The sequence below is a fragment of the Chrysemys picta genome, chromosome 3 (assembly GCF_011386835.1).
Source record: "Chrysemys picta bellii isolate R12L10 chromosome 3, ASM1138683v2, whole genome shotgun sequence".
Lineage (NCBI taxonomy): Eukaryota > Metazoa > Chordata > Testudines > Emydidae > Chrysemys > Chrysemys picta.
Window position 1 is genome coordinate 102670559 of NC_088793.1, and position 72089 is coordinate 102742647.

Consider the following 72089-nt stretch of genomic DNA (forward strand, 5'->3'; position numbering starts at 1 on the left):
GAGCTACTATAGGGTGGGTGCATAACTGGTTGGAAAACCGTTCCCAAAGAGTAGTTATCAGTGGTTCACACTCAAGCTGGAAGGGCATATCAAGTGGGGTCCTGCAGGTTCCACTATAAGTCAATGGGAGCACTGTACACAGAAGGCTTGCATGATCTTTAATTCATAAGACTTATACTGTAAATATAACACTATATTGATGACAATGTGTAGTTCATGTGTAACTATTCAAAACATTCTTTTTGTTTTCTTCACTTAATTTTGCACAGTTTATAATTGCAATAACGATGTTTGGAATGGGCGTCGCCTAGTAATTAATCACTAACTTGGTTAAAAACCTGTTCTAGACAGTCATTAACTTCCAGGAAATGCCATCTGTTTAGTCATTATTATTTAAATATACATCTTTTCTTAAATTTCAAACAATGTCTATATTTCTTGATAAGGCTCTTACATAATGTACTCCATGCAGGACAATTGTGACTAGAGGTACCAGTATATACCAAGTATAAGGTGCTCATGGAGTATTTGATAAATTCACACTACTACTTCAAAATATTACATTTTAGCTTCAGGAGAAAATGATGGGCAGTTAATAGAACAGACCCAGACAGAGGCCAAAAGATGCTGCTGAGGGATCATGTGAGGTAGCTTAGGGAGGGGAGAGAACCCAGAGCATTGCGAGGAGCTGCCAAGAGCAGGAAGCTAGGAAGGAACTAAAACAAAGATGGTGGGACTATCCCACAGGCTGTAAGTAGGAGCCAGGAACTGTGAAGGAGCAACTGGCTACTACAGCAGGGCAGAGGAATTCAGATGATGGGTTTTGCAGGCTAGTCTCTGGTGCAGGCTAGTCTCTCTAGAGCTGGTTGAAAAATGGGAACTTTTTTAATGAAAATTTCTCAGGTAAAATTTGTCCCTGATTTTCACAAAAAACCAATGAACTACACATTGTAGTTTTCAGCCAGCTCCATAGTTCACAGATGTGGCCAAAATTCCAGCTCCGTTGCTGACTGAGTAGTTTAAAACTGCAATGTCAGTGTGTGGCCAGTAGGGCAAGAAGCCAACAGGTTCTCTTTGCTGAGCCACCTACAGCGAGTACAGAGCAGAGCAGAACAGAAAAACATCAGTCACCCTGCCCAGAGCTGAACTGACTGATTGGGGTGAGCAACAAAGACAGGGGAAGACATATCCCTGCCCCACGTATTTTCAGCACCAGGGGCAGGGAATGAATTAGGGGGATAGAAAATATTGGGTGGAAGAAGCAGACAACCTCCTTCCACATACCCAAAAGGAAGGCAAGTGGAGGCTGCACCGTGATGGTGTCAGAAGGGTGGGGAACATACCTATCATCCCTCTAGGAACATACGTGGAGGGAGGGATAGTTGGCCAGTGAGCCTCCATCAGAGAGACAGATCCAAGCGGGGGGGGGGGGGGGCGAGGGGGGAGTAGGCTGTCTGAAGAGGGTGATGAAGAAATCTCAGGGAAATCTCCACTGGTTCAGATAAGTATCTGGATCAGGCTTATCTCAACTGCAAACGCTTTGGGGTTTTCCATCACTTATTTTTAGATCTTTTGACATGACTATAAAGATAAGTTGCTGTGAGGAGGTATCGGGAGGTATCCCTTGCTAATTAGGAAACTTATTAAACCAAAATTTCAGCTGAATACACACAGCTGAGTACAGTCCTGGAGGCTGGGGACCTGGCAGCCCCTGGGCTCATTTGGGGAATTGTCCCTCAAATAATTTTCACACGTTGGCTACTATGAATGGGACAAGGAGCTGCAGGAGCAACTGAGTAGCTGCTAAAGAGCTGCAGACAGAGTGCAGCTAAATTGGGGCCTCAGAGGAGAAGTGGCAAACATAAAAGGACCAAATCCAGGCAGGGTGCGTGATCCCAAAAAGGAACAGGGTCTCTGATTTAAGCCCAAATCAGCAAAGAAGCAGCCTGAAACAGTAGGGTTATAGGTGGGTTTGAGTAGCTAGTCAGTGGGTTTTGCTACCAGTGAGTATCACACTGGGAGCAGATATACTCAGATGTTGTTACCTTTGGGCTTGAAATGCCCTAGCCGGTAACTGAGGAGAGGCCAATGTTTACTGATCACTTTAGGTGTCTTTGAAGCAAAACAAACCAGATACCCCCCCCCACAAAAATCAATTTTTAATGAGCTGTGAAACGGCCTCTGATCATTAAGAATCCCAGGGTACTTTCCACAAAAGCAGGAGCATTAACTCTGGTGTCCTGAGCAAATTCCAAGTGGGATAATTATATTTTGTGTACAAAAATTCCCTCTGGCATTTCAGATGCAGCATCCTTCACTTTTTGTCCTAAACCATTGGGCAATGTTTCTCTGTTTCACTTAAGTGTTACACCCCAGAGACGGCTGTGAAGTGATCCCTGCATTTAATTTATATTTCAATTTAACTGCAAAATTATTTGGAACCTCTTAAGACAAAGGCACTATAATCATGCAAGGTGTTACATTTATTATTATTACCACAAATACACCTGAAAAATTAAACTCAAGCAGTACCTCATCATTCCTATCCTTTCAACCTTCCTGTGTTTGTTCCTATCTCCATTATGTGTGTCTCTTGTTCTATCTGTGTCTACACTACCGTAATTATTACCACCTTTCTTCCTTGTGGCTCCACAGACTTAAGGCATGACAGGCCAAATGACTATCCTCTTTCACGTCCTTGTTCAAGAAAATAAGGATGCAGCCCTTATGTGGCACAAGAAATTGCCGACAGTGCAATTGTACAAAACCATTGTCCGCTTTGAAATGTCTTATAAATTTCTCTTAATGTTTCTCTGCCATGCATCAGGCTTGCATCAAGTGTCTTTTTCAACAGTATTATTGTAGATTGCCATTTATCAGGTGTATATTGTACTGCAGGGTAGTGTTTATAAATTCCATTTGCCATATGTTATTCGTGATCCTTGCACAGGGCCTTCATTTGTCAAAGGATTTAGATCTCAGCTGTGTTTAGTTTTGGGGGCTTGAGAACAAGTCGACCCATAGGCAGACACCTAATGATATAATTTGTGCAGTGCTAAAGGTTTGACTGCCCTCTATCAACCTTTATGCAGACAACTCCTTTGAATACAGTAATGGATGACAATATCAAAAGCATAAATCACAGCAAACTTCAAGGTTTCCTGGAAAACATGACTCTTAAGCTTTAGGCACATGGACATTTGGCACAACGTCAGAAACTTTTTGGACTATTCATTTATCCAACACTAGCCAAAAATAACCGAAGACTATGTGTCTGTTGATTTGTTTTGAAATCCATTCAAAATGGCAAAGAAGTTAAAAAGTCAGAGGCTGGGGTGGCAACTCAGAAATGAGATTTCTGAAATAAGAAAGATTCTTTTCTTTATCTCAGAACATGTGGTGCTAATAACGGAGGTTGTGTTCCTCAGACAAAACTCCTTCTTTGAGCTTAATGTTACTAGACAAATAGTTAAAGTAGCAAATAGAAATTATGTAGTTCAGGTTCCTTATTTATGCTTTAGAAAGTAGTAAGTAGAGCCCCACAGGAGGGATCTCTGCTCTGGGGAGGCAAATACACTACGGATCTTCTCACTTCATTTTCCTGGGAATATTCTGTTGGTGCGGCAGGGGGAGGGGAGAGAGAATGTTGTCACCAAACCATGGGATGGCCAGTGGTTCTGTCTCCAATCTCCACTGACTCTAGAGGCTCCATTGGAAGCCCTTCTCTCCTTCACTCTGGTTCAATCCCTCACTCTGTACCTCATTTGCCCTCCCCCTGCGTTTTTATTCTTCCTTTTCAAGATCTTTTTATATTCTCAGAGTTTCTTCTGCCTGCCTCGATCTTTTCAACTCCTGCTTCCCAAAAGTTCTTCTAGTGGAGGAGCAGCCTGAGGGCAATGAAACTGGTCTCCTCTCTGTAACGATGCTACTTACCCACTCCTCACATCTCAACTTCTGCAGGTAAGGAAAGGAAATCACCTGACTTCTGATCCTGTTGAGCATCCAGAGAGACACTGTAGCTTTGTCCTGTTGTTGTGTTCTCCAGAGAGATCAGGGAGGTTCAGTCTTTATGTTGCCTCCCCTCCACCAGAAAGCCAGGTGCTTATCATGGTGCCTGTGAACATACCTGGTTAAGTCCTTGAGCTGTGCCACTATTGCTGTGACTCTTCCTTTCCAATACATACTATAGAAAATGCCTTGAACAATATAAATACTGAGGCAAAGTTATTTAGTTAACTCAGGTATCATAAAGGAAGTAACACATTTTTAAAGATAACTATTCTATCTGTATCAGAGGCGTAGCCATGTTAGTCTGAATCTGTAAAAAGCAACAGAGGGTCCTGTGGCACCTTTAAGACTAACAGAGGTATTGGGAGTATAAGCTTTTGTGGGTAAGAACCTCACTTCTTCAGCTGCAAGTAATGGAAATCTCCAGAGGCAGGTATATATCAGTGTGGAGATAACGAGGTTAGTTCAATCAGGGAGGGTGAGGTGCTCTGCTAGCAGTTGAGGTGTGAACACCAAGGGAGGAGAAACTGCTTCCGTAGTTGGAAAGCCATTCACAGTCTTTGTTTAATCCTGATCTGATGGTGTCAAATTTGCAAATGAACTGGAGTTCAGCAGTTTCTCTTTGGAGTCTGGTCCTGAAGTTTTTTTGCTGTAAGATGGCTACCTTTACATCTGCTGTTGTGTGGCCAGGGAGGTTGAAGTGTTCTCCTACAGGTTTTTGTATATTGCCATTCCTGATATCTGACCTGTGTCCATTTATCCTCTTGCGTAGTGACTGTCCAGTTTGGCCAATGTACATAGCAGAGGGGCATTGCTAGCATATGATGGCATATATAACATTGGTGGACGTGCAGGTGAATGAGCCGGTGATGTTGTAGCTGATCTGGTTAGGTCCTGTGATGGTGTTGCTGGTGTAGATATGTGGGCAGAGTTGGCATCGAGGTTTGTTGCATGGGTTGGTTCCTGAGTTAGAGTTGTTATGGTGCGGTGCGTGGTTGCTGGAACCACGCACCGCACCATAACTCTGCCCACATATCTTACCTTCTTCCCCCTTGGGTGGGGTACCTTCAGTCCTTAGACACTGGGGACGGGAATCTCCCTTCCCTAGTGGGACAGGGTCTCCCTTACTTCAGTTCGCTAGACTCTCACAGCACACCTCCAAGCTCCAGTCCTTTCTCTTCCTCCCTTAACTGCCTGAAGCAGGGGGTTTTATTAGGTTCCTGACAGGACCTTAATTGACTACAGGTGCTTCAATTAACCTGTAACAATCCTCCCTAGTCTATAGGGAACCATGCCTTAATTAGCCTAGGGCTTATATATTTTCCCTCTCCCACTGCTCCTTGGCCCTCCTGAAATTTGGTTAAGGTCTATATAGAGGGTATGTGTGGTAGGATAACATGAAGGAAGAAAAGGTTCAGGTTCTCTATAATTTTTTAGATGTTGGAGGTGGGACATAATCAGCATGGACACTACTGCAGTGTCTTGGAGAATGAGAATTCCTCACTCATGAGCCTCCATGGTGTTCCACTGCCTACCCCTTCTATGCCCAGGCAGGATTTTCCCCTAAGAAAGTATTGTCACTGTTCCCACTTAATGCTGTAGTTGGACTAAAAAGAAAAATGTAAACATATAATTCAACCTTTTCCACATAGTCTGTGAAAGGGAATGAGCCAGCGTGACAAGGAAGAAATGCTGAGAGAAAAAGGGAGCAGAGAACAGAGAAATGTGAAACACTACCCAACTAATAACATTGAGTTTAACAGAGATTTTCCACTCTGTCTGATAGGTCAAATGATCTTATAATACTGCACTAGACAGAAGGAAAGTGGAAATATTTTCATCTTCTCTAGGAAGCAATATTTCCCTAGCTGGAAATTATTCGCTGGAAAAGAAGTTTAAGGGGAGTCTGTCAAGGTTTATTTAAACTTCAAAAATAACTTTCTGAAAATTTGGCCTTTTTGTTGTTGCAGGTTTAGAGGTCAGAGTTCTCCCCGTGACATTCCTCTCTTTACAAGTGATCTTTGCAGCAGCAGCCAGACAGGTATTTTTATTTTAAAGTGACTATTTGTGTGTCCTACAATAAACAAAGCTGGACATGTGCACTAGGATAGATAGCGCTTCCTTGGTTGGCTTTGTTTACTTCTGGTGAGTCAAACAAGATGTGATCTTTTCTTCAATACCGAGAAGCTCCCAAAATCATTTCTCAAAGGATCGTCTAAGGGGATCCTGATCTCTCAACTTGCAGCTAAAATCTTGTTTTTAAAGTAACTAATTTTTGAAACCAGAAATCCTAGGTGATGTCTCCTGAAATCATTACCACATTATTTCAAGGAAGCATGTAGTAGAGTATCTTGACTGTTCAATGGAGACCCTATCTGTTGGCAGACAGGTTAAAGTTTGCAGCCTGGAAAGTGATTTTGATTGTGAGCGGAACATGAAAGAACATACCTCAGCAGTGGTTAAGAATGGCTTTTTCATCTCTGAAAAAATTTAAAATCTGTAACCTTTTCCCGAGATTTGGACCTTGCCCCATTAAGCCATAAAAACATGAAAATTCAAGATGGAAAAGATCTATTAGGTCAGCTAGTCCATCTTCAGCCAATACCTTTGTGACATCTAGGCTAGGTTAAACACTTTGGGCTCCATGCTACACTCTGCCTCTAAAAGCAAATAGGAGCCAAACATAGAAGATCTGGCCCTCAGTGGCATAAAAGGGGGAGGGTTAGAAAGAGTTGCTCCCCCTTCTTTGTATCGCAGTGACTATGATTGGCTGAGCTCTACCATAGATTCTGCCCCTACAGAATATAAATATGAGTATTCATAACCTTAAATAATATAGCACTGATCTACAGGAGGGATGTCTGATTTCCTGTGACTCAGAAGGGCGGTTAAGATCAACAGGGTTGGAAATGTTGATTGTATCTTTGTGTAATCTCAAAAGGATTGGGGAACGGAGCTTCTTTGTTGAGGGTCCATGACATGCTATTTCTACTTATCTTACATGGGTACATGCACATCTGTGGAACCTTTCGGGGAGAAATTCAAGATGTTTTTGTTTCCTTGTTGTTTCCTTTATCCTATATTGATTGTTTTATTTCTTGTTTGTTATGAGGAAGGGCTATTTGTGGGTTTATGTTTTGTTTCAGCTGTGTCAACTTTAATTACTGGATAGTATTGCTAGGTGTTTGTAAACCCGTGTCCTCACCTCAAGGGCACCCTCCCCCCAACCTAGACACACCTTATAGGCACTTTGCCTCTCATACCCTCCCTTGCGGCCACTTTCTCAGCCACCATGACCATTCCCAGCCAGCCTCTTCCCCAGACTCACTCGCTGGATCTTCTGTGACGCTTCCTTCTGGCCAACTCACACAATGGTTCATTCCCTTTTTGGGGTAAGTAAAGGTCCAACTCAAATACCCAAACTAATTGCCGATCTGCCTCTCTCAGGCTCCACTAAAGTCCTCTGATTCTTGACCCCTTCTCCTGGCAACTGCAGGGCTTCTCTCACCTTGCTTCTTCTCCAGAAGGAGTCCCCTACTGCCTCCCTTTCCCAAAGATTCCTACAGCTTTCCCAAGGGATCTGCCTGCTGCAAAATGTCTCTTATAATTAATAGCCTTTGGGCATCTCCTGGGCTTCTCTTTTATTTCCTTATCTTTGTAGGCCTAGCTCAGGGCTCCTCCCTCTGTTCCCTGTGGATCTCTCAACCTGACTTCCTCAGGCTTTTCCCAGAGTGGGACTCTCCTTGTTCCTCCTCCGAGGGTTTTCCACCCTACTGACTTCCCAGCTCCATCAAAGTAGTACTCTCCCTGCTTCACCACCACAACTGGGGTGTCAGTCTTTCTAATTAAGCCCCATTACCCCCAGCTGGGGGTCACTAATTAGCCCTTATGTTGTTAATTAGCCCTCATCAGTGAGGCTGAGGGATAGCTGCTAAGTCATGGGCAAAGGTGAGACCAGCTTGCCTTAAAAGGTCAGCCAGCCTGTTACAGTTTTTCACTAGTTGCTGTTAGCAGGCTTCTGGTAAGCACATGGAATTCCTTTGGACAAAGGGTATCTTGCAGATTAAAATGCAGTTTTAAGTTTATTATTGTAAAACATGCAGCTGTTTGTCATTCCTTATCCAAGCACAACTGCCATTGGCTTCAATAGGAGTTTTGCTTGAGTAAAGATTGTAGAGTTTGGCCTGTTTTTGCTAACGGCTGGATCCATTGTGTAAAAAAAAACAAAAAACAAAAACAAAAAAATGGCATCCATACACACTACATGCTGTAGATCTTTCCTCAACAAATGCAACTGAGCAAGTCACCAGAAGCTGTGGAAGATTTTATTGTATTCCCCATAGATCTGGGGTCTCAGAGATCAAAGTGATGTGACAAGGCTCACAGTTTGTGAGATGTCGTTTTTCAACATGCTAGTTATCACATAGCAACAGACTGATTGAATCAAATTCTGATTTCTGTAACTGGAAGCCATTGATTTATACTGAGTAGCTAAAGGCAAGCTACAATTTCTTTAAAAACTGCACATAGTCTTTTACTGGCTTTATTTTGTTTTATTTTTTCCTCTTTTTTGTCTTTCTTTTTGGTGTGTTAACATTTTGTTTCTTTTTTTAAAGGCTCTTCTATCAGGGAGTTATTTAAATCAGCCTGGGAGAGAGCTCTATATCTCAGACTACAGTATTCATTGATCATGCTCAGTACAGTTCACTGATGTATGAATTGACCATTTTCCATATATGGCCATTGTTTTTAGCTTCTTCACAATTGGGCGTGGGTGTGTATGGGGAGGGATGATAATGGGAAGGAGGGAAAGGGCTGAAATGGAGGGCCAAATGTTGACTTCTTTGGAAATTAGGGATCACAAACCATGATTCATACAGTACATACAGAGCCAAAGTTTTAGATGACCAAAGCCCTTAACAATTAATTAACTGTTGACTTTTACTGCCTGTGCCACAGATGTGCTCTCATTTGTACAGAGCAGTCCCTTGCAAACTATTTTTTTGTTAAATTGTTTACAAAGAAACTGGTAAGTGCAAAAAAAAATCTCTGCAAAAGATGCTTCCATGAATGCATGGATGTGTGGGTGTATTCACAACTAAAATATGCAAAAAGTTGAAAACTGCATAATACTTGATTTTGTAAGAGTATGGGAGTCCTTTTCAAAAGGGTTTCATGCCTCATTCTCCCATGCTCTCTGGAGTTTGATGTTTCCCATCAAAAAGCAGAATCTATTTCATTTACAAAACAAGTTGGATTTAACTCTATAATTTGTAAATATTTATACATAGTTCCAGAGAATACATGGGCTAAACTGCATTTTTTCCTGATTACTTATATGCCTTAATACATCATCTTAGATCTCACTTTTTGTACTTGCAAAATTAAACTTTCAGATTAATAGACATTGCACAAAGAAGATGACAAATCAGCAGACTCCTGTGAGAAACAAAATCTAAAGTGGCATGTAATTCACAAGTGGGACAAGTTTTGTCTGAAGATTATTTTCTATTTTCCATTTTTAATTGACTGGTTATGAAAGGAGTTTGGGATATTTGTGACTTGGGCCTAATCCTGCAAACGCTTATGCATATGCTAAACTTTACACACACAAGAAGTCCCCTCAGTGGGACTACTCGTCTACAAATCTAATATGTGCAGAAATGTTTGCAGGATTGGGGCCTTGGTAATGTTGGGTTGATATCATATATAGAATATATGATGGTGATTATATTTTATTGTGTATTGTAACATGGGAAGACAAATGCTGACACAAACACCATGCTTCCTCTGGCACCTGCTTTGGTATTGCAGGCACAGTAGCATCATTTACTTGAATAGTGTGTTAATGCAAATTAAAAGCAAAAACCCAAATTAACCCAAAAAACATCAGATACTTATACTGAGGGCTTGTCTTTACTACGGGGGTAGGTTGACCTAAGTTATGCTACTCCAGTTACGTTATTCACATAGCTGGAGTCGACATAGCTTAGGTCGACTTACCCCAGTGTCTTCACTGGGCTGCATCAACAGGAGACGCTCTCCGGTCAACTTCCCTTACTCTTCTCGGAGAGCTGGAGTACCAGGGTCGACAGGACAGCACTCTGCCATCAATTTAGCAGGCCTTCACTAGACCTGTTAAATTGATCCCTGCTGCATCGATTGCAGTAGTGTCGATCTTGTAGTGAAGACCAGTGCTTAGAAATGGGGCTGAGCCAAAAATTTAGATCCAAACCCACCTTAATTTTTAGAAAGCTTGGTTCTGGATTCGCATTCCAAATTTGTGGCTCAGGCCCATTTTTTCTTAAAGTCCTGTTAACCTCTAACTTTAAGACTATATTAGAATGATAGCCTTAAACAATTACGGCATTTGGTTCCTTCCTCCTTGAATCTCTCTCTCAGGATCTGGTGAAACAACATTAGTCCTACTGTGTCACAGCATTTATTGAAATGCAAAATAATGTCACTTTACATTTTATATCTTTGATCTGTGACTATTCTTTTCAGGCTAGATTTTCTATTTCCTTGTTTTTCCTTCTTTTCTCAGATTTTTCTCTCATTCATAATTTATTTACACATATTAATATATGTATATCTATATGGTCAAGATATTCAAAGTGACTAGTAATTTAGGGTGTTTCAAGTTTTTGCGATCCCAACGTAAGACCCCTTAAAGGGGCCTGATTTTCAGAGGGTGGGTACTCAGCACATTTTGAAAATCAGCTCACTTTAAGATGTCAAATAGGGTACCCTAAAAGTGGAAACACCCAAAGTTACTTGTAACTTTTGAAAGTCCATGTATACATCTATATTACTCTCTCTCACACACACACACACATTTCATGACTCATCACACCGGTTACTCCACTTCTCGACTGCAGAAAAGTTCTCTAGTGCTGATGTTGTGGAGACCTTAGGGACATCCTCCTAGTAATCAGTTGCAGACAATCTAATCCATCCAAGTCTTTGACTATCTCTCCAATCTCACTAAATTCTTAACCTCATGCTTCCTATTTCCTCTTATTCTAGTCCTTCTGGGAGATACTGGATACTTGGGATGAAACATTTTAATCCCTGTGCCTACAATTTTGTCAGTATGTAGGACACAAGGGCTTGTTTCATTGTTTGCTTTAGCACTAGTCTCTGCTCTCTCTGCTTGTTCATAGGAAGGGTTTTTTCTGTGGACTGTATCACTACAAACATCACAGAAATCTTTTTTCCTGTCTCCACTGGCCTATAAAATTGGGAATACCATGCTCTGAACAGTTTCCACTAGGACATCAGGACAAATATATTTCCATCCTTTTATCTTTATCTCAGGGCAAAGGCTTCAACATTTAAAGCATAAATAAATCCCACTATCCCTGTTTGTTCAGGAAATGTATCTTTCAGAAAGCCTCTTTGCTTTTCAATTCAGCAGAAACCAGCAGCACTAACTAACCCCTTGGCTGATTCATGATTTATCTATGCCAGGGTGAAGTGGCCCATGTATTAGTTGGAGGAAATACACTTCTAGTTTGTAATTTTGATGAATGGTTACTGTTTTTTTAAATGATTGTTTGTTATTTGTCATTATTTTAAAGACCTTCTGCAAATATTGCTTTTAATAGTTTAGTGAGTGATGTATTTGTAAAGGGAAAACTACACAAATGAATAAAATTAGAGCAAAAACTCCCACAAAGGAACAAAACTGGCACTGTACTCCCAGACAAATCATGCCTTTGAAATGCTTCACAGGATGAACTACAGATAAAATGTACTGGCATTGCAGTTGAGGGGTTTTTGGTCATACTTTATATTGAGGTTTCATGTATAAATGGTTTACAAAGGGTTTATAAAATGATTATATGTTATAGGCATGTCACAGACACAAGTAGCATATGTATCAGTGGCTATAAATGCATCAGTAGAAGGATTTATAAGACATTGTTATTAGCAACCAGTTTATCTGTTGGACTTTATACCAATCTATAGCAATTGATTAACTGTATAGTAAAACAACTATTAATAATTGATTAACCCTTTATACATGGAACCTCAATATAATGTTTTAGGAAAACAAAACAGTCCTCCTCTTCTTTGATTATTTTTAAGAACTGAATATTATGTGTTATAGTACTGTTTATAGTGGAACTACCAGCCAAATTAGAAGCAGTCGTTTAGGGTGAAATGCTGGCTTTGTTGCAGTCAATGGGTGTTCGGCAATTGACCTCTCTGGGTTCAGGATTTCAACCTTAGTTATCTTCTATCACTTTTGACACTGGCTACTACTTGAAATCCAAGTTAAAGAGTCAATTGTTTGAAAATCTTGTGCATCAAACAACCTCTGTTTTCTCCTCCAAATCTCTTCTCAAAACACATTTCCTTGAGGATGCCTTAGACGGTGCAGCATGACTGGTAGCCATAGGGCTGGCAGCCGTAGGGCTGCATTGCACCAGCCCCTTGCCTTTTGGTAGAAGATGGTATATTACGACTGGTAACCATTGTCATCGTACTGCAGTGGCTGTCAATCATGGGCACCTGGGCAGACATGCAACTGTCTCGATGATGATGGCTATCAGTCATAGTATGCTATTTTCTGCCAATCGCCCAGTATTGTCTGCTAAGCACCCAGAAGAGGCTGAGGGCGATCTGGGTGCTGGCAGACGTGGGGCTGCATTGCTACACAGCAGCAGCCCCTTGCCTTTTTTCAAAATGGAGTCACTCCAAATTTAACTAGGTATATTTCAGAGTTGAATTTGGCTCTTTATTAGCAGCTTCAGTTTCTGCAACCAGAACAATTAATTAAACATCTGCAGTTAAAGTTTCAAATTACCTAAACCATAGGGTCTAATCCTATGCCCCTTGAATTCAGTGGGAGTCTTTCCGTTTATTTCAGTGGGCATTGGATTAGACCCCTACTGAGGAAACTCAGCCAAGGAACACTGTTAAGGACCAATTCTGTCCTGATTTACAGGGTACATGTGTGAACAAAATTTGTCCATAAATTTTTGAACTTAAATAGTCTCTTAATTAAAAGAAACAGCATTTTTGTTCTTGTTTTCCTACAAAGATCACACAGTTTAAGATAGCTTCTACCTTGCTATAATTTTTTGAAGGCAGATTTTTATGTTGGAGTAGTCATTCATTGGAAAACCACATTTGGCAATGAGGAGAATACATGACAATATAGTACGGGATTTAATTTGCCATTAAAGAGCCAGTTGTAACCTTTTCTGGTTCTGAAAATTAACATACCTCTGTGTTTGTTTTTTAAATCACTGTTTTAATAAAAGCTTTGCCACCGGATATTTGTTAGAAGATGGTCATTAGCTATGAATCACTCCCTTTTAATCAATTGAGCAGTAACAGGAACAGAAGCTTCTACATTAGGAAGCACTCTCTTCTCTCTTTAAGAATAATGGATTGGTGAAATGACCTCTGGGGCAAAGTTGTTGGGACAAGGCAGAAGGTCAGTCAAGGAGCAATTAGATGTTGTCCTGTGGGAGATGGGTAAGTGTAACCCAAAAGAGTGAGGGTGGAAAAAGCTAAAGATAATAGAGTTGTAGAAAAATATTTTACCACTAGTAATATTAAACAATGTGATCATTTTCAGTAAGAAAACATTAAACTGTTAAGATTTAATATCTTTGTATCAGAAGGTCTAATACAATTGAAATAAATATTGAGCAAATCAAGTAAGAGGTAATTTGGCTTCTGGTGGATTTGAGCTATAGATTTGTTACTGACATCTATTGCAAAATATGAAACAACCTGGCACACATGTATATAGGATGGTATTTCAGCAGTGAGAAAAATAGTCTTCTAGCTTCAATACCTGTATGTCACAAACAGAAAATAGACTATGAAGCTGAATCTCTCTGCACCTTTCAGATTGTGATACCAGTGGCATTTGTTTTTAATGTAAGCCCCCCAGAGCTAGAAGGCTTAGAGGGTGGAACTTTCTGCTCCCTCTATAGGTGACAAGCCAGATTGAGAGAGCCTCATTTACGTTACTTATTCATAGTTACGAATGCTGCATTTTGTTGCTTTTGTTCTGACTGTATAAATGCTAACAGATTGTTAACGTAACTGTACTCATGAAAGGGCATAGGAATTGTGCAGGATATGCCCTGGAGTAAATGGGTCATCCTAACTTCACAGGTAGTGAACTCTAGTTCAGGAATGGAATTAAAACTAAAAGGTAGACAGCTGTGTCTTAAAGCCCAGGAGCAGTAGCCTAGGGACTCTGTCCAAAGATCCTTCTTTTACTTTTTTTCTGGGTTCCCTACATGGAGATTCTGAACCCTGTGTGATTCTGTGGGGTGGGCTCAGGCTAAATGCTTTCCGTTGTAGCATGGTTTGCTTGCTGGATCAACTGGGTATACCAGAGGAAAGCAAAAAAAACCCCAAAAAAACACCAAACCCTGAGGTCTGTGGGCTGGTGTGGACCATGAAGGAGAGCCAGCCCCAGACTACCACAGGCCCCGTGAATGGAATTTTAGGTAGGTGGAGATTTTAGGTAGGTGACTAAGAGTTTTGGATTTCAGCAAGCTGGACATCTAATACTTGGAACTGCTTGGCTGGCCATCCTACCCTGATGGGATTTTGCTTGTTTTGCTGTATATAAATATATATGCCATTATTGTGCCTCGTTTGTTTGTTTTTCTCGCTTAATGACTTCTTTGTTTCGGTCTTCACCGAGAAGTCTGAAGGAATGCCTAACATAGTGAATGCTAATGGGAAGGGGGTAGGTTTAGCAGATAAAATAAAAAAAGAACAAGTTAAAAATCACTTAGAAAAGTTAGATGCCTGCAAGTCACCAGGGCCTGATGAAATGCATCCTAGAATACTCAAGGAGCTAATAGAGGAGGTATCTGAGCCTCTAGCTATTATCTTTGGAAAGTCATGGGAGACGGGAGAGATTCCAGAAGACTGGAAAAGGGCAAATATAGTGCCCATCTATAAAAAGGGAAATAAAAACAACCCAGGAAACTACAGACCAGTTAGTTTAACTTCTGTGCCAGGGAAGATAATGGAGCAAGTAATTAAGGAAATCATCTGCAAACACTTGGAAGGTGGTAAGGTGATAGGGAACAGCCAGCATGGATTTGTGAAGAACAAATCATGTCAAACCAATCTGATAGCTTTCTTTGATAGGATAATGAGCCTTGTGGATAAGGGTGAAGCTGTGGATGTGGTATACCTAGACTTTAGTAAGGCATTTGATACAGTCTCGCATGATATTCTTATCGATAAACTAGGCAAATACAATTTAGATGGGGCTACTATAAGGTGGGTGCATAACTGGCTGGATAACCATACTCAGAGAATTGTTATTAATGGTTCCCAATCCTGCTGGAAAGGCATAACGAGTGGGGTACCGCAGGGGTCTGTTTTGGGACTGGCGCTGTTCAATATCTTCATCAACGACTTAGATATTGGCATAGAAAGTACGCTTATTAAGTTTGCGGATGATACCAAACTAGGAGGGATTGCAACTGCTTTGAAGGACAGGGTCATAATTCAAAATGATCTGGACAAATTGGAGAAATGGTCTGAGTTAAACAGGATGAAGTTTAACAAAGACAAATGCAAAGTGCTCCACTTAGGAAGGAAAAATCAGTTTCACACATACAGAATGGGAAGAGACTGTCTAGGAAGGAGTACGGCAGAAAGGGATCTAGGGGTTATAGTGGACCACAAGCTAAATATGAGTCAACAGTGTGATGCTGTTGCAAAAAAAGAAAACATGATTCTGGGATGTATTAACAGGTGTGTTGTGAGCAAGACACGAGAAGTCATTCTTCCGCTCTACTCTGCTCTGGTTAGGCCTCAGCTGGAGTATTGTGTCCAGTTCTGGGCACCGCATTTTAAAAAAGATTTGGAGAAATTGGAAAGGGTCCAGAGAAGAGCAACAAGAATGATTAAAGGTCTTGAGAACATGACCTATGAAGGAAGGCTGAAAGAATTGGGTTTGTTTAGTTTGGAAAAGAGAAGACTGAGAGGGGACATGATAGCAGTTTTCAGGTATTTAAAAGGGTGTCATAAGGAGGAGGGAGAAAACTTGTTCACCTTAGCCTCTAAGGATAGAACCAGAAGCAATGGGTTTAAACTGCAGCAAGGGAGGTCTAGGTTGGACATTAGGAAAAAGTTCCTAACTGTCAGGGTGGTTAAACACTGGAATAAATTGCCTAGGGAGGTTGTGGAATCTCCATCTCTGGAGATATTTAAGAGTAGGTTAGATAAATGTCTATCAGGGATGGTCTAGACAGTATTTGGTCCTGCCATGCAGGCAGGGGACTGGACTCGATGACCTCTCGAGGTCCCTTCCAGTCCTAGAATCTATGAATCTATGAATCTGACTCAGTAGACAGGCAGAACAATGAAATTGGCTATACACAAAATGCCATTAAATGCACAAAGCAAACAAATTAACAAAAAACAAAATATTTTTCTCTTATCTAATAATAGAAATGTTAGGGGTTATTTGTTAGACAGATATATGTGGGTTTGAGCTCCAGAGAACTAAGCAGGTGTACTGAAACCTTCAAATAAACTTAATTTAATCCAAAAAGTCATGTACAGAGTCAACTTTGAAATAACAGTTTCACCACAAAAATATTGTTTAGGTTTTATGACGTTCACAGGAGGTTTGTTAAAGTAAAGGTGCTTTCATCATTTTCTTGCAAGCACCTATCTATAGTACATATTTATTGAAAACTAATCCTTTCATTGCTTACCATTGCTTGGGGGGAAAAATATTAGGACAAAATTATGTTCTATTGGAACATGCAACTCCCATTGATTGGGAGACATAATCTAACCCTTAGCTAGGAATTGGAATAAAAAGGTTTATAGCAAATTTACTTTTCAGAGGTTTCTTCAGTTGGTTTGTAGTACATTCTGTAAAGATTTATTCTCAACTAGTCGAGATACAAGACACTAAGTACTTCACTACTCAGGGTATGTTTGCACTTCGAGCTACGGGTGCAGTTTCCAGCTTGAGGAGAAATACATGCACTAATTCTCATGGAGCTAGTGTGATAAAAATAGAACGTAGCCATGGTGGCTTGAGTGGCAGGAGGGAGTGGCTAGCAAACTGCGTACATATCCCTCCGAGAGCTAGTGCGAGTATATCTCCTCAAGCTTGGAATTACACCCCCAGTTCGAAGTGTAGCTGCACTCTTAGGCCTGTTCTACACGGGGGGGGGGAGGGGAGAATCGACCTAAGATACGGAACTTCAGCTACGAGAATAGTGTAGCTGAAGTCAACATATTTTAGGTCGACTTACCTCGCATCCTCACGGCACGGGGTCGACTGCCACCGCTCCCCTGTCGACTCCGCTTCCGCCTCTCGCCACGGTGGAGTACAGGAGTCGACGGCGGAGTGATTGGGGATTGATTTATCGCATCTACACTAGATGCGATAAATCGATCCCTGATAGATCGATTACTATCCGGCGGGTAGTGTAGACGTACCCTTAGACTTTGTATGTGCAGCATGCCCAAGCCGAAGGTTAAGGAAATCTCAGAAATAAACCCCAAACCTTTAGTCAGATGGTGCCTCTCTCTGTTCATGTGTAATTATAACAGTATGCATGTAATAAGATTCCAGGATTGTCACTCTGTCCGTGTGCCACTCTGAAGCTTAGAAGGTCTGTTGAGTCAGTGTGACACACTGGAAACAGCTACAAGTATGGTTGAGTGCTCTTTTTGTTTAGAATATCACGAGGTTCAGTCATCAATAGCATTTGTGGTCTGTTCCCATACATATTTGTATACAGACGCACATGACTTTGTGAATTACACCCATGCAACGGAATGGGCTTTCAGCTTGTTATACACTATTTTTCTGTGATAAACTAATCTAATTTTCCTGGCCAAGAAATCCCATTAGATGAGGATTTCTCATGAGATTTGTATTGCTTCCTGTTTTTTCTAAGAGCAGTTTTTTTCCATGGCTTAATTTTGATTACTTCCACTTCTAGGCCAGACCAAAACCAGGAAGTGCAGTAGTGGGCAACTTGGAAAAATAATAGCCAGAGGTTTTCATATCTCAAAAAGAGGTTAATTCACTTCAAATCTTTAATGAAAATTCTGGTTGGTTGGGATTTATTTATCCAACCCAGTTCACTCTCCCTAGGAAATTTGCATTTGTTATGCTCCCACTACCCACCACCTCCAAGAAAATGAAAATAAAAAAAGGTAAAGACAGAGTCAAAGAGAGGGCTATCACATATTTTTGGCACTAATATGCTTCCAGATTGCATCTAGTTTTGAAGTATTTTTAAGAGCTATGGGTAGGGGGACTCCTGATCCCACATTAGTTCAGAGAGTTAAAACATTCAGTAAATTAAACTCCTTGCCTTGGCATGTCTATCAAAGCCTTTGAGCCTTTAATGTAATTTAGAACAATTGTCCCAGTGGGGAGGTCTAACACTTTGACCGGTTGCAGTTAAATGTTTGAACTGCCTGAGAAAACTAGTGGGGTTATAAGAATTCAAGGGTAAACTGCATGACATAGTTCTGTTGATAATAATGTTCCAGAATTTATATTTATTAATATTGCTTTATTTTGGTCAGACTCCCACAGGAAATCCTGAGGAGTGAATGTCTCTGGCATGTTTTATCTTAGATAATTCCATCCTTTTGGTATTGCACACTGATAGCAAGGCTGAAGAGTACCTTTGCAAATCTCTGGTCTTTATGGAAGCTGAGGATGACAACAAACAGGACCTTCAACACTCTGGGAAGACAATCCATCTACTTTCTCTAGTTATCATTAAAATGTCTTTTAGACGTAGGTCATAACTGGAAACCTATAAATGATGTCTGTGTATTAGGCACTTCCCACAAAACTGGATCCCCTGCGGTTAAAATTTATCACATTGTTCTTATAGTTACAAATACTGCTGATATGTGTCATTACTTAAGAGTGCTTTTCATAACATTTTGAGTTTAGTCCAAACATTTTTTATTCTGAGTTTCCCATAAAGGATCCACTCCTGATATTTTTAAAGACGCCTGTTACTTCCCTTTTTTAAAGGTTGTTAACTATTTTATTTTCCTGTTAAACATTCATTCACATTGAGTATTGCTTAATGGGATGCTTCTAATTTTCCACTGTGTTCTCTGGGATGTACCAGAGAGCAAATATGGTGCTAAAGTCATACAGTCTTATCAGCTTACAATACAGTTTCCAAATACTTCATCTTCTTAAAAGCTCTGTCTTGACTAATAATATTGTTGCTATAATTATAGCATTTAAAAGGTGTTTCTCTTGGAAACCTTTTTATTTTTTAACATTTCAAACAACTGTTTAATGTGTAAAGTCGCAGCAGAGTGGATACAGTAAAATAATCCTTTTATTTTATCCATTTTTGCTTGAGCGAGTTTAGATGTGGTGAAAGATGCAGGATCAACACCTCTGGAGAGTGAAGTCCATTTTTTAACATACACAATTGGTATAGCATAGAAAAAAAGCAGGACAAATCATACCATACTGCCCAGACACTATTCTGGAAGGACCACATGTGGAAATAAGGAGGTATTTCAGAATCCTGCATTACTTAAGCTCCAAATTAGCAAAGCACTTAATAGATTCATATATTTTTATGACCAGAAGGACCTATAGAAGGGTCACTCACTGGCCAAAGTGCTTCCTAGTGGCCAAACATGGTGTAGCAGCTTTTTTGGCTCTGGCACCCCAGTGAATGGCTACTCCAAGCCTCCGGTGGATTGCTCCTTGTCATGACTTAGCCCTCCAGCCCCATTGCTTATACCCCATACCTTCCAGGGTAAAAAGAATCCAATAAAACAAAAGTCTAATAACCCTGTCTCAGGCCTTCAACCCCACCTGGGACTTGATAGTCCTTGTCCCTCTTTTTATCTCCATTTCCAGGGGCATCAGTAGGGGAACCCAGGCCCTCCCTCTCCTTTGGGTTCCAGACCAAGGACCCTGTCTTAAGCAGCGAGGGTATGCTTCCGTAGACTCTCTGCTGTTTCACTCAGCCATTTCCTATCTTCTGGCTAATGTGGAGTCCCCCTTGACCGCCTTGCAGCGCCTTGCAGGCTGGCCTCCTCCAGCTATCAGGAACATTTCTTCATAAGTTCCTTTTCCTGGAAGTTCTCCTTCCTCTTCCCTTGGAACTCCTCTCCATTGGAGTCCCCCATTTATAGGAGGCTTCTCTCTCTAGGAGTAGCCTTTTATCTCAGCTATTGGTGGTCAGCCACTTAGTCAGAACTGGGGAAGTAACTATTCTGCCCATTACCCCATCATGGCTGCTACCCTGTTGGCGTGTATAGTGTTTATACATAGGGCCCTACCAAATTCACGGCCATGAAAAATGCATCATGGACCGTGAAATCTGGTCTCCCCCTATGAAATCTGATCTTTTGTGTGCTTTTACTCTATACTATATAGATTTCACAGGGGAAACCAGCTGTTCCAAATTGGGGGTCCTGACCCAAAAGGGAGTTGCAGGGATCACAAGGTTATTTTAAGGGGGGGTCGCAGTATTACCACCCTAACTTCTGCGCTGCCTTCAGATCTGGGTGGCCAGAAAGCAGCGGCTGTTAGCCGGGCACCCAGGTCTGAAGGCAGCGCCCTGCCAGCAACAGCGCAGAAGTAAGGGTGGCAATACCATACCAAGCCATCCTTACTTCTGTGGTGCTGCCTTCAGAGCTAGGCTGTCGGAGAGTGGCGGCTGTTGACTGAGGGTTCAGCTCTGCAAGCAGCAGCGCAGAAGTAAGGGTGGCAATACCATACCATGCCATGCTTACTTCTGCGCCGCTGCTGGTAGCATCTCTGCCTTCAGAGCTGGGCTCACAGCCAGCAGCCACCGCTCTCCAGCTGCCCAGCTCTGAAGACAGCACCGCCAGAAGTAAGGGTAGCAGTACCACACACACATACCCCATACAATAATCTTGCGACTTCCCCCACAACTCCTTTATGGGTCAGGACTCCTAAAATTACAACACCATGAAATTTCAGGTTTAAATAGCTGAAATCATGACATTTATGATTTTTAAAATCCTATGACCATGAAATTGACCAAAATGGACCACGAATTTGGTAGCAACCTATTTGTACATCCCACCCCATGACCACTATGATAATCTAACCTGACCTCCTGGATAACACAGGCCAGAGAATTTCACCAAGTGATTCCTGCATCAAGTCCATAACTACAGCATGAAACACTGAAGCATGTGCTGAATGTTAAGAATCTGAGTAGTCCTATTGACTTCAGTGAAGCTCTGCTGAGTGTCTGGCCCAGACACAAGGGCCAGGTCTCTGCCCTGAAGATTTTACAATCTAAGGGCCACGTTATGCCACACTTACATTGCGTAGGAGGTTATTCCACAAGCAAGCCCATAGTGACTGACCGAACCTGGCCATAAATAGACAAATGTATAGAGACAAGACAGAGGATAGGATGCAGCAGATAACATTAGTCCTAGAAAGGTAATAATTAATGAGTTTGTATGCATGAATTTTATACATCTGAGAGTCTAGCATTGGAACCTTATAATTAAGGGCTATATTCTTCCTCCCTTTCTCACAGTTATACTTAGAAAAGAGCAGGTTTGTTGTTTAAGAAGATGTCAGTTAAGGGACAGAGTCATTATGTCTTGGAGAGAAAGTGAGCTCTGACGTCCAGGCAGGCAGAGCCAGTTTCAAAGATAAAGTGTTGAGCACAAAGGATGCTACCCTTTCTCTTGCCATATGGTGACACAAAAGGCTAGCAAGAGGACTTGTCAGCATGGAGAGCATCACCCAACCTCCAAGTGACTGAGTATAGTTACGGCAGTACAGAATACTATCAGGATCCACCCCCAAGATTACTGCATTTCACCAGCGTGCAGCACATAACACCTTTTTGGTTCCTACTATACAGAAATTAGTATTATAGTCAATGAAAGTTGTTCCATGGATTTCAATATGATATGGATCAGGCCCTAAATGCATGGGTTTTATTGCGATTAATGATAAAAGTGAAAACTTTAAACCAGAATGGAGCAAAATTATGTCCCCAGTGTCAGTTGCCAAAGTCTTCATTAGTCAGCTTATTGGTGAGCAAGCTGCCTGCTTTACTATTTGCCCATTTGTTCCCTACTTTGTTAGTGTCACACTTTCTGGTTAGTTTTACTGTCTCTTCCACCCTTTCCCCTCCTCTTCCCTTTTACCCCCCTTCATCACAACATGCCAGTCTTTTTTTTTTTTTAAAAGGACAAATTGCTCCCATATAAACTGTAGCTGTAAAGTATTGGGTAAGGACTGGGCGGGAGCTACTAAAAATTACAGGAAACTTCGCCTCATTTGTCTGACTCATGTTTATCGAAAATATACTGAAAATTATAGAAAAGATGGGGGGGAAAGGGTAAGCTGTACTTTCATATCTATGGGGCAGTGGGAAAAAAACAACTCTCCTCTAATTCTTGCATTTCTCATTACTTAAAAATAACTCATAACCCTGTCACAGGGTACTAAAAATATTTCCCCTCCATTTTTCCCTGTGTTATTCCCCCAGGCCACACTGCAGTCATCTACCTAGGACTGAAGTAGTGAAAAAATGAAAATTCACCCTTGGCTTATGTGTAAAAGAAACTAAGGACCTGATCCAAAGCCCTTTGACATCAAAGGATTTCAGTAGGACACCCATTGACTGCACCGGTCTATGGTTCAGGCCTTAAGGGAAAAACTAAAACAATCCAAGTTAAATTATTTTCTCTTTTCATGCTTCCTGTCAGTGGTTCATACAAACAGAGCACATTCACTGCCCCCACTTGACTAAAACTACAGAAACAGCATGTGGTATTAGCAAACCATATGATCGGAGGTGCCGGTTTTGTGCTGTTTGACACAGTAGAAAGATGCTGGTTTCCCTCACACCCCTCCCTAAATATTTTAGGAACAGTTATATCTGGAGTTGAGGGGCCTTCACAGGGAATGACCCATCAGCAGCTCCCTTCTGTTTATAGTGAAGGTACTTGAGTGACTCTGCCAAACACCACGGTGGCATGGCAAGCTGTCCCTCAGGTAAGTATCATTTAGGGCTATAAGATTAAAACTAACAACTTGAGTTCTACCCAGAAATTCACTGAAGATTCCCATTGATTCAAACTGGAGCAGGCTTGGGGCCAATATGGGGAAAACGTAGTGGGCTTAAAATGCAGAGAAACTCACATCTATGTTTAGAGGCTTGGGGCCCCCAATACATATGAACAAAAAAATTCCACTGGCCTTGTGATGTTTTTAAAGTAAACTATGAAAGCAAGAGCAGGAACTTCAAAGAAGTTCCTGATTTTGAAATTGTCTGATGTAAAAGGTGTTAGCCTAAGGGGAGGATGGTGGAATAGCCTGTTCTCAAAGACGCTCTACAAGAGGTCAAATGCTGGTCTGGCTTATATGGCTATTTTTTCCAGTTGTATAGTATATCGTGTAAACTAAATATAATGTAAAGATGCAAAACGCTTCCAGAAATGTCATCTTACAGACATTTGCTTGGATGCAATCCATGATTATGTGAAAACATTTACTTTGGGATCTAAAAGCCCTGGGTTACGTGGGTGTTCTGCACATTTTGCCTTAAAACTTATACCATGAAGCCAGAAACTACTGGAGTGGCTTAATTTTAAATGTGTTACACTGATGTAGTGGCATGTATTGTATATGTGCAGCAAATGCACGTGGGTATATGTGCCAGTGGGGAGGATAGATGGCCATTTATTTACACTCCAGAAGCTGCTACCTTTTAAAGATTTTTTGGGAAATCCCTGAACATGCTCAGTGAAATCTCCTGATGTCATTCTCACCATCACAATTGCCACAGAAAATGGATTGCTGCAGAATTCTTAGATCCAGATGCTGATACCCTTACTAGGGCAGAGCAATACCTTACTCCAAGAGTAATAATAATTGAAGTCATTGTTGCAACACACCATATATTCAACTAAGCACTAAGTTTTGTAGGATCAGGGCCTAAATCATAATTAGGGTGACCAGGTAGCAACTGTGAAAAAATGGGACAGGGGGTAGGGGGTAATAGGTGCCTATATAAGAAAAAGTCCCAAAAAATGAGACTGTCCCTATAAAAACAGGACATCTGGTCACCCTACTCATAATCAGAATGCAAATTAAAGAAAACTTTTCTATAGAACAGGGGTCGGCAACCTATGGCACGTGTGCCAAACGAGCCGATTTTGAGTGGCACGCTGTCTGCCCAGTGAGAGGAGGAGGCGGAGGGGCAGGAAAGCACCACGCTGGGGGAAGAGGGAAGCTTGGCTGCTGCAGGACCAAGCTTCTGCCTCCTGCCCCCGCAGGGGAGAGCGGTGGGGGGGGGTCCCGGCCCCCAGTCCCCCTCAGCCCTCCCGCCCACCGCTCTCCCCTGCGAGGGCAGGAGGCAGAAGCTTCGTCCTGCGGCAGCCAAGCTCCCTCCCTCCACCGCTTCTTCTGGCCCCTCCCTCTCCCTGCCGGCGATGGCCCTTGCAAGGGGGAGCGGAGCAGAGCCGAGCGCAGCGTTCTCCCTGCTCCGTAGAGCAGGCAGAGAGAGGTAGGGATGGGGCCTTGGGGAAGGGGTTGGAACAAAGCATATCCCTCCCAGCCCCATGCCATTCAGGGCAGGGGGCTGGGAGCACCCCCATGAGCCGAGCACCCCAGCCTTCTGCCCTGCACCCCCCACACCCTCCAGCCCTCTGCCCTGAACCCCCCACACCAAGCCTTCTGCCCTGCACTCCCCACACCCTCCAGCCCTCTGCCCTGAACCCCCCACACCAAGCCTTCTGCCCTGCACCCCCCACACCCTCCAGCCCTCTGCCCTGAACCCCCCACACCAAGCCTTGTGCCCTGCACCTCCACACACCCCCCAGCCCTCTGCCCTGACCTCGAGTCCCCCCCAACACCCAGCCCTCTGCCCTGAACCTCCCCCCAGCCTTGTGCCCTGACTCCTGAAACCCCCACACCCCCAGCCTTCTGCCCTTAAGCCCCCACATCCCCTCTGCCCTGACCCCTGAACCTCCCACACACACCCAGCCTTCTGCCCTGCACCCCCCACACACCCCCATACCTCTGCCCTGACCCCTGAACACACACCCCCCAGGTCTGGGGTCCCGGCCCCTTGCCAGCCGGCGTCCCGGCCGCAGGCACCCTCAGCCCACTGCTGGCCTAGGTGAACAGAACCCCAGGCTGGAAGCGGGCTGAGCAGGCTGGCGGCGTAAGATCAGCATTTTAATTTAATTTTAAATGAAGCTTCTTAAACATTTTGAAAACCTTGTTTACTTTACATACAACAATGGTTTAGTTATATAATATAGACTTAGAGAGAGACACCTTCTAAAAAAACATTAAAATGAATTACCGGCATGCGAAACCTTAAATTAAAGTGAATAAATGAAGACTTGGCACACCACTTCTGAAAGGTTGCCTACCCCGCTATAGAAAATAGAGATCACAATACAGTAACAGAATTCTCTTGATTCAATAATTGCCATGCAAATCATTACATTGGTACCAATTTTAAGACAATCTGGAATCCAGCTCAGCTGTATCAGGGTCAGAAGAATATACTTGTTATTAGTGTGACTGGACCATATGATATTTTCCATTGACATTTTTCTAGCATGGCAGGCTGTGCTGTTGAAGAGAAAAACTTCAGTGGCTTAACTAGCCATTTTTTTACAGTTGAATGTATCACTTATGAAAGAATTATAATATTCTTGTCCCTGTCAAGAACTGTTTATCTTTAATAAAGTAAACAACAAAAGTACTTCAATATTCTTACAATAATTGTTTAAAAAAAACTACATCATGAGTTGAATGACTACAGTGGTTTTGGCCCAACATATTATTGGTTATTAATAATATGTCCAAGTCCATAGTCATTACTTTGTTCTTAAGCAACAGTCCCATTAAGGTCAAGGCTATACTATAAGGGGCAATTGTGTAATGGGGATGGGTTTCTCTGGATTCAAACTTCCCAAAGTATGGAGGTATTCGAATCACAGATTTTGGTTTGGTCTCATCTCTAAGCCATATCTTGTGTGTTCATGCTGAGGGAGGAAACTGGAACATGGTATCCTCTTACCATGGCCAGCCTTGTCACTTTTGCCGGGACTGCAAAATGTTTTGCCTCCCACAACTCCATCTGCCACCTTCTGTGGAAAAAAAATTGACTAACTCATGTTCCACTGTCCCCCAAAATAAAATAAATGACTCCTGCCCAATATGATTCCATTTTATTAGATATAGTTACACATGCAAAACTACAACAACAACAAAAATAAATTTGCAAAGTCAAGCACTGAAAAGTTAGAAAATGCCAGAATCAAGATTGCCTGAGTAACCTTAATTCAATCCCCTTGTCCATATACATTATGATACAGTCTTTAATTACATGGTCACATTCCATCTTTTCCACAAGATCCCTGCCTAATTCAGTGCACATGGGCAAAGCAACATATTTTTCTCTAACCTCATTCTCAAAAGCAGTTGAACCATTTTTGCTGAAATTTTAAAGGAGAATTCAGCCTGAGGCAGACATTTAGTGTTGAAAATTTCAGCCTGTATGATTAAAGTTTGGTGAAATTATAAACAATTGGAAAAGGGTCTTATAATGGGAAATATTGGGCAACCTTAACTATATGCAGTGCTGCTAGCTCTGCCTATAGTGTGAATGAACAATATAAACAAATAATATATTTTCATAAATAAACAGGGTCACTTTATATCCCTGAAACCAAGGACATCCTTATAATCAGGGTCTGTCCCTGTGTTCCTGTTTGTTTTAGAGTAAGCTACTCAGTCTAATACTGGCTTGAGTAAAATAGCATGGGGAAATGAATGAAACAGAATCTTTTTACAAACACAGGATAAGATTCCACGCCTGTATTAACTCAGAAAATAAAATGAATCTTTGAATGTTTCAGAAAGGTCAGTGGGGAAAAGGAAGTTACAAGAGGAAAACTGGATCATTGGGGACACTTTAGAGATATACTCTAATTATGTATTTCAGTTCTCTATCACTGTTGCACATTAGCAGATGGATCAATGAACGCTTTTCTAGTGGCATGAGAAACTATTATCTAGGCTCTAAATTTTACCACGGCTCTGACAATTATTTTGTTTTATATTTGTTTTGTTTTTAAGAATAACGCAATTTTTTCAGACCACATTTTTCAAAGTGCATTTAATCATCATACATTCAAACTGGAAATTGGCCAAATTTTAATGCAAGCAAAGGGCTTTTCCCTGAAGAGTGCAGATCTGGATAACTGTACAGAATAAATAGGAGTGGGAGAAGTCAAGAGTTTTGGATTCTGGGAATTTTCAAAAAGGATTCTGAGTATAAACAGAACAGAAACAATAAAAACTATGGAAGGACTTGGAGAATAAAATTAATCTAAGGATGGAATTCATTCACTTCCACCAAATACCTAGAGGCACTTTGTGCTAGATTCTACCATTCACATTGATAGCAGTGGGACTACATGTGGAGAAGCTGCTATGCAGTCTGAGTAAAGGGAATGAAATCTGGTTCTTTGCGATGTACATATGGGTCCAAGCCTTGGCATTTGGATTCGGATTTGGATCCAAACTTTTCCAGTTTTCAGGACAGGGAACAGGATCCGGAGTCCCACTCTAATTCTATGAATAATTAAAATCTGAAAAAAAATATCCTATTTGTTCTATCTGCAATGATTGCTAGATTGATGGATGTGAAATCTTGGACCCCATTGTTAGAGCCCTGCATGGATACAAAATTTCTATCTGCATCCTATCCACGATCCGCAAACATGGTCCGTGGATATAAAGTGGATATCCGCAGATTGGCAGTTAATGCGAGTTTTGTCATTTGTTTCAATGAGCCCAGGAGTTCACCCTAGATTTGGTAGCTACACTTTAGACTATAAAAAGCTTGTCATATGGACTGTTCAACACACAGCAACTCAGTTTTCTATGCTGACAAATGCTGTATTTAAAATGAATGTTTAGTTATATTGAAATCCCCCTAATAAGATACTTGTCCATATTGTTAGCTACACAGCGTCACACATTTTAACTGCATTTCCTGGAAAGTCAGAAGACCCTTTGTTGAGACTTGTCACAAAACGAGAACCACTAATTTAGTAATTTTGCCCCTTTGTATTTGTTTCTTATAAAATGTCTAGATCTGATTCCTTCAAATTAAAAACAGCCCAACACAAGCGGTTAAATGAAAACGTTTTTGTGATCAAAATGAATGGGCCAAATTTATCACTAGTCTCACAACTTAAATTTACACCCAAGATGAATTTAGCCAAATAATTTTTCTTAGGTTTATGAAATTGATCAAATGTCATTTGACAAAGTGGATGACCTTTGCAAAATTATTTTGCCACTTCTTGGAGCAATGGTTTTATACCCATGTCTGTTCTCATCTTATACTTCAAAGCTTCTGCTGCATCACAGACCTCTTCAGATGACACCTCTAAATGTAATGGCAGTGCTTGTAATCGGTTATAGATAACTTCTTATGGAGAAATAGGCCAAAGCTCATTCAAAACACAAAGTCTATGCATCAGCTACTTATCTTTGCGAAACACATGTGTAACCACTATTTACTTCATAGCCACAAAAATGTGTCTTGGAGTCCCACTGGAACTGTGTGAAGACATAGTCATAACTGTGAAAACTGGCAGTATAAGTGTGTATGTGCTTTCATTTGTTTAATAGATGTGTGACAGAGATGGAAGAACCAACTGGCTGAGGTCAAGTTACTGAGCCCCAAGCCTCAGCTGGGCACAGAGCACAGCTAAGGGTTAGGGCAAAAATGGCTTGAAGCCGTCTTTATGCTTCCCTGATCCCTAGGGCAGCTGGGAGCTGGCATAACTCAGAGAAGGCTAAAGGCTGCTCCCAGTTATACCAATGTGAAATCCTCATGTAGTTGCCATTATGGTAGTAGGGAAGGCTGAAGTGCAGCACATTCTGGCCATGACCTCCTCCCACCCCAGCAGCACCCTATATAGATCTCATACCTCAGGATCCAGCAGGTGGTAGCATAGAGCTGGCTACATCATCTGAACATCACACCAAAATAATTCTCAACTGTTTGTTTAGGGCAGCTTTAGGACCCTTTTATGCTGCAAATTCTTGTAATTTTATCATGAGTGTCACATTATTTGGAATTTTTATTAAAGCTCCAGCTTCTGGAGGCAAGTGGTTATACGAGAATGTCAGCTTTCATTTAAAAAAAAAGTTTCTAGTCCTCATGGTTGTAAAGAAAGGCTTGAAAACATAAACCAAATATATCCTTAAGTCTCAAAATCCAGAAGGCAACTACAAAGAATTCAAAAAATTATTAATGTTTAAATCTCATGATTTATAAAACAATCTCGGGATTTTCTGGGGTCTGGCTCATGGTTTTTGACTGCTTGGGATTGGTAATACTACCCAATTATTCCCCCTCACCTTTCTGCAAAAGTTCAGGGATTCAGGGAAGTGGTTGTAGTCCACCTCATTTTCTCATTCTGTTGGGAAGTATTTTGACTGAATTTCTTTTTTTCTCTAATGACTTAAAAATGGAGTCAGAGGATCTACTTCAAGTTTGCAGCTCGTCCTCTCACTTCATATTAGTTAGCCTTTCCCTGATGTTTATCCCACAATTCATCCAGTATATAAACTCTACTATTCTGTTCTTCTAATGATTCTTGTAAATTTATTATATTTTCATGTATTTTTTTTCAGTTCAATGTTTAAATGTGGACCACTTAAAGAAGGCAATAAAAAGAGTTTTCATTCCTGGCATTTCTGCTCTGCTTCAGAAGTAGAGCCACAGTACAAAAGTAACAATAACATTCATTTATTTTTCCAGTTGTGTTTCCATCAGAAGCTGTAAGAAACAATGAGTGAAAATTATACCTGTCCAGAGGGCCTGCCTGAAACTCATAAACCAGTCACCAGGATGGTCCAATCATCAGTTGGCCTGGTGGCCAGGTCACAGGCTTACAGTTTCTGCCAGACTAGTCATCCCAGAGGAGGCCCCAGCTGTGGCCTCAATCACTCCTCTGCACGCCAGTTGCTCCCGCAGAGGTTCTGTTACTACAGAGGAATGGGGTGGGAGGCAAGTAAGGCAGGGGGACCCAGGCCCACCCATTCCACTGGATCCAAAGGGGTTTATCAAAGCATCCAGTCCATTATTGAGCTACCTCAAATTATGTTTTCCCCTTGGTTACTTCCTACTAATCTGGAGCTCCTCAGTTTGCAGCATGGTCACCGGTTTAGCAGACACTCCTCAGACTCTTTCTGGGCTTTCAGCTCCCAAAGGGATTGGGGGGAATCCAAATCCCTGCTACTAGATCAGCCTTCACACATCCATTACCATTCTTGACAGCCCTCTCCATACAAGCCTTATTTCCTGGTACAGCATACATCTCCTTCCCCCATTTCATGGGCTACCAGTGTCCTTTTAAACTATTCCTCCATTGGGAACCTGCCTGCTCCTGTTGACGGGCAGAACCTCCCTAGTCCTGCATTGCTCTACTCCCAGTCTTGGTTCAGTTTGGGGCTTGTAGACCCAACCACCTATGTTTCCTTATGGTGAGTGGGACTTAAGGGTTATATTTTGACCCTCTGCACAGGGATGAATTTCAACTTAGAGATACAGCACACCCAATGATCTCATTCACACAAGTGCATCTCCCTTACCTGGGGTTACTGCTGATTTATGGTAGTGTAAATGAGATCAGAATCTGTACGCAAATGATGACTGATGAATGCACACTCTATTGGATGTCTGCGGTCTTTATTAACCTGGAAATTAAATACCTTGCCGATAGATTGTGTTGTGAGCTCGGAGAACAGAATACTGAAGACAGCACCTACATGACATGGGGGTTATAAACTGAGCCAAAAGAAATCTCAAAATGTGTGCCTGAAGTTAGTTCCTCTAAATCCATATTTCTTCTTCCTCTAGCCTCAGTTTCATCTATATGAGGTCAAATCTTTGAATCCTTCCTCTTCATTCCAGTCTGTCTTGAAGCAATCAAATCTGTCTGCATGACATCCATCCATCCATCTAGTTTTGAGTCTTCCAACCCTTCCCTTAGCCTCCACTTCTAAATTTAACACCCCATTTTCTATATATTACTCTGATCATCTTCTTCTTTTCACAAGCCCATCTAAGCCTGAACTCCCTGAACTTTTCTACAATTGGTACCACCTTCACACTTCCCCTAATTTGTTTGTTTCAAATACAGTCCATCCTCCAAACCCCAAACATCCATTTTAACATGCTCATTTCCACTATATTCAAGATCTGCTCCTGTCTCTTCTCAAGTACCCAACATTCAGAGCCTTACAAAAGTGAAGGCCTAATTACTATCTTGAAAAATCTTGCTTTTCAATTTGACAGGCATTCTCTATCACAGATCACTCTGCTCACAATCTCTCTAAATCCATATTTAGGGACCTAATAGATAACTTGATTTTCAAAGGCGCTGATACACCTGCAGCTCCCATTGACTTCAATTAACTATCCCTCATAGGAGACATGGGGGGGCTCAGCACTTCTGAAAAATAAGGCAACTTAATTAGCTATCTAAATATGGATTTGGGGATCTACTATTAGGCAATCAAACTTATTTTGTTATAAATTATGATGCTATTACAAAGCATTACCACAAAGTGGTATTTGAGATACTACACGCAGACCTGTGGCTCAATGCAGAAGCATTCACCATCAAGAACTTTGAGACTTTTTGTGTCCTGTGAAAATATCTAAATTCTTTTTACTATTTGTCTGTTCCACACTCACACACAAAAAAAAAACCCCCAACACACACTCCTGGCATATATACTTGGCACTCTTCCCTCTGCAATAATTTTGGTTTCCATTATTCTGATGTGTCAGATCTCCCCCTAGTTTTCTAGCTTTCTGAGCCCACAGATACAGCATTCCCCAGTGGATGTCATTGGGTCCCCTGTTAATTATATGGGTGATAAACTTTTGCTCTCTTTCCACTCTGAAATACGATCCATAATTAGTGGTTCTGGAGCCACTCAGGATGAGAGCCTTTTAAGAATAGGCAATTTGATACTGATTTATTTATTTATGATCATTATGATCAAGGAAGCTAACTTCTAAAGAAATACCACAACATAGGTAAAGCCTAGTAGCCTGATCCAGGGCCCACTGAAATTATTGAAAGATCCCCAGTGACTCAAATGGGCTCTTGATCAGGCCCTCTGAGAATAACAATGATTGAGTGACCTTAAAATAAAGTAATAATTACTCCCCTTTTAGAAATATTTTCACCTCATTGTGTTATAAGCTGTACAGTACATTCAGCAGCAAGCATACAGATCATTTCAGTGTGCTCCAATATTCAGTGATTTTTTAATTGAAGCCTTCCAATATGCTTTTCAGAATAACCTAGTTGCAAATGGGAGAGCACTACTTAATTTGCAACATGTTAACATCACAGTCAGAGCTATCTCTGTGTTATTTTTGCTGGAGTTCACTGAGAAGTGTTCTTAAGTTTGAAGCTGTGAACTGGAAAGGCTCTAGCTAGTAAATGAACGTCTCTGTGTGATCTCTGTTGGCACACTTAAGGCAAAGGGAAAAGATCCTCAGAGTTTGTTCTAGTGAGACATCTAGCTGCCCTTGCTTGCTAGGATCTTTCAAAAATGAAAATAAAAATGGTTTTATTCAAGTTGAAAGTTTCAAATGCTGTAAGAGGTTGATATTTATAATTAACAATGAATAAAAAAGATCAAATCTCTCTATATAGCTCCGATTTAACAAAGCACTTAAGCACATGCCTAACTTTAAGCATGTGAGTCCCAATGAAGTCAATAAAGCTAAACAGGGGTCTATGTGAAAAACAGAGGGCCAAGTCTACTGTGTTGCATCTCCAATGAAGCTTATGCCAGGGCTTAATTTGGTCCAGAAAGGATAAAATTGTAGGTATTTATAATTTACAAGACTATAAATATATCAAGGGCTGTGTTGACATAATATCTGATCCTGCAATCCTAACTCTGGTTACATGTGCATTGTCCACAATATGAGTTTACTCTGAAAAGGGAGTGCAAAACAGGACCCAAAGTGGTTTATTTTTAATGATGTCATCCAATCCCCAAAATACTTCAGCTACATTCACAGTTTTCTTACTGGCAAATTTTGTTTCTATGATGCTTTATTCTGACAAAATATTATTATACTTTGGAGATTAAACACTGTCCATTACTCTACCTATTATTTGTATTTATACTGGGCCCATCACTAAGTTACTAGGTAATAAGGGCTAGACTGGTATAGCCTATAAAGTAATTTAAAGAGAGTAAATAATTTTGAGCTCATAAATGAACGGCAAATGCCGTTAATAAATACTGACTACTGTGTCTGATTTGGCATGCATAAACTGCCTACAGAAAGGAACAAAGAACTCTGAAAAACTGGCCCTAAATCTTCATTATGAAGATAAAGTAAAAGAAGCACATGACTTGTATTCTGAAATTGATTATACATGCTTTGTTCTGGCAGTTCTGAAATAAACCAGCAAATATTATTTTAAAGAAGACAAGTTCCTTGAGGAACTATGTCTGATTAGTTAATAAGCACACACAGTGGCCGGGATTAGAAAGCAAAATGACAATACTGTTGAAAATGAAAATGTGATCCATAGAAGTCAGCACTTTTGTAACTTGCTGCTGAATCATAACAACTTTATATGAAACAACCAACAATAGGGACCAAGAGAAATAGTATGTGTGTGGATGAATGCAGGCCTTGTGGAAACTTTTAAAGTGTTATTCCTTAAATGGGTTCCATCCTAAGAGGTTTTAAAGTAACTTTTCTATAACAAGATGAAGATTCCAGAAAATAAGATGTTCGATTTATAGGCTAGGTCAAAAATAGAAAGATTACTGTAAATTGTTTTGTTTGTGAGAAGGATGATGCAGTTAAACATAAATTATTCAAATGTATTTTTCATTTTGCTGCTAGATGAATATTGAGTGACTGGCTATTGAAAAAGAACCCTAGCAAACAGATATTTTTATAGGACTTTTGTGCTGAACCTTCTTTGAACTGGTGACACAATGTCATCTAAAGCCCTTTCCACTTGGATAAGACCAAACCAGTATCTTCATAAATTGTCTCCTGTGTCTGGCTTTTTTATATTTTTTTGAAGCGGGTCACAGATTTACAGTCTTCGTGGCATCTAACAATGTGTTCTTTAAAAAACGGGACTTTTCACAAAATGCATGCTTGCTAAGCATGATCTAATTTGAACCTGATTAGACCAAGGTGCATGACTCCATGGTAGACCTCTTACCTGATTTTTCCTCAGATCTTGGAGGAAGGCACTGCAAGGCAGTGTAAGCAAAGTTTGCAAAGTATAAAAGTCAAGGGTAAGACTGAGAAAGCTTATCTTTTGAGTCACCAAGACACCTAAGGAAAGACTGACTTTCCAGAATCTCCAAGACTTGGCCACTTTGAGGAGAAGAAGTCAAGATATTAAACAGACTATGCCAGGCTCCCTGCACTTGAAGAAGGCTAGCAAGAAGCGCTGTGCCAGCAGAACATCACTGCCTGAATCCTTGACTGCAGTTCTAGCTTTTACTCCATGCTTTCTTAATTTAATATTAGTAATAGCTAAGTTTTGACAACATTTTTTTATTTTAGTTTAATAAGTTTCAATAAAATGTATAAGATTGATAGTGAGTCCCATTTCTTTCAATAAGCAATATGGGTCAAGAACCTCTGAGTAGATATGTGGTTACCAAAAAGTCAACCTAAAACCATGAGCAGCTTTCTCTAATTAGCCTTTGGGTCTCACTTACTGGATACGGAAACTGGGAGAATTTAAATAATCAAGCTCTTCCCATCTGCTTGAAAGTTGTTTCCAAAGGCATTCTATACTCCCATTCAAGGAAATATGATAAATTTGTTTATTCTGTTTGTCAGTTTTGCATTTCTGAATTTCTTCATCAAATCTGTTATCTTTCCTTAGATAATGAAGTTCTGTGCAGATGCTCTTGGGTGGCTTTACTGTTGTACTAAAAGGAGTGCAAAGAAAAAGGCAAATATTAGATTTTGAAAATAAAGGTCTCAGACATAATAGAAGTAGGTTCTCCATCACTTACCATTATCTACTTTGATCCACTCCCATAGTAGATTAAAGTATCTCTGAAATTGTTCAACTATATGTCTTCTCTTTTTTTAATAGAGAGGGTTCTCCAAAATGAGTTGTAAGGCAAGCACTGTCACTGCTATTAAAAGCAGGATTTCAGTTATTTAGGATATCTACAGATTGTTTTCCATGCAAAATGTACATACAGACAGATACATTTAAGTATTTGGGAAATATTCAAAACAAGAGTTATTTTGAGGGTTAGGAAATAGCTTGTCTTACTGCTGCCAAGTGCTTTTGGAATAACTCTTCTGTGTGATGAAGTGGAATTAAAATGGAGACAAAAACATCCCCCTCTCCACCCCCCCGTTCAAGGCTATAAGGAGATATGAATTTAAAATGTTCTTCACCTTGTTACGCTTGCACATCCAGACACCCTCTCCCTTCATTTTCTGCTCTGACACAGGGCCAAAGAGCTTCAGCCTACAGGGTAGCTGAGGATCCCTGTCAGCGAGGATTCCTCAGAAGGTGTAGAACCAGTTACACTAGCTCAGGGGTTTTCAAATTTCATTGCACCAAGACCCCCTGCTACCAAAAAAAAAAAATTACTACACGACCCCAGGAAGGGGACCAAAGCCTGAGCCCACCCGAGCACTGCTGCCCTTGGTGGGGGGTGTGGAGGGTGGGAATCCAAAGCCCAAAGGCTTCAGCCCTGGGTCAGGGGCCTAGTCCAAGCCCCATCGTCCCAGGATGAAGCCAAAGCCTGAGTCCTGCCACCCCAGACTGAAGCTCTTCGGTCCTGGTCAGTGAGGCTTGGGCTTCAGCCCTAGGTCATAGCCTCATTGACTTTAGTGGAGATATGCGGAGATATGGTTGGAACCCACTTTGGGGTTCCAACCATGGTTGCCAGGTTTGTATAATTTTTGGTGGTGCCCAGAACGGGTCCAAGCAGAGTTGTCCCATCCATAGAACGGACCAGGGCAAGCACCCCAGGCCCTGCGCTTTGGGGGGCTCTGCACTCCAGGGGGATGCAGGTCCAGGGCGGCCTGATGCGTTAGCACGGGGCCTGGCGCCAGCAGCAGCAAGCAACCTGGCCCCAGCCTGACCCTGCTCCACCCTCTCCCTGCCCCCATTCCATCCCTTCCCCCAAGCCTCTGCCCCCACCTCTTTCCAACTTCCATCCCCTCCCCCGAATGACGCCGGGAGCAGTCGCTCACTGTTGCCGGTGCCAGGCCCCCCGTTAACCCTCCAAGCTGCCCTGGACCCCGCATTCCCCTGAAGCACAGGGCCCCCAAAGCGCAGTAAACCCAAACATTGGTGGAGCTGGCCCCTGTTCCTAAATATTGGTGGAGCATGGGCACCACGGGTCAATATAACTCACCGCCTATGGTTATGACCCACAGTTTGAGAACTGCTGCACTAGCTCAACAGCACCCTGCATAAGAGCAATGTCAGGAGTAGGGAGGTGAAGAGAAGTTCTAGAAGTTCTCCACAGAACCACTGTGTGACGGGTTGGATCACAGAAACAACCCCTTGGGAGCTGCCACCCAATATGCAAAGACTACCCCTGCTTCTGTTTTCCCTGCCAGCTCAGGACTCCAGCACCCTGTCTTGTTGAGCCAGACACTCCAGTCTGCTGCAACACAGACCCAGGGTCTGAATCACTTGTCCCAAAGCTGCAAGTTTACCTGAAAACAGCTTACAGAAGCGTGTTTGTCTCTAGCACTCAGATGCCCAACTCCCAATGGGGTCTAAACCCAGATAATTCCGTTTTACCCTGCATAAAGCTTTATGCAGGGCAAACTCATAAATTGTTCGCCCTCTATAACACTGATAGAGAGATATGCACAGCTGTTTGCTCCCCCAGGTATTAATACATACTCTGAGTAAATTACTAAATAAAAAGTGATTTTATTAAATACAGACAGTAGGATTTAAGTGGTTCCAAGTAGTAACAGACAGAACAAAGTAAGTCACCAAACAAAATAGAATAAAATGCGCAAATCTATGTCTAATCAAACTAAATACAGATAATCTCACCCTCAGAGATGCTTCAGTAAGTTTTTCTCAGACTGGACACCTTCCAGGCCTGGGCACAATTCTTTCCCCTGGTACAGCTCTTGTTCCAGCTCAGGTGATAGCTAGGGGATTCTCCATGATGGCTCCTCTCTCCCCTTTGTTCTGTTCCACCCCTTTATATATCTTTTGCATAAGGCGGGAACCCTTTGTCCCTCTGGGTTTCCACCCCCCCCTCATTGGAAAATCACCAGGTTAAAGATGGATTCCAGTTCAGGTGACATGATCACATGTCACTGCAAGACTCCATTACTCACTTGGCAGCACACATTTATACAGGAAGACTCACAGGTAAATACAGCCATGTGCAGACAATAGGAGTCATCAAGATTCCAAACCATCCTTAATGGCCCACACTTTACATAATTACAATAGGCCTTCAGAGTTATATTTCATATTTCTAGTTTTAGATAAAATAGTGGTACATTTCTACAAATAGCATGATCACACTCATTAGATTATAAACTTTGTAATGATACCTAACAAGAGACCTTTTGCATGAAGCATATTCCAGTTACATTATATTCACTTATCATATTTTTATAAAACCATATAGACTGCACAAGGTTACACACTGCAGCCAACATAATTTAGAGTAGCCCTTCAATTTTCTGTGAAATTAGTATTGTCATCAAAAGCAAGGCCAAGTCTCAACTCTGATTAACGTCTTTGCTTATCCTGCATCCAACGAAGTGGGTATTCACCCACGAAAGCTCATGCTCCAATATGTCTGTTGGTCTATAAGGTGCCACAGGACTCTTTGCTGCTTTTACAGATCCAGACTAACACAGCTACCCCTCTGATACTTTGCTTATCTTGTTTAACTTAGTAAAGAAAAAACTATGATAGGAAAGTGAGGATGAGAGTGTATTTCAATGGTGTTTACCCTGAAACTGAGTTAGAATTTCTACCCTGTTTCCCCGAAAATAAGGCCTACTTACAGTTTTGCCTCTCATTGTAATATAAGGCATCCCCCCGATAATAAGACCTCCCCGATAATAAGGCATCCACCGATAATAAGGCATTTTTCATTTCTGAAAAATAAGACATCCCCTGAAAATAAGACCTAGCGCATCTTTGGGAGCAAAAATTAATATAAGACACTGTCTTATTTTCGGGGAAACAGGGTAATAGAATAAAATTTCTACCTTTAAACAAATAAGAAAGTCTGGAAATGAGGATATATCCACTTGACTCATGCCAACTATTCCCTCTTTTTTTTACTTTCACCCTGCAGTCTAAACAGAAACAAATCTTGATAACTTTTAACCCCTGCCTCAACTAAACTTCTCAAAAATACTAAAAATATATTTCAGAGGCAAACAAAATAAAATAAATGTGGAGTTTCTAAGCCAAACAAGTCTGGAGACAAGCTAAACCAGAAAAGTGTTAGAGTCATTTAAAAAAAAGTAAATTAGAGCTACATTTTAAGAAAACCTTATTTTTAAAACTCGTATGCTGGTTTTTACCAAATCTACCAGGAAAATTTCACCCTGGGAATGGGATGAGAAGTAGTATGCAAAATTTCAGGAAGATTGTTTTTTGCAGGGGAGATTAGAGGAAGATTGAAAACCAGGCATGTAAGGCAGCACTATCTTTAGCCTTAAAGGAGGGCTTTAAACTAGGTTTGACGGGGACAGGTGAGCAAAGCCCACAGGTAAGTGGGGAATATGGAGACCGGGGAGATGGGTCGGAAACAAGAGGGAGTGTGGGCTATATTGGCAGAGAGAAAGGAGAGTCAGGACAAAACTGGGAGGAAAGATCAAACCAGTATCTTAGATGCCTATATACAAATGCGAGAAGTATGGGGAATAAGCAGGAAGAACTGGAAGTGCTAATAAATAAATACAACTATGACATTGTTGGCATCACTGAAACTTGGTGGGATAATACACATGATTGGAATGTTGGTGTGGATGGGTACAGCTTGCTCAGGAAGGATAGACAGGGGAAAAAGGGAGGAGGTGTTGCCTTATATATTAAAAATGTACACACTTGGACTGAGGTAGAGATGGACATAGGAGACGGAAGTGTTGAGAGTCTCTGGGTTAGGCTTAAAGGGGCAAAAAACAAGGGAGATGTCATGCTAGGAGTCTACTACAGGCCACCTAACCAGGGGGAAGAGGTGGATGAGGCTTTTTTCAAGCAACTAACAAAATCATCCAAAGCCCAAGATTTGGTGGTGATGGGGGACTTCAACTATCCGGATATATGTTGGGAAAATAACACAGCGGGGCACAGACTATCCAACAAATTCTTGGACTGCATTGGAGACAACTTTTTATTTCAGAAGGTTGAAAAAGCTACTAGGGGGGAAGCTGTTCTAGACTTGATTTTAACAAATAGGGAGGAACTCGTTGAGAATGTGAAAGTAGAAGGCAGCCTGGGTGAAAGTGATCATGAAATCATAGCGTTTGCAATTCTAACGAAGGGTAGAAGGGAGAACAGCAAAATAGAGACAATGGATTTCAGGAAGGCAGATTTTGGGAAGCTCAGAGAGCTGATAGGTAAGGTCCCATGGGAATCAAGACTGAGAGGAAAAACAACTGAGGAGAGTTGGCAGTTTTTCAAAGGGACACTATTAAGGGCCCAAAAGCAAGCTATTCCGCTGGTTAGGAAAGATAGAAAATGTGGCAAAAGACCACCTTGGCTTAACCATGAGATCTTGCACGATCTAAAAAATAAAAAGGAGTCATATAAAAAATGGAAACTAGGACAGATTACAAAGGAGGAATATAGGCAAACAACACAGGAATGCAGGGGCAAGATTAGAAAGGCAAAGGCCCAAAATGAGCTCAAACTAGCTACGGGAATAAAAGGAAACAAGAAGACTTTTTATCAATACATTAGAAGCAAGAGGAAGACCAAAGACAGGGTAGGCCCACTGCTTAGTGAAGAGGGAGAAACAGTAACAGGAAACTTGGAAATGGCAGAGATGCTTAATGACTTCTTTGTTTCGGTCTTCACCGAGAAGTCTGAAGCAATGCCTAACATAGTGAATGCTAATGGGAAGGGGGTAGGTTTAGCGGATAAAATAAAAAAAGAACAAGTTAAAAATCACTTAGAAAAGTTAGATGCCTGCAAGTCACCCGGGCCTGATGAAATGCATCCTAGAATACTCAAGGAGCTAATAGAGGAGGTATCTGAGCCTCTAGCTATTATCTTTGGAAAGTCATGGGAGACGGGAGAGATTCCAGAAGACTGGAAAAGGGCAAATATAGTGCCCATCTATAAAAAGGGAAATAAAAACAACCCAGGTAACTACAGACCAGTTAGTTTAACTTCTGTGCCAGGGAAGATAATGGAGCAAGTAATTAAGGAAATCATCTGCAAACACTTGGAAGGTGGTAAGGTGATAGGAAACAGCCAGCATGGATTTGTGAAGAACAAATCATGTCAAACCAATCTGATAGCTTTCTTTGATAGAATAACGAGCCTTGTGGATAAGGGTGAAGCGGTGGATGTGGTATACCTAGACTTTAGTAAGGCATTTGATACGGTCTCGCATGATATTCTTATCGATAAACTAGGCAAATACAAATTAGATGGGGCTACTATAAGGTGGGTGCATAACTGGCTGGATAACCGTACTCAGAGAGTTGTTATTAATGGTTTCCAATCCTGCTGGAAAGGCGTAATGAGTGGGGTTCCGCAGGGGTCTGTTTTGGGACCGGCTCTGTTCAATATCTTCATCAACGACTTAGATATTGGCATAGAAAGTACGCTTATTAAGTTTGTGGATGATACCAAACTGGGAGGGATTGCAACTACTTTGGAGGACAGGGTCATAATTCAAAATGATCTGGACAAATTGGAGAAATGGTCTGAGTTAAACAGGATGAAGTTTAACAAAGACAAATGCAAAGTGCTCCACTTAGGAAGGAAAAATCAATTTCACACATACAGAATGGGAAAAGACTGTCTAGGAAGGAGTACGGCAGAAAGGGATCTAGGGGTTATAGTGGACCACAAGCTAAATATGAGTCAACAGTGTGATGCTGTTGCAAAAAAAGCAAACATGATTCTGGGATGCATTAACAGGTGTGTTGTGAGCAAGACACGAGAAGTCATTCTTCCGCTCTACTCTGCTCTGGTTAGGCCTCAGCTGGAGTATTGTGTCCAGTTCTGGGCGCCGCATTTTAAAAAAGATGTGGAGAAATTGGAAAGGGTCCAGAGAAGAGCAACAAGAATGATTAAAGGTCTTGAGAACATGACCTATGAAGGAAGGCTGAAAGAACTGGGTTTGTTTAGTTTGGAGAAGAGAAGACTGAGAGGGGACATGATAGCAGTTTACAGGTATCTAAAAGGGTGTCATGAGGAGGAGGGAGAGAACTTGTTCACCTTAGCCTCTAAGGATAGAACCAGAAACAATGGGTTTAAACTGCAGCAAGGGAGGTCTAGGTTGGACATTAGGAAAAAGTTCCTAACTGTCAGGGTGGTTAAACACTGGAATAAATTGCCTAGGGAGGTTGTGGAATCTCCGTCTCTGGAGATATTTAAGAGTAGGTTAGATAAATGTCTATCAGGGATGGTCTAGATAGTATTTGGTCCTGCCATGCGGGCAGGGGACTGGACTCGATGACCTCTCGAGGTCCCTTCCAGTCCTATAATCTATGAATCTATGATTAACTATAGAGGAACTACCACCGCTGTGTAACTTAAAAAAACCACACCTATATCTGGTACTGATGTTAATAGCATACATTAAAGTTAGCTCTTTGACATTAATGAGCATCAACTTCTACTTGGTGGCTGTTTCTGAGCCAAAGGTCAGATACAAAATATAGATCCTAATTCTGCAATCATTTATTTCTGGGTCTGGTTATCATGAGTAGTCCCATTGAATCTCCAAAGCTGACACTGTTTGACTTCACCATAGAAAGCACAATGCCTGTTCTTAAGTGTTTTCAGAATCAGGCCCTGTGTGTGTAACCTGACTTGTGGCTGATGGATTCCTGTCAGAGAGTTACCAAAGCAGTAAATGGAGGCTCTCACTCAGGCCTGATACAGTGCTTATAAAGTGAACTACTCCTGTCCTTAGCAGCTGCAGCCTGTTTTCACAAATATCTGACATGTTTCTTTGGCCAACAGCCAGTTTGAGCTGTACCCAACACTTCTCCCAGCCTTCCTGTGGCTCCAGAATCCTTTGTAACTGCTACTTGAGATCCATGCCAAATCAAGCCTGTTGCTCCTTTCCTCCCCTTTATGTGCAGACATCCCACCCTAATTAATTAACCCAACAGTGACTTCATCTTTATGTTACTGTGGCTTCCCACACTTTGCCCCCTCATTCAGCTTGAGGACATCAGCACATTCCTGACTTCATCACTTGTCAACTCCCTTCTGCTAAAAGCCAGTGTCCCCTTTCACTGCCCAGCTCTGATTTGATCTGAATCAAAACTAGCCTATTATAGAAAGTCCCAAAGGCTTTATGCAGACTATGGTTAAAACTGTGCACAGTTGTTACTTGTGGTGTTCTAACCAATTTCTCTAACCAAAACTGAAGAGGATATTTTTATAACCATGTTACAATACTGTCTATTTAGCAGGTTCCTAGTGAGAAGGAGCTGTGCATAAGCTACAGCAACAATGTGGCCTTTTTAGGGTTTTATTTTATTTCAGTTCCTATGGAATAGTCCAATAGAACTGAGTAAAAATGAAACCAATAGGATTATATCTAAATTTAATAAGGTTTTTTTTTTTTTTTAGCAAAACTTACTCTAAAACCTATGGAATTTAATAACGTGATCTTCCAAAAGATTTTTTTAAGTTGTTCTGTAGAAATCTATAACAGTGATAAAATTCTCTATCATAAAATAATCACTCATAAAATCTGTAGAAAGGTGTTTATTAAATATCCTGGCACATTTCTGTAGGGGTTATGAAGCCAATTCACATCAATTCTACAGAACTGGAAAGACAAAAATAAAACAAATTGAATATAGTATTCTCCTAAGATATTACACAGTTTTCAGAAGTGGTCTAGTTTTGCATTCAGCAGAGCTTTCACACTCTAATGTAGATGCCACCTTGGCTCACAGTATAGTTGATGTGTGGTACACAAAGCTGAATAGCAAGTAAAGATAGCTACCCCTGCCAAAGGTTTGGAGTAGAACAAGATGAAAATTGTCATAGTATTTCACAAAAAAGTTTTCCATTGAAGTTTTGAAAGTTTCAAATAGCTCCAGTTTGATGGGTTAGATAAACTTCCAGGTATTTTGGATGCTTATCTGAGTCTGGGTCTTTTTGATTAGAAAGAAGTGTGGATGTCACACAAGAATGGACATTTTAATAATATTTCCAGTACCTCTTAGTTCAGGCAGTCAGTAAAAGCTCCAGAATTTGGTATGTCCACTTTCTTCTAGACTTGCAGATTGCAGCTGAATGTTAATAAAAGTGAAAAATTGACAAAACAAACAACTTTTTCAAAACTAAAATATAGTTTAGGTTCAGGTATTGACTGAGTTCTAGTTGACAGTTTGAGTCAGTTCTAGCTACTTAGGTACTTATATGGTCACCGTTTTTGTAGTGTCTGATTAATAGATTTTAAGATCAGAAGGGATCTTTGGATCAGCTAGTCTGACTTCCTATTTAACACCGGCCAACATCCCATTACCCCTACATTGAGCCCAACAATTTATGTATGACTAAAGCATATCTTCTAGAAAGGCTTCCAGTTTTGATGTGAAGACATGAAGAGATGGAAAAGGCACCACTTCCCTTGGTAGTTTGCTCTAATGCTTAATCACCCTCACTGTTAAGTTTGCCTTATATTTAATGTGAATGTGTCTGGCTTCACCTGGTTTTTGTCATGCCTTTCTCCACTAGTGAGCCCTTTAGTATCTGGCGATCTGATTTTATCCAATAGTATTCTCGTCCATATTTCTAGAGACATCTTCATAAAAATGATGTCACATAAATAGATATCCAGGCAGAAATTAATGGCAGATCCTTGAGCAAACTACTAACTGTTCAGTCCCTTCACTATATCTAATACTTCAAAATAGCCAGGCCAGATCATCAGCTGGCATTGCTCTGCTGACTTCAGTGGAACGCTGCCAATTCACAACAGCTGAAGATTTTACCGGTTCCAATGCAAATCTAAAGAAAACAATATATGTAGACAACTCTTTTCACTAAATGCTAAAGAATAGATATCACCTTGGAGCCTCTGGAAATCATTGACAATGGCACACTCAAAATGGGTCTCATTTGCCAGGGTCCAAATTATACCTCAATATCAAGCAGTCTCTAGCCCAAATCAGTTCTTAAATTATTTGTAGGGAAGGATTTTCCCCTCTGCTGTGGTCCCTGCTTGTGCTCTAGGGAGAATACTCCTGGCACAGGCTCCACACAGGACCATGACAACTAAGTGTCCCTGTGCTTTCTCCAGGGCCATCCCTAGGGCAGTGTGGGGCCTGGGACATAGGTGCCGAGTTTCTAATCTGCCTGGGGAGAGGGGGAGGGGGTGCTCCCCCTGGTTCCGCCCAGGCCCTGCCCCCACTCCACCCCTTCCTCCAAGACCCCACCCCTGCCCTGCTTCTTCCACCCCCGCTCTGCCCCACCTCTTCCTGCTCCCGCCCCGCCTCTCCCCACGTCTTCCTGCCCCACCTCTTCCCCACCCAGTTCTGCCCCCTCCCTCGAGCGTGCTGCACCCTTGCTCCTCTCCCCTCCCCTCCCCCCCGCCAGTGCCTCCTGGCGCCGTGAAATATCTGATCCACAGCAGGCAGTAAGCGCTGAGAGGGTGGGGGGGGGGCGCTGATTGGCAGGGCCCACCAGTGGGCAGGAGGGACTGGGGGGAGGGGGAGGTTCTGGTAGGGGGGCTCCTCCTTGCCTGCCTCCACCCACCTGCCGCTCGCCTCCTCACCCGGCTCGCCCACCCGCCTCACCTCCCCGCCCGCCTCCTCATGATTTTGTAGAAGCGTGGGGCTCCCCAAAGCGCGGGGCCCAGGGCAGTCACCCCAATTCACCATACCCAAGGGGCAGCTCTGGCTTTCTCCTCCTTGCCCCCTTCAGCTACAGAAGAGTGCCAGGGGCAGGATAGGAAGCAGGAAGGAGCATGTCAGGGAATCTCCATAGCACAGATTCTGTGCTGCTCTGTGGGACAGAGCAGCCTAGATGCATAACTTAGGAGGCTGCTGCACACCAGTGGTCACACTGGTCCATGGAGCATCCTAGAACCCCAGAGACATAGGTGGCTTAAAGCCATCTTTGCCCCTCCTCCCGCTGGGCTATGAGTTCTGCACTGAACCTTCTGGAGGTGCAGCACAGAATCTCAGCCTTGGTTCAAAGATCCCTGACATTCATTCCCCTTTCTTTTTTTCCCAAAGAGAAATTGCCACACTGAATGTAACAACTGGTGAATAGGTTCAAAACTAAGAATATCCTTGAACCTTTGGCCATTTCAAGAACAAAAATTTCCAAAATGTCTTCCATATCTGGAATTAGAAGTTCTAAAATACCATAAAAGAAGCTATTCTTGCTGTACTACTAGCATGACTGCACCTGAAAGCACTAAAATGTGTCAGCCTGTTCCCATGCGACTCCCAGACCAGTTTTAGGAGGGATAGAAAAGCTTCTGAAATTTTGGATGCTCATGCAGATTGAGCCAGAAATCCAAACCCTTCTAAGCTTGCTGTCATTGAGGCAACTCCTTAGACCAGCATGCAGCACTTCAGGGATCCTTCTGCTCTAGAATCTCCTTTTGTAAGCTCATCTGGTTCTGCAGCACTCTTCTTCTGGGTGACTTAGCTCTCCAGCCAGGTCACACTTAAAGTTCAGTCCCCTTCAACGGAAGCAAAAGGCCACCTAAATGTCAAACAAAAATAAAGTTCTTCTGCAAGTCTTGGGCCCACTCTCTTCAGCCCACCCTCTGGGCCTAAGTTCCCTCTACAGTGCATGCCTGCGTGGCCGTGCAGAAGGCCACCAAGGGCCACACACTTGACTCCCCCAGCCCCGAAGCTGTGGCGCGGCAAGGAGACATGCCTCTCTCTCCCAGCTTCGGGGCTGTAGGAGGGAGAGAGGACTCCCCCGGCCCCAGCCCCAGCCTCAGCCCCAGAGCTGCTGTGGCAGGGGGAGGCACATCTCCCCGGGCCTCAGCCCCGGAGCTGCTGCTGGGGGGAGAGAGGGCTGGGGGGGGAGTCCTCTCTCCCCATGGCAACCTGCACCCCAAACCCTTCATACCTGGCCCCACCCCAGAGCCCACATCCCCACTTGGAGCCCTCACTCCCACCACGCTCCAACCTTCTGCCCCAGCCCTGATCCCCCTCCCACACCCTGACCCCCTCATCCCTGGTCCCACCCCAGAGCCCGGATCTCCAGCCGGAGATCTCAGCTCCCGCACCCCAATCCTCTGCCCCAGCCCTGAGGCCCCTCCCACCCTCTGAACCACTCTGCCCAAATCCTACCACATACCACCTCCATATTGGTGCACATAGCAAAATTCATTCTGCACCTGGATAGGAATAATTAGAGGGAATATTGCTCTGGTCTACCTTACAATTCTTTTCTGCTCTGTACTAGGCTTTCCCCCTTGTGGGTCTATTGTAGTCTATCATTCACTGGCTGAAGTTCCTGACTCTTTGCCCCTATTTGTAGGCCCTGGAGAGGTCTTCACTCATTTTAACTGAGCTTTTCTTTCCAGAATTTTCTCCCTGGAGGCCCTTTTCCCTAGCAGGTTCCTACTGTCTCAGCTCCCAGTAGACTCTCCTGGGGACCTCCCTGCTTCCTACAGACCCTACCTCAAGGCTTCCCACATAGGCCAAAGATGCTCCCTGGCATTCCTATCACTGCTTTCTCCTGAGCCTTTTCACTGTGTTCTCGCAAGCCTTTTTATTATGAGGCCCAGGTGTTCACCATGCTAACACCTTATCCCATTCGCCCTGGCACCCTGAAAGTTTGCAGAGAGCCTATGCTGCTGCTTGAGGACCGTGTCTGTGCTTCTCCCAAGCCCAGCCCAGCCTAGCCTGATGTTAATATCTCCTCCCCCCCATTAGCCCTGGCCCCTCTGGCTGGGACACAGTTAATTATGGCACAGGTGTAGCTGGCCCCCTTTCTCCTTGCATGGGCCAGTTACCCTGTAACACTTGCCTATCATATGTTGAAAATGGATCAGCTTCTGTTTTATATATTAGGCAGCAGACATATTTACTATACCTGACATCGTTATTGCAAATTGTATCATTGTTAAGAGTGCTCAGCTTTGCCATGTAACAGGTTCTGCTTTTAACAAACTAACAAATATAATAATTGTGTTTTTATTGTGGTAGTGTCTACAGCCGCCAATTAGGGATCAGGATCTCCATGTGCTAGGTACTGTCTATTCAAATAATGAAAAGTCAGCCTCTGACCCAAGGTGTTTATAGTCTAGGAAGAGTTTACTATCTAAGTGAAATCCTTCACATTCGTGCTTCATCCTTCTTTCATTGAAATCAATGGCAAAACTTCTATTGACTGAATGAGAGCTGCTTCAGCTCCATAAATTGTCATCTAATTTGTTTTGCTCTTCTTTCTGGAAAAGATTCCTTGGACTCAACAGTAAGGAAAGTTTTTAACATACCTGAAACTACCACATGTGCTTTCTGGATTTTCACTAATACAAAGTTTTCTGCATTGCCTCTTCAATGTAAAGACTAAGTAGCTATAATAACATAAAACAGTCCTATAGAAACTTGTTTATAAAATTCAAGTAACATTACATTTTTCTCAATAGCTAGCTTAGAATAAGCACTAAAATAGCTTTTATACAGTCCATAAGGCCAAAAAACAAATGCAACTCTGCACATTTTTTACTGAGAGTTCCACAAGTGACGTGCAAGGCATAAGTGTTGCCAGAAACCATAAGCAAAAGCATTGTGTTAAAACTTTGCATGTCTTGATGCCAAAAAACTACTTAAGATTCATCTCAAGTCTCAACAGAATTATGAATTAAATGACACAATCAAAACAAAAGCAGAGTACACACTACATCACACAACTTTATTTTTAATAATTTGCCTGGATGCACATATATATAATTGAATATGTATTTGAATATCTGTTGTGATTTAAGATATGAATCCTATGTGTGTGTGTGTGCGCGCATCGGCATGAGAAAATATTATCTGGTGAACAGAGTTCTCTTCTTATCCTTAGAATAGGTACAACACTAGCAGCACTGCTTTATCAATGTACCTGAGCCTATTCTGGATGGGCCCCCTCTAGTGGTGAAATGGGAGTTCAGCCTCTATGCCCATTCAATCCCTGGTTTCCCTGCTGAGACTGTGAATAAGGATGCTAATACATGCCATATTTAGTGATGGTATTGTGATGGGGCCATAATTTGTACAGATTCTTATGTATAGTATAAGGCCACTTCTATATCATTCCTTTCATCCAATAGCATTATATATATTACAATTTTTGCAGCTTCTAAAAGTGACCTAAAACAGCTTTCCATGCATGTACAAATCCTATCTGACCCTGAAGGGTCATGAAATATCATAAATTAAACCTGAAGCAGGTGAGATTACATAGTATTATTATTCACATTTGAAAAAAGAGCAATTGAAGGCCTAGAAAATTTAGGGCACTTTTGCAGCGGTGGGAGCAAATCTGGCCCCAAGTATTTTATATAACAGTTCCCTTTCCTTCCTGGGTTACTCAGAAGCAGGCAACACGCACCTGTGTGCTCAGGGACCTGATATAGTTGGCAGTAAAGGAATTCCTGAGTATCCCGGTGGCAAAGCTGGATAGGTGGGAATCCTCTATCCACCCCTTGCTGCAATCCTTTTACATATAAGTAAATACATTTTGGCACTGCCTCCACTTGGTGGGGCCCTGTGCACCCACACACTGGTGTTCCTTGGGAGCCTCCAGGAATAAACCTCAGTTAATCCATGCAGTGAGTCTAACTCCAAAGTATCAATTATAAAGTCTATACAAACAGTATACTCTGAGATTAGAGTTAATACACCTTTACTTAACAATTTAGAAAAATATGATATAACATTGAAATTAATTAAAATGTCACAGCCACTTTAAATCAGCAGGGGCACTTCAAAAAAATCAATTAATAAATGCAGTTTGCAGTAGTAAGTAAAACCTAACCAACTTACATTCATACTGCCATCAGTTACCCATGCCTGAACATGCACCCCTCTTCATTTCAGCATTCTAGACCATGATGGGGTGTACAAACTCCACCCTGGGCCTGAAGGGATTAAAGGACAATCCTGGGCCCAGGCAGCCCCACCCCTCCAGACCTGGAGGGGAAGCTTAAAGGGAGCAACCCAGCTTAGACTAGGGAGGAAGACACACCTATCACGAGGGTTCCTGGACAAGGGTGCCGACTTAGCTTCCTTGCGAGCAACAGGACTGCATGCTGAGCCCAGATGAGATTGAAGGCTTAGTTGTCTTTTCTTTTGTTACTTTATATTAGCCGTGGAGCTCTGGGAAGAGACAGGCAATAGGAAGGGACCCAGGGAAGGTAACTCTGAGGACACTCCAGGGTGCCAGATGCTGTTGATCCTTGTAAGGCCCTAGGTTGGAGCCCGGTGGAGTGGGAGGTCCCGTGCTCCCCCAACAACTGCCCCAGCTGCAGAAGGGACATAAACCACATCCAATCTCACTCCCCCTCTGATAAGGAGAGGGCAAAAACATTGCAAGCCTGGGGTGAAGCTAAGCCCATCCTCAGGTGAGGGACTGGACTGAAAGGACATCTCACTGAGTTGTGATACTGAGTGTACTACCCACTAGACCAGCTGGCCCTCTGAAGGCTCTATTACACAGACGGTCATGTGGGCATGCTTGAAGATCTTGAAGCTGGGGACAGCACTCTGCTACTACAGTAGAGAAGTCCAGCCAAGGCAACGAGGGGCAGAATGAGTGTAACTTGGGATCATTCCAAGCTGCACAACCCCTCTCAAGATAGGAGTTGTTACAACCACAGGTCAGTAACTCTGGATCCTGGTTAGCCAATGAGAGCATGTCTTTTCTTTTCAGACTCAAGAAAACCCCTCAAAGTCTCTTCACTATCCCCATTCCCCTAATAGCACTTTCCTAACAAAGAAGGTTGTGGTTACTCACACAACTTTCACTGCATGCCAACCTGTGATGGGGTGACTACCCCCACACTCGCCCTGCAGGGTTTAATACAGGCCAGATGGGCCAATTAATCCATTAGACAACTGATAAAGGAGACTCAACTGGTGGGGCCTTTAAAGCCCAGGAGCTGAAAGGAGAAGAGGCTACTGGGAAAAGGCAGACACTCCCAGGAGAAAGGAAGGAGGCTTTGGGGAACTGGTAGGCCCAGGAAAAAAAGGGGAATGAGTAGTAGGAAGAGCAGTGAGGCCACAGAGAGGAGGCCCAGACTGCTGAGCTGAGGGTCCCTGGGCTGGAACCTGGAGAAGAGGATGGGCCCTGGTTCCCCTACCAGCCACTGGGCAAGTAGCACCCAGGCAGTGAGCGAGAGGACTGCCTAGGACTATTGAGGAACTAAACTCCCCTGGAAGGGGGGAACACAGACAGTGACTTAGCCAGAAGGCTAAGTAATGAAGAGGACACTGTGGCTCCTGGGGCTATGGAAGGAGCTGCAGACAGACAGAGTGACAGTGTGCAAACCACGGATGGGGAGGCATCAGCCTTGAGCTAATCCCCAGAGTACCAGGGGGAGGTGCCAGTCTGGCAGTGAGTGATGTGCCCCATGACACAACCTCAGTCAGTTGTGGGCACAGCAATGATCTCTGCCCTGGCTCCAATGAAGCCTCCTTGGCTCCATGCTTGGTCAAAACCCCAGCAGTTTCTTAGCAGCAGCTCCGGTCTTGGACAGAGCTCCACAAGGCAATCTCCCATCCCAGACCAGGATCTCAGCTCCCCTCACTTCTAGAAGTCGAAATCTCTTTTCCCCAAGGCATCATGGGAGCTGTAGTCTCCAAGGCTGGATTGCAGCACTCGGTATCTTCCTGTCTGGAACACCCCCAGTTAAGTTCAGAGGCTCCTCTAATAGGGGGTGCCTACACTTATGCTGGGCAACCAGAAATGAGCAATTCACAATTTGTAACCACCTGTGACAAGTTTGATGGAGGTGAATTGTGCAGCATCACATGACAACCCTGTGGCAGAGGGAGAAACAGAATCCAGTACTCCAGGACAACATTCAACTGCATTAACCATGAGGCCTTTCACCTCCTACAGTTCCTGTCTTCATTCACTACACACCTTCCAACTTCTGCCACAAATGAAGCAATGGACCTACAGACAAGCAGCCTCTTTAACTACACAACCCTGATTCATCCCTAGAGTAGGTCCATCCTGTGCACTGAATAATGCAAAAAAGTATGTGATCATATAATTGACTGAATCCTAATGCATATACATAAGGAGAGGAAATTAAGATTGCTCAGCCAACTATAATACTGGTATTTTCTAACTCTTTTTTTCTATTTTCTAACTGCATACTTGGCTTTGGAACCTTCACATTGTTTCAAAGTTGGTTGTTTTTTTAATACAATTTCCTAATTTAAATATAACCCTGGAAAATCTCCCAGAAATTCCATCATGTGGAACTATATTAACCCCCATCTTGGGTCATTACCAGGGGTTTGGACCTTTAGATCCACAGCACAGACCTCTACCGCTTGAGATAACAGAGTAACTGATAACTGTAGTAGACTGTTATCCCAGACAAGCCAGTGGGTTTCAGAGCTATTTGTTGACAGCAGAGGAATGTAGAGACTCAGGCCTCCTGGATTCAATTCCAGGTTCTGGAGGGGAGTGTTCTCCAGTAGCTGTAGAACTTACTGCCCCTGTGCCCCCTGCCTATATATCTCCCCCTCTGCTTTGCTCCTGCCCCCAGCTCTTGACCTCTGCTCCTATCCAGCCTCCTGGTACTCCCCCCCCACACACACACCTTATTCAAGCCCCTCTCTCTGAAACCATGCCTCCCTCCTGCTCTGAACCTATATTTGTTAGAAATAAGGATTAAGGGCATGCTCCAAAGCTCCATGTAGTCAGGAAAAACAAAAATCTCATTAGTTTCAATGGGCTTTTTGACCAGGTTCAGAATTCACGAAAGAAAAGAAACACTTGTGTTAATTTTTTCTTCCCTTTGGACTGGTGAAGTTGGCACTGGCTCGGTAGACGGGTGAAACATGGAGGGGCGGAGATGATGAACAAAATTGGTATGTATAAGAAGGAATGATTGCACATATGTGCTGTAAATTCTTCAGCTTAGATTAATGTTTTCCTGTGAATATAATTGGCTGCCTTCTGGTTTAGGCCAGATGACCAGTTATATTTCAGCACAGCTATAAAGTTGAATCTAGATGAAATATTTGGACAATGGGAGCCAATGTCTGTGAGCTATCCAGAAAATTATTAAATAAACAAAAAACACTGGAACCTCTAACAGCAGAACATAATAATAATTATTACTTTTCATTCACATATAATATTTAAATTCTACTGCATAGACTGACAAAAATAAACAAACCGCTCCATTGTGCTAAAAAAAAGCAGGTTACCATAGCATCACCTTCACATGTATGGCAACATACTATTTCTCAATGAAAAGCCTATCATCATTAATCCGGGCACCAACAGATTGTCATGGCAAAATAAGTCTATACATTTGTTTGCTACTTAAATGTTCCCATCCTGCATTTGCAGTCAAATATCAGTAAGAGAAAGAAGGGACTAAATTCTAGTCCTACTGATGTCTATGGGCCTTTTATTATTGACTTATTGGACCAGGATTTGGCCCTGTGGACCAGATTTTGAGATCATTTACACTGATGTAAATTGGGAGTAATTGAATTGATAGTCCACATTTACAGTTATGCAAGTGGCATTGGCATCTGGCTTATGGGTTTAGCCCTATAAACCAGATTATCTTCCCCTATTCTGATCACTTTCCACCTCTATATGCTACAAAACAGTCAGAGTCTGGCCCTAACTAGGTAGCTGAGAATTCCTCACATATGTAGGGAGAATCTCTCAGAGGGTATAAAGCCAACGTAGCTGGCTCCTACGCCAACTACCTTCCCCTGCTCTGGTGTAAGGTGCATTGCAAAGTGTGTTTGTGCTCTACCAGTTCTGCACTGGCATATGGCGTGGTCCCCAGTGAAACAGAGTCAGCTGGTGTTCATTGGATTTTAACGTACTTTGGGGTAGGGGCAATTTAAGAATCAGAGAATTGCAACTGGCTCCCTGACTGCCCTTCTGCCCCATGTCTTGCACTCGGCAGATGTCAAAACAGGAGAGGATCTAGGCCTATGTATTTAGGCGATGCACGAGTGAGATTAAGGACCAGAAGGGGCAATAAAATGATACTCATTGCTGCTTTTCAGTAGACTCACTGCCTTCTATGTTCTCTTCCTGAGCGTACATCTTGATTTTAGGTACTCAGAAAGGGCCCAATCCCAGTAAATGGAAAGGCTGTCATTGCCTGCAATAGATGTGGGATCAGGTCTAAATATACATCCTTTTGAAATCTGGTCCTTAATCTTTCCTATTCTTCTGTGACTTGCTTCAAATTTGTCAACATTTCTTTCGGGTATTAAATTGATCAAAGAACTGAGGCTTAGGAAATGCATCGCCATGCCTTTATTCACATCCCCATCAAACTAGCATTGCTTTACTCCGTGCAGATTTGTTTCCATTATACAACATCAAGATTTTGTTTCAAACAGAATTGTAATGAACCTGGGGCTCATTGCTGGCTTCCTCCCCTTCATCCCAGAAGGATGTAGCCAGTGAAGTGTACTGTTACTCAACCTCCAAGCTGTAGAGGGCTGAATAATTCAGAGTACAGAAAGATGAGGTACTATCCTATGGTAATAGAGGGGACCAGGTACAGTAGGTAGCTTGGAGTTGTGTGAGAGCAAGAACAGCTGGCAGCAAGGGCCCCGGAGCCATTGTAGAAGTGGGGTGGCCAAGGCCAAAATGCCCCTTCCCTCCCTGGCAGAATCTATTATTCTGCAGAGTGGAGGGAATCTGCAGGGGACATGAATTCTGTACTTGCGCACTGGGGCAGAATTCTCCCAGGAGTACATAGTGCATCTTTGCCTTTAGCAGTATGATCATGTTTTTCCAACAGCACATATGTTTCTTTTGTTAAAAAGTGAGGGGCATGGCCCTCCCACTTTTAAAAGTGAAGGGCCTTGGCCACCTTCCTCCTACCCCCCAGTTCTGGTGCCAGTGGCTGGCAAGTTGATCACTGGTTGTGGAGAGAAGTCCAGGAAGCTTGATAATGACTATAAATACATTAAATAATATTTTATCCTTTAATAGGAGGAGGGAAGAACTCTTGGAACTGAAAAGTTCAACATGGATTGTGACTGGGCAATTGGAGACAGAATATCTGACGAGAAGGTGGGTTACTGACTGAACTACAGGGAAAAGTGAGTGAGAAGAAATTAATCAGAAGCAAGGTGAAGTGTGTGGACTTGATTCTGCCAGGAACTGAGCAGCAGTCAATTACATGCTTAGATGCTTTGCTGGATCAGGGTCAAAGTATTGAGCACCTTGCAGAAGTTCAGGGCCAGAGTGTTTAGCACCTTGCCCTAACAGAAGAACATTGTGAGGAAAGTGATGGTGACATGAAGAAAACATCTCTAATAATATAATTGGAAGTACTACAAATATTTGGCACCCTTCATAAATGGATCTCAAAGCATTTACCAACTTTAATTAGTTTACACTTTATATATTATGTAGCTCAATATGGCAAAATGTGATAGCAAGGTATATCTTGGGGTTTGATAATAGCTGGATCTTCTTTATGGGCCAAATATAACAGTTCTAACTCAGTCAAGTCAGTAGGAGCAGTGGGTGCTTAACACCTCTAAAAATCAGGTCACTTCTTTTTTAGGAGCTTAACTATGCATGTAGGTGCCTAACTTTAGGAATTCTAGAGTGGGATTCTCAAAAGTGCCTAAGGGAATTGAGTTGCAATAGGAATTTGAAAATCCCATCCTTATGTTTGAAATCCTAGCCAATTATAACAGTTTTTATCCAGAAAGATGATGATATACCATAATTCTGTTACTCAAGTAAGGTTTTAAATTATTCATTATTTATTCAGTCTGTATTTCTGTTGAGAGGTAGGTCGACTGAAATCATCTGTACACAAAACATATGTTCATAAAACACAGCCTCATTTTCTACTCTGAGGTGTTTTTTTTTTTTTTTTTTTAAGTTCAGTATGTGTGGATCCATGCCTGAATCCTATTCCATTTCAGGTTGCTTTCAAACATGGCCAAAGAAAGGAAAGGAGAAAATGAATTGATATTGCAAGGTGAAATAAAATGTATAATGAAAGAAATTAAACAATGTTTGTGCATCAAGTCTGGCAGAATTCTTCCTAGGAATGTATCTTATCAGTGATCAGACTGAGCAATGATCTGTTTCATTTTACTTTACCCAATTTGTCAGTGGCAGAAGAAAACAAACAACCAGCAATCCTGATAATTGTAAAAAGCTGGTGTAGTCAGTCAGTGCAAATGAATTCTAATAAGCCTGTCCTAACATCCCTGTAGCCTGAAATCTCCTCCTCCTTATCATTTAAAACCTTATCACAATGATTTTTTGGCTTGCTCCATATTATCGTAATTTGCAAAAAATATACATTCATAAGTTCCCTGAGAACATAGAGCACTGGGTTTAGTTTTGGCTTTTGTAGAACCCTAGAAGCTGGTGAATTATGTAAATTATTAATTTAATTTTTGTGTTTTGCTGCCATGAATTAGCATATCACCATATATTTTCTAAATAAGAAGTTCACGTGTGTCTTCACAAAACTTTAAAACAGGGGTAGGCAACCTTTCAGAAGTGATGTGCCGAGTCTTCATTTATTCATTTTAATTTAAGGTTTCGCGTGCTGGTAATACATTTTAACATTTTCTTAGAAGGTGTCTCTCTCTAAGTCTATATTATATAACTAAACTATTGTTGTATGTAAAGTAAACAAGGTTTTCAAAATGTTTAAGAAGCTTCATTTAAAATTAAATTAAAATGCTGATCTTACGCTGCCAGCCTGCTCAGCCCGCTTCCAGCCTGAGGTTCTGTTCACCAAGGCCGGCAGCGGGCTGAGCGGTGCCTGCGGCCGGGCCGCTGGCTGGCAAGGGGCTGGCAGCCGGGACCCCAGACCTGGGGGGGTGTTCAGGGGTCAAGACAGTGGGGGTTTCAGGGGTCAGGGCAGAGGGCTGGGGTGTGTGGGGGTGCAGGGCAGAAGGCTGAGTGTGGGGGGGGGTTCAGGGAAGAGGGCTGGGTGTTGGGGGGGACTCAAGGTCAGGGCAGAGGGCTGGGGGGGGTGGAGGTGCAGGGCACAAGGCTTGGTGTGAGGGGGTTCAGGGCAGAAGGCTGGGGTGCTCTGCTCATGGGGGTGCTCCCAGCCCCCTGCCCTGAGCGGCTCGTGGCAGGGGGCTGGAAGGGATATGCCCTGTTCCACCCCCTTCCCCAAGGCCCATCCCTACCTCTCTCTGCCTGCTCTATGGAGCAGGGATCATGCTGCGCTCAGCTCTGCTCCGCTCCCCCCTCCCCCTGCCAAGGGCCATCGCCGGCAGGGAGAGGGAGAGGGAGGAGGAGGAGCCGCAATGCACCATGCTGTGGTAAGAAGCGGGGGAGGGGGGAAGCTTGGCTGCTGCAGGACCAAGTTTCTGCCTCCTGCCCCCGCAGGGGAGAGCGGTGGGCAGGGGGAGCTGAAGGGGGCTGGGGGCCGGGACCCCCCCCCCACCGCTCTCCCCTGCGGGGGCAGGAGGCAGAAGCTTGGTCCTGCAGCAGCCAAGCTTCCCTCCTCCCCCGCTTCTTCCCCCAGCGTGGTGCTTTCCTGCCCCTCCGCCTCCTCCTCTCACCGGGCGGGCAGCGTGCCACTCAAAATCGGCTCGCGTACCATGTTTGGCACGCATGCCATAGGTTGCCGACCCCTGCTTTAAAAATACTAGAACATTAATGAAAGGTTTCAGAGTAGCAGCCGTGTTAGTCTGTATCCGCAAAAAGAAGAACAGGAGGACTTGTGGCACCTTAGAGACTAATAGAGACTAATGCTCTAATAAATTTGTTAGTCTCTAAGGTGCCACAAGTCCTCCTGTTCTTCTTAGAACATTAATGGCAATGAGGAGACTGAGCGTCCCATCCTGCTAATCCCCAAATATATTTAAAGAACTACTCTGACCCTTATCTTTCCATTTTCACTGACAAACACACATCTTGGGTGAGATTCTGTGCTACACCTCTAACAGGCATAGCTCAGAACTTGCAGCCAAGGGAGAGAAGGGGCTAGGGTGGCTTTAAGTCACATATTTGCTCTCCTGATCCTGGGCTGCTCCAGGGGCTGGAAAGACCCCCAATGTAGTTTATATGGCTCTGGGAGCCAGTCTAAGTTATGGCAGCCTCCCTGGGTTACTGTATGGGCTTCAGCACTGCCCCAAATCTGCATAGCACTGCATGCTGTACTCCTGATACCCATGCACGACCCTGGCTGCATTCTGGAAGACATTCCAGATATCTTCAACAATGCCTGCACAGGGGGAAACCCACCCTATTCAGAACTGGGGCTTTTAGGGCCTTTTCCACTGGTGCTTCACCTAGTATAAAGAGGCAGGAGCAGGCCCTTGTGTTTCTTATTTATGGCCTGATCCTTCAATAGCTTTGGTATTGACTTCTATAGGGCCAAGGTCAGTCCCTTAAAGCACTTCTACCCCACAATTTAACAAGAGGGTGAAAGTAAATGCAAAAATAGTGAAACAGGTTTCCTTCACTTTGGGGGCTTTATTCTCCCTTTCCTGCATGTAGGTAATTCTCATTGGGCCCAACTCTGAATCCCTCATAAGATTAAATGCCCATTGATGTCAATGGCAGTTTTGTCTGGTAAGGACTGCAGGTTTGGGCTCATTAATACTAGTGGGAGGTGTGCCTGCAAATGAATCCTGGATGTGATTTATGACCATTAAAGAGATTCCTTTATGCTAGGGACTGAACAAGCAAATAGTAAGAGACGGTACCTGCCCAAGGGAGTTATAGTTTAAATAGACAAAAAAGCTAGAATAGGAGAAAGGGAATATTATCTCCTGTCCCAGTGCAGTCCTTAGACACAAGGCACACTCTTACTCTCGCACATTCAATGGCAATACAGGTATTTGGTATTGAATCTCTCAGACAATTCCATAGGACCACAGAAGTGCCATTCCATGTCATGGGAGCCTTACCACTTACTTCAGAGGCATAGTAGGTTCAAGCAAATAGTCTGGTACTCTGTCTCTGATTCTGACCAGTATCTTAGGTGTCAAAGGAAGGGGAAAAATTACCCATAATGTATCTAGCCAATTATATGGGAACAAGAGGATCATTTTATGCCATAAAATAGGAGGTTAGATGACCATTATCATAATTTTAGTTTGCATTTGCATTTACTAAGTTTAGTTTTAGTTAGAGATGTTGCTCACAGTCGTAAAATTATCTAGCTCAGTGGCTCTCAAACTTTTTTACTGGTGACCTCTTTCGCATAGCAAGCCTCTGAGTGCGACCCCCCCTTATAAATTAAAAACACTTTTTTATATATTTAACACCATTATAAATGCTGGAGGCAAAGCAGGGTTTGGGGTGGAGGTTGACAGCTCACGACCCCCCATGTAATAACCTCATGACCCCCTGAGTGGTCCCGACCCCCAGTTTGAGAACCCCTGATCTAGCTCCTTTAAAAATCTAGCCACAATATGTTATCTTAATGACCATCTATGGCAATGAACTCCACATATTAACTAAATCCTGAGAAAAGTGGAAAATTCCTTTTACTTGTTCTAAATTTACTGCCCTTTAATTTTATGGGGAAGTGATATACTTTTCACAGTTTAGATTACATGACAAGATATGTCTCAGTTCTTTGCTGGATCAAGAATAGTTTCAGAAACCACCAATGCAGCTTGATTTTTCTCACAGCAACTACTATCCTCATTTGCAGAAGCACAAACTAGGGTGAGGCTTAAAGCTCTTCATCTGTTGGTGGCCTCCTGGGATGGACGCGCTCTTCCTCTCCCCTTTGTCAGCACTAAGCTGTGTCCAATTATTCACCTTTTAGGGCTATCAAAAGAGATTTATTTTCAGAATAACCTAATAATGTCAAAAACAACACTGTTATGCTCTGTCACCCATCAGAATGCTACAGAGGGAGAAGAGAATGATTGTATCGACTCACTTTGCCTTGCACATTTCACATGACTTCTCTGATGAATTGTCTGACCAATTTAGGAATCTATGTAGGTTATCGTAAATAACTCCCTCACACTCCCTCACGCTTACTAATAACATTACTGCAGAACAGTTACAACACCGTGAGCCACCTCCTATTTCTGAAATAATTATTTTTTCACACAACTTCAAGTCTGCTTGGAAGGCATTATATAAGCTGACTCATGTTTTATGCCATTGAAGCAATTAAGCGGAGCTTTAAAAATCGTTTCCTTGCCCCCTGAAGGTTCTGTTAACAACTATTTGGGCCCTTTGCACAAATATTTCTTCTTACAAAGAGCTAGACTGAGCCTTGGTTCTACCACCTGTATAAGGGCGGCGTGTTGCTGTACCTCCCCAGCAGAAGCTCTAGAAAGGAACTGTGACCTGCAGAGACAGAATTCCTTCTCTGCTCCCCATTTACTCTCAGGGGGAAATAATGTGCACCACTCCCTTACCTGGCACAGATTAATCCCTCCACCCTGCTTCCAGTCCCATACTCTGCCAAATCCAATGGGTGGTGTACTGGTGGAGCAAAACCAAGATTATCAATTGCCCTTCCCTCATCCACTTCCCACCCACCTGGGGGGGGCAGAGCAGGGAGAGGGGGGACCAGGAATATTAGTTGTGCAGCCCCATTTTACCTCCCCTGCAACACACACACACACATGCTAAGATGTAGACAGGTCACAAAGGGGGAGGAGGACCAGGGACATTACTCCCATTATGTGTGGCTGCATTAAGGCCAGGCAAGCTCTGGCCCAAAGATACTTGGTACTTTTACCAAATACTGTAGCTCCATATAAGAAACGGTTGGGTGATTTTAGAATCACTAACACCATTTGTGTAGGAGAGCTAAGATTACAATATGGGAAATTAACTCTCATGCTTCAATGAATAAATTGGCCACCTGCTGGGGACAAGAAGGAATCTACCCTATGTACATCACTGCACAATAAGCTTGGTCCATTATGGTCTGGTGGGTCCCTGAAGCAGGCTTCGGGATTAGATAGACAAATTCCTGTGTTCAGTGATTTAAATAGGTGGGATAATAGGAGGTAATAGGGATAATTTAGTTATAAAACATGCACAAATATTTTTATTTACATTTTGTTCTCAATAAGAGAAAGACCACAGAAAACAATATCTTATCTGTGCCCATATGTTCAATGGGGGCTCTTTATTCCATGGAGTTTTTCTACTGACTCAGTCCAAGCAAGATCAGCCCTTAATAACCCACATTTTTACTATGAGTCTCCTGTAACTTATGCAATATATTGTGTACAAAATGGAAGAGACCTTCTTAAGAAGTGAAAAAGGCTTCTGGCACATTATACGAGAGTTTGAATGACACCTCCATAGAGCAGTAAACTTCCCTCCCTAAATTGTACTGTGGCCTAAGTTGCAGGCCATCTTGCAAAAATTTCTGTATTCACATGAACATTTGTATTGTGCCCTTTTGTGTGACCAGTTGTTTTTAAATTAAAGAACATGAAAAGCAAACAAAAAGTCAGTTACTGTATTCATTTCCTTCATGAGGAAGCAGTAAAAAAACTAGGCTTGCTTAGGGCTGGTTTACATGGTGTGATAATGCACGCCAGCAGGGTGTAAATTCTAAAGCATGGTGTTGTGCACTAACTGGTCTGGGTAGACTCTGCTAGTGCAAACTAAACATTTCCTAGTGTGCATTGATAAAGTAGTGTTTCAACTATGTTAACACACACGATGGACTTTTAGTGCATTCCAGTAGCATCCACATGGACCAGGTAGTGTGCAACACATTTGGTGCGCAGCAGAATTCACACCCCTCTGGTGTTCATTGTCGGACCATGTAGACAAGCCCTTAAACATAAACTCAAATGAAGTCCAGTGATAAAGACCTGTGAGGAGTCTTCGTTAAGGAAAAGTATTTTTTCTTCTTATGTTTAATTTAATTTCACATAGTCACATCATTTTCCAACAATATTAACCTGCTGTACTTATTTAAGAGAATGTGTTTTTTGCCTAAGTAAAGAAGTTGTGATGTATTGCAAAGTTTAATGAAAAATGGGCAGCTCAAGAATGTGTGTTCATTTTATATCCTTTTTTGGATCTATAATTTATATGCCACCTGTTAGAACAGATAAAGAACAAAATACAATCCACTGATCTAAACCAAGTTAGAAACTATTATATCAAATATATTAGGAGCAATATATTGCAAAAAAAAAAAGCATAATTAAAATGAAAATAGAATTAAAATATAAATCAGATAAGAGTTCCTGACAGCATTTCTATTACAACATTTCATTTTTTATTGTGATGATTTTACTCCCAAAATAAAACATCAGCAGTGATCACATGATCATTGTGTTACTTCAAACCTGTGTTTGGTATTTCTAAATGGAACATAGGAGGAGTTTTGTAAAGCATTTTTAATAGAACCTTCTTATTTAAGGCCAGATCCTGATGCCCTCACTCAAGCTTGGTAGTACTTTACTCCACAACTAGTCTCTTTGACTTCATTGGGTCTTCACATGGAGAAAGGGACTGAGTGAGAGAAGGGTGTGAAAATTTGGCCCCTAATAAGCACTTGCAGTCTGATTAAATTACAGTCAAGCTCTCCTAAACAAAGTCTGGCAAGGGATCTGCCTAGCAGCCTGATAACCTGACAAATTATGAAGTGAAACCTCCACAAAGTAAGGGGCAAACAGAAGAAACATGTAAGCTAGCAATCACCAAGCCTATTAAAGTGCTCCCAAATCTCACCCGGAGGATTCACAATAATTCCTGATGTTTTGGCTTGGCCAAGAGGCAGGTTGGTGAGGCAAGAAAGGCAGGGGCGGGGGGGAAAGGAGGAGAGATGACCCTGGAAACAAAATATTGGTTTTACACCACAGGGTATCTGTTACAGGGGAATTTCCTCTGGCGCCAGCAGGTATTTGAGCAGGCAGCTGGATGGATCCCAAAGGGGGCGGGGGGAGGAGAAGAAATGGAGATGGAAGTTTGTGGGGAGGGATCAAGGCATTAAACCTTAAAACTGTTTGCAAGACCTGTGATGATTAGTCCACAAGGTTTTGGGCATGTGATGTGTTTTTCCCATCTGAGAGGGTAGAGGAGCAATCATGAAGAAATGCCAGATTCCCTCCCTAAACACTAATGTGTAAAATCTTCAGACTTATAGCAAGCCTCCAGTTTATGGCATGCTTTTGTTCATGTGCACTGGATTGTTTGATCATGCAACTGATCTGAGACCCACTAGCCACTCTCAGGGGTTCCAATAGCCTCTCTAAAGCAGCGCTGCACAGAGAACCCCTGTTCTTGTTTGGCAGACTGGTCCCGTTGTTAGTGATATTGCCAAGTAGCAGTCATGCAATATCATATATAATGGATCAATAAAGTTTCACCCTAAAAGCCACCTTTTTGCAAATGTTTGCTCCCTGTGGGCTTGGTAAGGGAGATCTTCCTTGGAGGTCTGACAGCTGATTCATTAAGCCAGAGCTGTCCACTGAAGTGCTCAGTAAAAGTGACTCTGATTTATTTGGATTTGTCACTATAAAGGTCTTTGGAGACAGCTATTTATCCGATGGGATTCTTGACAAATTGGCCGAGTGATCTGTGCAATGCACAGGGAGGACAGTCTCCTATGACCCTTCAGATGGGCTGAGATGAGAACAGGTAACAACTTCTCTGCCTGATCAGAAACATGCACAGAGATCACGTCATCTGTAAAGCCTGCTCTGCCCATCTAGGAGCTAGTCACCCCCAGTTCAGCAAAGCAGTTAAGCATGGGCTTGACTCCAATGAGACTTATGCACATGCTTAACTTTAAATATGCACTTAACTGCTTTGCTAAATACGGATGGACTTAACCACATAATCAAATGGATTGTTGAACTGGAGCCTTACAAAAACATTTGTCCAATGGTGTCAGAATTCATAAAACGCTTGGATAAAATGTGGTGGATTCTCCATCACTGGAAATTTTAAAATCAAGACAGGATGATTTTGTAAAAGATTTGCTCTTATTCAAGCAGGAATAGATTTAGGAAAGTTCTATGGCCTGTGTTATACAGGTGAGCAGACCTGATGATCACAGTTGTACCTTCTGGCTTTATAATCTATAATTTTATAATCTATAACTGTTAGGATCAATTTGAAATCTAATTTTATTGGTAGTATACTTTAACCCTCTCCCTCCACCTCCTGTCTCCTTCAGCTGCCCACATTAACTCCTGTGACCACACTGAGAAAAGCAGGGTTAGAATCGTCTGCTACTTTCTTAATTCAGCACTCATATAAATCTCATTAAAATCTCTAGCTTTGATACTTCCCTCTTATTATCAGCTAGCCCACTAGCAGGACAGTTGTCTGAGCACTTGGCCACTGCTGGTGTGTTACAGATACTGTACTGAGCCTACCTTTTTCTAGCACACTCATTTGTCTGTCCTGCCCTCTGCTCACCTCCACTGGATTTCATTAAACAAATAAATAATACTCAATTTGGATCCAAAAGTGCTGATCCAAGTGAGAAGGAATGAAGATAAAAAATATGCTAAGGATAAATAGAGATATACTCCAAATGAATAACAGCCCTTCCAGGAATTTAGTTGCCATTTTCTGCAGTTTTTAGTTTTATATGGCCCCATTCTCCTCTCACTTACACCAGTAAAAATCAGAAGTAGGTTGACAGATTTCAATGGAATAAGATTGAAATAAAACTGATGCATTTGAAAGAAGAATCAGGCTCAGTGATATCTAAAGCAGAGATGTGCAAAGAACTGATTTATCAGATTGGGGGCCAAACCAAAAAATCAAAAACCAAATTCATTTGGGGTCTATCGGAAATGAATTTTTTTTTAGGGTTTTTGTTTGTTTGTTTGTTTGTTTGTTTGTTTGTTTGTTTGTTGCAAACTGAAAAAGTTGAAAAAAAAATCATTCCAGTTCAAAATGTTTTGTCTGAGCCAGAATGAAATGTTTCATTTTGCTTGCAATGTTATTTTTACCATTGTAACAAATTAATAAAATTGAAGTGAACTTTGAAACATAAAGGCATTTTGACTTAAATTTGTGAAATATTTCAGTTGACCTAAATCTGCATTATTGAGTGAAAAAAAGTTTAGTCTGAAAAACTTCACCCAGTTCTAATCTAAAGTAATGTGCACATTACTTATGTTGTACCATTTGCTGTTACTAAGGGCATCAGCCTACCTCTTTTATTCAGGGTGAATAATAATTTACCTTTCAAGTAGTCTTACTCTTACTTGTGGATTAAAGTACTAAGTGTGAGTAAGGATGGCAGAATCTGGCCCTAAATGAATCACTTCAGCTTGCCTTTAATTTAGCAAACCCAGGATTTTAAATGCCATGCTAATGTTTTCAGAGTCAGTGGGAAAAAAAACCCAGAATCTTAACAGGAGCTGGACCTAGTGTGAGCTATGAGAGTGCAACTGGGATGGTCTTTTCACCCTGCTTGGTGGTTGGATGATTTCAGCCTGGGGGTTTTGCATGGCAATCTGTCTTGCTAAAAGTCAGGGTAAGATAAACTGTACTCTGTCTCTGATTTCTGCAAGAAAGAAAACAATTGAACGACTGATCATTCATCACTGCACTTCCCCTCCCCCTCCCCAACACCTCCATGTATCCCAACATGTATTCCAGAGCTGTTTTGCTTTCCTTATCCATTTTTTTAAAGTGAAAACAACGAGTTTAGAGTAGTTTTTTTTTTTTATTTTACAATTTATCTTTAACAAAAACTGTTGGAGAGAATTAATAATGCATTTTGGTGAGAATGATACTTCTTAAAGCACTTTGAGATTCACTAAAGAAGAGCACCAGATAAATAACATTATTATTGTTGTTGTATTTGCCATCTATACTTACATGTCTACTACATAAAAGTAACATTAATATTAAAGAGCGACCTTTGCAAAATCAGCCTCTCAAATTGTGCCCACAGGTATTCACAGCTACATATTTGAAAATCAAACCTACACAGAAAATCAAACCTACATGCACAAATGCAGTTTATGGATATGCAAATCTGAGTTTTTCACATTTAATTGTGAAAAGCTGTGAGTATAATTTTACAGCTCATGTAGAAACCCCTTTGAAAATGTGGACTCATATCAGCTGTTAACATCACTAAGAAAACCACTGGAAGACAGATTAGAAAGCTCAGAAAGGCAGATCTGTTAAGAGGTACTGCAGATTGAGAAGAAAAAGATAGGATGGAAGCAAAGGAGGATGAAGAAAAATGGAAGAATGTGGAATTTATGTGGAGAAGAAAGGAAGCATATATAGAGCTATCCAAACTAGAAAACAGAAATAACTAGGTTTCCCTTGCTGAGTTAAAGTTGTTTATACATACTCTATTATCACTTCTGCTGTAAAGCCAATAAAGCTATAGCCTTCATTATATCAAACTCATACTTGTTCTGTGTCATGATCATTGCTGTTTGATTATCTGCAATGGACAAATGTCCTTCTATGATGTACAAGTTCTTCACTTGTGGGGCCGATCCTGCTACTGCAGGTACTGAATGTCTCCTCCTCCTCCTGTGAGGTGCTGAGCATGCTCATTTCCCACTGTAGCATGGTACTATCAGAGCTGAAAGTGTGCTGGAGACAGGGCCGGCTCCAGGCACCAGCTTCTCAAGCAGGTGCTTGGGGCGGCGGCTCCGGAGAGTGGTGGCACGTCCATGTATTCGGCGGCAATTCGGCGGACGGTCCCTCACTCCACCTGGGAGCGAAGGACCTCCCGCTGAATTGCCGCCACAGATCGCGATCGCAGCTTTTGTTTTGTTTTGTTTTGGCTGCTTGGGGCGGTCAAAACCCTGGAGCCGGCCCTGGCTGGAGGCCTAAAAGACCAGGCCCCCAAGCAAAAACTTCCTGGGTCAGATTCTCAATAGAGCTCAGCTCCCCTATGGGGAGCTAAAGAAGAGGCTGCATGTTCAAAAGGGCTAAGCATCCAACAACTCCTGTTGGAGCTGCTGAGTACTGAACTCATTGGAAAGACTGGGTACTCATTTAAGTGTGTGTAACCCACTGGTGTCAGTATGTGTGTTACGTGTATCCCTCTGGGTTTGCATGTTTCAGTTCTCACACACAAATTCAAATCCTGGCTCTTTAATGCAAGTTGTAGCAATTCATGCTTTTAGCTCTGCCAGTCTCTGGTTCAATCCCTAATGTGTCAGCCAAATCTGATGGTGAAAATATGCCCGTTGTGATCTTCACAATTGTGCTGCTCCTGGATTGTTTAAACTAGGATTTCTTAATATTTATTTGGGAATGTAAATATTCATTATTTTCTTTTTAATTTAAGCTGTTGGCCTCAGATGGACCAATTAAATGAAACTTTTTTTAAATATAAAACAATAAAAAAGTTCCTATTTATTATGTGTGAAACTACTGGGTTTTGAAAACAGATTGAGGCAAACAAGGTTTGATTCTCTGCACACCTCTAGCATGTCATGTGTCAGCATAAACTGTTCGATGTTAAAATACTGTGTAGATGCTTTTTTAAAATGCTCAGATAATAAATCATTTTGGAGGATAACTGGCTAATAAAGGTAATCTTTAAACAATAAGGGTTGAAATCTTCACCCCACTGAAGTCAATGGGAGTTTTGCCATTGATTTCAATGGGGCCATCATTTCACCCTGAGAAGATGCATTAGTTATTTATTCAACAGAAGTGGCCTGGAGTAAGACTCTTTATAGAAGGGAATTAGTGTTACAAAGGGTGTAAGGAACGTTTATAAATGTCTTTAGATCTCCCAAGGGAATCCTGTGTCATCAATGAGAGAGAATTACAGGAAACTTTGAGCAACACTCTATTTTCTTTCCTGGAGAGCTTGGGGACTTTTGAGTAATTTAGGCTAAGGTCACTTGCTACTTGTGCTATAATGTTACCAACAATGGCCTTCTTGGTTTTCCTGTTAAATCCCAGGGTCATCACTAAGATGATCAAAGTTAGCATTTTTCTTCCTACAGAATCTGTTTTTACACCTTTCTGAATTATGTCCAAATCGGTGTACCAGTGCTCTTATCTAAAATAATATAAATTGACCAATCAAAGTGCCTTAAAGTCAGTAAAGCATCCAGCTGTGAGCAAGACACATGGGTATAAAAATTTACCATCTCAATTGGGGTTTCAAGAAATAAGATGAGATCAAAGATTCAAAACTTTCATCATATTTCTATTGTTCTGACATTAATCATTACCTTCCAATTATCTATCAGTCTATTTATCCTAGGCATTGATATGGTCCCTGTTACTATAGGGACTGAGCACCAAACAATAGGCCTGTGATGTAGAAAAGTATTATTATCCTTGTTTTACAGAGGGGGAATTGAGGCATTGAGACACTTGCCCAAGGTCAAAGCAAGGAATTGTATGTGGCTATCCAAAATTCCAGGTAGCACCCTGTCCTTCCTCATTTGCCTTAGCCTACTTCGTACTATATTATCTTCACACTGAGGACTTTATAGACTAGAATGTGTAACTTTTATTCATGGGGAGGGTCCCTTACATATATGAATAGTCCCATTGTCTTCAATGACTTAAGGGACTGCACCTGGCTAACACCCGAAAAGAGGCACCAGTCACCTCAAAAGGGAGAAGGAGAGGCACAGAGAAGACCCTCCTATGTGCCAGCCAGAAACGCAAGAAAGCAGAAGAAGGGAGAACACACTGCACACTGCAAGTTCTTATATAGGCTGATACCTTAAAGGTAGACTATGGCTGTAGGGTTGGGATTTTCAAAGGGGCCTGTCCTGGGGTCTGCTATTCACTTTTTGGCAGCACCTCCTCATGGCTCATCTGGGGAATTAGCTCATCACCGTCCACACCCCATCCTGTAGTTTCTCAGCTGGTTACCTCAGTTACCTGTTCTGCAGCCCCTCGCTTTCTAATCCGGAGTTGCAGCACCTCATCTTTGTAGCTTAGCCCTCCAGACAAGTCACAGTCACCCTCCCCTTCCAGGATTCCATCAGTCTCTCAGGCAGTCTCCCTACCACTACACTGACTATGCCACTCCCACAGCAGCTGGTATGAGAACCTGAGCCCAGTCTCTACTCCAGGTTCCAGTCCAGGGACCCTTAAACCAGTAGTTCAGGTCTATATGGTTTCATACTTTACTGCTCCTTCCCTGGACTGCTTCCTACATTCCTATTACAAGCTCCCCCTTGTATCAGGAAGTGTGACTGGAGACTTCCTTACTACTCTGTTGCCAGCTCCCTGGCTTTATAGAAGCCCTGCCTGTTTCTGCCCACGTGAGCTTCATCCCCAATTAAGCCTCATTGCGTCCTAGTTCCCCTCCAGGTGCAGCCTATGGCTAATTGGCCTCTCTTGCCTCCAAGGCTAGTTTGGGTCGAACACCCCATCACAGGGCCTAGGAGATTAAGATGCCCAATGGAAGTCCAAAGAAATTGATCGCTTAACTCCCTTTGAAAATCCTGTCCTAGAAGGGTAGCTGTACCATGTAAGTCTTGGTTTTACCTGTACAAATCTGCAGTGAGAATTCACTTACAGTGATGAATAGGAAGGGCTTGGATGCAAAGCTACATGTCTGTTAATTTTATGTTCACCTTCCAACTTTGGGGTGAATCTCTTCAATAGGGTTTGTCAGCAATGTGGGTATGTTGTTGTCACAGTTTCAGGGTAACTGCACCTTTGTCCCCCTCTCCATGGTCCACTCTAGGGGTGGCTAATCAGGTCTCAAGTCTCTAGCCATCATCTGTCTCTGGGCAGGGACCCTTATCCCACTCCCTTCTGACCAGGGGGTTTAAGGCTGGTCAGCTTCCAACTTTACACTGTGATGTCCCCAGCAAGACAGTCTGCCTAAAGGTGAGCACCTGTGTGTTGCTTTCTCTCCAAGGACTATGAACTATGTATTGCCAGCAGTTAATACCCAGTTCTTTCTGAGCAAGCACATTTATTCTTAAGGTATGAGCATTTCAGAGAAAACATATAAAACCAATAGAAGTTCCTATATGCATACTAAAAGCTCACCAGATGTCACCCATCAGTCTTATGTGGCCCTAGTAGGCCAGTCTTTCTAACCCTTCTGCAAGGATTGGACCTGCTTTGGACAGACGATCTTGTCCAATTGCTGGACCAGAAGGGAGGCCCTGAGGCAGTTTACTGCAGCTTCTTTATGCCAAAAGCCCTTTCTTTGTCTGTTGGTCTCCAAGAATCCCAGTTTGAACCAGTCGCTGCAAACCCTCTCAGGGGGTGCTGCCTCTCTGAATGAACTCACACAGAAAAATGATAAAAGACAAAAACACCATATCACCCATGGGCGAACACTTTTCACAAAGCGATTAATCTGTAGCTGACCTCTCAGTCCTCATCCTCAAAGAAAACCTGCACAACACCTTCAAAAGATGAATCTGGAAATTTAAATTTATCACTTTACAAGACACTAAAAATCATGATAATAATAAATGGAGATATCCCATCTCCTAGAACAGACCTTGAAAGGTCATTGAGTCCAGCCCCCTGCCTTCACTAGCAGGACCAAGTGCTGATTTTGCCCCACATCCCCCCTCAAGGATTGAACTCACAACCCTGGGTTTAGCAGGCCAATGCTCAAACCACTGAGCTATCCCTCCCACCAAGGGATCTTAATAAAGTCACTGGATTTATGTCTTATTACAACAATCTGTAACCCACTAGCCTTGCTTTTTTGTCCTATGACTTTTAATAGGCAACTTCACTTAGAATGGTCTCTTACAATATGTGTGAACTATTTATGCTAAACAACCTGTTCCACCTTGTATTTAACGGTGACACTCTGAATACCTTTCCCAGACCTGGAGAAAAGCTCTGTGTAGCTCAAAACTTTGTCTCTTTCATCAACAGAAGTTGGTCCAATAAAAGATATTACCTCACCCACCTTGTCTCTTTACAACCTATATGAATCACCTTAATCATCTTCCACTATATTTGGTTCCTGAAGGAGTTGTGGTAACCCTCCCAATGGAGTTGCATACAATCCCTGGCCCACAGAGATATATGAACTTAAAGTAATATGGTCCCCAAAGATATTGCATGGGATTGCAATATTTGCCACAATGATCACATTTATATCTTTGTTTAGTTCAAAAACGGTTGGATCAGGATTTTCCCCCTAACAAACCGTGATGTACATATGCAGCACAGTACAATTTGCCTCAATGTCACATGATTTCAAGCTCTACCAAAATGTTCCTTGATTATGGGGGATATTCCATATCCTATCTAAATTCTCCTCATAAATTATAATCAAAGAAGTTCAGATTTAAATGTAAGATTTACCATTAGCTTGTTTTAGAAATGACAGAACAAATTAAAATACGTTAAACCCATATAAATTTATGGGATAAAAATATACAGCAAGAACTAAAACTTTTAAAAGGCATCATTTAAAGAGAGATGCCTCTCTACCCATATCACCTTGGGCTGTGATCTCAGCAGATCTCCCAAAATAAGCAAGTCCAGGTCTAGGACGTAATCCTTCCTTGGAATATGCTAGCAAAGACCACTGTGTTAACTCATATGTCTTGGTCAAATTCCTAAAATTTGGGGATAACCTAGGATGAAAGGCACCCTAACTGTAAGATAATATTATTTAAGATGCAATGGTGTGCCCTCAAATAATCCCCAGAAGAGTGGAGAAGTATTTCTTCTACACTACCCCAGTGAGAGGCTTCTCAGGGAAAAGGATTATTACACCTCTACCCTGATATAACGTGACCCGATATAACACGAATTCGGACATAATGCAGTAAAGCAGCGCTCCGGGGGGGCAGGGCTGCGCACTCCAGTGGATCAAAGCAAGTTCGATATAACGCAGTTTCACTTATAACCCGGTAAGATTTTTTGGCTCCCGAGGACAGCGTTATATTGAGGTAGAGGTGTATTTGTAGAAGATAGCAGCCTCAAAGAGTACGATTCACACCAGGAATGGGCAAGAAGAACAGTTGTAGAGGAAAATAAATGGAAATTGGTAGCAGGATGCTTGTGAGTATGATTTTCCATACTAGCCGCCTAGAAAATTGTTTAAAAAATAATCTGCGGCCCAGCTCTTTTGAAGTGACTAGTGATTTTGCATTCCTCAGTTTTGAGGCACCCAACTTGATACACCTTAAAGGGGCCTGATTTTCAGAAAGGGGGTGCACGTTCTGAAAATTAGGCCTCTTTAAGGGGTCTCAAAATGGACATCTAAAGCACAGGCATTCAGATCTCTAGTTTATTTGGAAAATCTTGGCCTCTATATCTATATGATCTGTACCTAGCTATACCTACGGAGTAGTAGTACGGGGGAAGAAAGATCTCCTTTCCACTCTGTAGTTTTTGTCATCTTTTCCTCTCACTTCTCCTGTAATTTTAGTTCTTCAGTCCTTTCCCAACCATGCTAAATTCCCCTTCAGCATGCACATGCGCACACACACACACCACAGACGCACACACAAACACACATACACACACACACACGCACGTGTTTCTGGTCTTCTTTTTATTCTCTTCCCCGTTTCGTTTTTAAAAACTGTTTTTCTCTAAATTACATACATTGAGTTTTATTATGTGCTTTTGCAACACTGCTTTCTAAAACAACCATGTTTTCTATATGTATTACAGCTCTCCATCTATTAGACGCATCATAAAACCAAAGGGCTGGATTGTGGCAAACAGCCATGACCCCACTTTGGGGGTGTGCCAGGAGCTAGGAGAGTCATTGTTTGTGA

General features: G+C 42.2%; 1 long non-coding RNA gene across 1 annotated transcript; it reads left to right on the forward strand.

The window, feature by feature from the left end:
* Positions 1-3532: 3532 nt before the first annotated feature.
* On the forward strand, positions 3533-56264 carry LOC122173571 (uncharacterized). The gene is made up of 3 exons (XR_006174147.2): positions 3533-3960; positions 5979-6049; positions 54448-56264. It is a non-coding gene; the product is annotated as an uncharacterized LOC122173571 (long non-coding RNA).
* The last annotated feature ends 15825 nt before the right edge of the window (positions 56265-72089 follow it).